General features: G+C 40.9%; 5 protein-coding genes across 8 annotated transcripts in view; 4 read left to right on the plus strand and 1 right to left on the minus strand.

Moving 5' to 3' along the window:
• The first annotated feature begins 389 nt into the window (after positions 1-389).
• Positions 390-7,443, plus strand: b4galt4 (UDP-Gal:betaGlcNAc beta 1,4- galactosyltransferase, polypeptide 4). Of its 3 annotated transcripts, none has more exons than XM_035626206.2 (7): positions 390-508; positions 1,742-2,290; positions 2,900-3,132; positions 4,162-4,349; positions 4,516-4,638; positions 4,781-4,885; positions 5,129-7,443. In XM_035626206.2, exons 2-7 carry the CDS (start codon positions 2,029-2,031, stop codon positions 5,256-5,258), a joined length of 1,041 nt encoding a protein of 346 aa, XP_035482099.1. In that variant the 5' UTR covers positions 390-508; positions 1,742-2,028; the 3' UTR covers positions 5,259-7,443. The 3 variants fall into 3 exon arrangements, with proteins under 3 accessions (XP_035482099.1, XP_035482101.1, XP_035482100.1); XM_035626208.2 differs by lacking the exon at positions 390-508 and adding an exon at positions 515-803; XM_035626207.2 differs by lacking the exon at positions 390-508 and having other exon boundaries at positions 515-2,290.
• A 2,956-nt stretch (positions 7,444-10,399) lies between these two features.
• On the plus strand, positions 10,400-23,633 carry arhgap31 (Rho GTPase activating protein 31). 2 transcript variants are annotated; one of them, XM_035626453.2, is made up of 13 exons: positions 10,400-10,894; positions 13,403-13,505; positions 13,876-14,020; positions 16,071-16,153; positions 16,273-16,380; positions 16,552-16,694; positions 16,853-17,060; positions 17,226-17,347; positions 17,845-17,901; positions 18,067-18,309; positions 18,409-18,702; positions 18,805-18,953; positions 19,452-23,633. In XM_035626453.2, the coding sequence occupies exons 1-13, from the start codon at positions 10,795-10,797 to the stop codon at positions 21,489-21,491; spliced, it is 3,795 nt and encodes a 1,264-aa protein (XP_035482346.1). In that variant the 5' UTR covers positions 10,400-10,794; the 3' UTR covers positions 21,492-23,633. The 2 variants fall into 2 exon arrangements, with proteins under 2 accessions (XP_035482346.1, XP_035482345.1); XM_035626452.2 differs by having other exon boundaries at positions 10,401-10,894; positions 18,067-18,702.
• A 4,849-nt stretch (positions 23,634-28,482) lies between these two features.
• gsx1 (GS homeobox 1) lies at positions 28,483-30,076 on the minus strand. The gene is made up of 2 exons (XM_035625820.2): positions 29,515-30,076; positions 28,483-29,409 (listed from the first exon to the last, which is right to left on the minus strand). The coding sequence occupies exons 1-2, from the start codon at positions 30,044-30,046 to the stop codon at positions 29,057-29,059; spliced, it is 885 nt and encodes a 294-aa protein (XP_035481713.1). The 5' UTR covers positions 30,047-30,076; the 3' UTR covers positions 28,483-29,056.
• Positions 30,077-60,820: 30,744 nt separating this feature from the next.
• On the plus strand, positions 60,821-66,125 carry wasf3a (WASP family member 3a). The gene is made up of 9 exons (XM_035626531.2): positions 60,821-60,994; positions 62,000-62,161; positions 63,798-63,932; positions 64,035-64,188; positions 64,269-64,386; positions 64,472-64,656; positions 65,089-65,310; positions 65,406-65,674; positions 65,794-66,125. Exons 2-9 carry the CDS (start codon positions 62,029-62,031, stop codon positions 65,949-65,951), a joined length of 1,374 nt encoding a protein of 457 aa, XP_035482424.2. The 5' UTR covers positions 60,821-60,994; positions 62,000-62,028; the 3' UTR covers positions 65,952-66,125.
• Positions 66,126-66,980: 855 nt separating this feature from the next.
• LOC118301242 (V-type proton ATPase catalytic subunit A) overlaps positions 66,981-70,766 on the plus strand; it is a 6,796-nt gene continuing 3,010 nt past the window's right edge. Inside the window, exons 1-9 of the mRNA XM_035626530.2 lie at positions 66,981-67,121; positions 67,681-67,799; positions 68,511-68,639; positions 68,830-69,044; positions 69,134-69,271; positions 69,356-69,507; positions 69,908-70,070; positions 70,228-70,336; positions 70,597-70,719. Of these exons, the coding sequence (XP_035482423.1) occupies positions 67,718-67,799; positions 68,511-68,639; positions 68,830-69,044; positions 69,134-69,271; positions 69,356-69,507; positions 69,908-70,070; positions 70,228-70,336; positions 70,597-70,719 (1,111 nt within the window). The 5' untranslated portion in view covers positions 66,981-67,121; positions 67,681-67,717. The remainder of the gene's footprint in view (positions 67,122-67,680; positions 67,800-68,510; positions 68,640-68,829; positions 69,045-69,133; positions 69,272-69,355; positions 69,508-69,907; positions 70,071-70,227; positions 70,337-70,596; positions 70,720-70,766) is intronic.

Genomic DNA, 70,766 nt, shown 5'->3' on the forward strand with positions numbered 1-70,766 from the left:
TGTTGCCTGTTGCAAAAATATTGTTAATATAACCAGGGCTGTAACAATGAGTTTTTGTTTTTTTGGTGACCGGAAATTATTACTTTGAAAAACCCACACCGGAAGTATTAGTAAAACACGCGATATACTCGGAACTTTATAAAGCCACCTACAAAAATAAGGATAATCATTTCCGGTTTGACGATGCTGCATTCAAAATCACGGTTTCGTAAGAAAGTCAAAACTGCTACACAGACATCCTAAACTATCTGCCGAGGGCTGCGGAATTTCACGAAGATCTTTTGAAGTCTGCTTTTAATATGCAGTCAAATGGCACATGACCACTTGATGATGTCACTGGGTAACTTATGAACAGGGACACACCCACTTGCCCATTGCGTAAAGCTTTTAGTTTGAAAAACGCCCGGCAGAAGCGTGTCTATTAATGTTAGCTTGATGGTTTGTTGGGTTTCGAACCGGGGACAACCATGGACCTGAGGGGAGAACGTTAGCATGTGTGAACGACAAGGTAAGGGAACCACAGCTCTCTGTCAGGGAAAGGCAGTAAAGTCGTAGCACGTTCTTTTTTTGTGCGGTGTGCGACTGCTACAGCTAATGTTGAACTTGTGCGGCGCTTCTCGGTGACTGAACAGCGCCACCTCCGCAATTTGCCCGCTAGCAGCAACACGCAGCTAGGTTCTGTCTGCGAGTCCACCGGGGCACGTGCACACTCACTTCACGGATACAAAAAACAAACAAACAAAGAATTCGACAGGACACACTGGAGAGGGAGCAGGAGAAGGAGGAGCTGCCGATGTGAGAAGGTAGTGTCCTGCGTGGAGTCTTTTCACGAACAGCTGTTATCGTGGTGGCGCTCAGAGCTAGCCAGCGTTAGCATGCCACTGTCCCCAAAACGAACATCCACACTCAGGTTGATGGAGACGTCGCGAGGGGGGCGGAAGAGCCTTAAACATGTCAAAGCTTTGTTGTGCATGGTTTTAAATGTGTCCTCTAGACATGTTGACACGACACAACAGGGGACTCGTGTTGTGTTTGCTTGTTGTTGGTTGCTCAAGTTAGATCAGCTGATGCCATATGCAAGGGGGGTTGACCTGCTTCTTTAGTTTTGGGAAGTCATTCGTACCTGTGGCTCATGGTCACAACCGAGTTGGGCAGATATTTACCATCGTGCTACAACGAGTGGTTCGAATAACTAATCGATTCCCAGGAAGTCAGCCAACTTTCATTAACAATCTTTACTTTGGAAAATTGTTATAGACATTTTTTGTTATTGTTTCCTCTCTATTCAGGCACTTTAGTGGGCGATGCTTGATTAGAAGATTCGATCACAGCAGAGAATACGTGACCTTTTCGACCCTGCTTGATAAGCTGATAACAGCTGTCACATGAGAATAGCTCAGTTACACTGTGGACAATGGGATCTGAAACTTTTTCAAGTGGCACAGAAACCGCAGGTGTACAGTTGCTGAGTGTAATATTACCTTTCAGGAAGCCTTTTCACTAGTTTGTAAGGGAATAAATTAAAGAGGAATGGGGAACTTGACCTGAAGACATTTATCCGGTACCTTTTTGTTTGTTTATTATTGTTGTATGAAAAGTAATGGGTAGTAACGGATACCTCTTTTAAACTCTAACCCGTTCCTGACCTGTTTTAGCGCAAGAAGACATGTAAGTATCACATGATGATGTTTATATATCAATTCTCGTTTGTAACATGTTTTCTCTCTAAATAAATTTGCAGATCTTGGAGAACTAAATTTTTTGGGCCTCGTCTCCTCAAACTGGACGTTCAGGGTCCGGCGATGGATTTTCACTGATAAGTTTTTTGTTGCTTCGCGGTGATCACGTCATTGATTGACGGTCCAGACCTGCAGCATGTGTCATCGCCATGGGATGACTGGTCACTGAGTCTGTGGCTGCCATTATTTTTGCTGAAATGTCATACGTGGATCAGATATCTTAACCTACAAGACAGCCGCTTCTACAGTTGCCACTTTAACTGTCCAAAATTAGCAAAGTCAAACAGCCATGGGCTTCTGTTCGCCGGTGTGCAAGGTTTTGCGCAGGGGGAAGTATTTTGTTCTGCTTTTTCTCTCGCTCTCAGTGCTGGCATGGATCGCCGCTTTTTCAGGCGAAACAGTGAAATCCTTCCAGGTTTCCTCCACCACGACAGAAACTCTCGTCAAAGGAGACGGTCTAAGGGACAAACTCAGCCCTTGGACGGCGGCGCCTGATCACTTGAACACTCCGACACCAAAAGGCGAATGCCCTCCGGAGTCTCCGCTGCTGCGTAAGTATACATCAACGTGCAGATTTAAAAGGTGAAATGACGATTAGTGTACGTTAACTGAGTTAATTTAAAGAAATGAATTAAAAGAAGTAAATTGAATGATTATGTTGCCCACTCGCTAAATGGTTATTTTTGATTATTTTTCTGTTTTTTCTGTTTTGTCTTTCTCTAAATTCTAAGGTAGATTAGATAAGATAGCCACGTTGTAACAAACAAGACAAAGTATTATGTCAATCATTAATCAATGATATCACCAGGAACGTTAGTTCAAACCGAGGGATGGCTTATTGTGCTTTTCATGGTAATAAATGGTGGGAAACAATATTTTAAAGGTTATCGAATTACTGGTAAGCCTTTTTTCCCCTGTTGGCTGCTGATAAAGATTAATTTGTCTGTCTTGAATGGGTTCATCAAGGGTGCAAAAGAAATGGCTTGAAATTACATTGGAAAATATGTTTTAAAACACTTATTCAGCAAAGATTCCTTTTAAACATGTTGCATTGCTTGTGACTTAATCTGCTTACTGTTGTATAAATGACATATGAGAAAATGATCATTATCACCCGAGCCCCAAATATGTATTTAGATGTGATGACTGTGTTGCTGCAGAGGGAGCTGTGAAGCTGTCTTTCGAGCCCTCTCTGAAACTGAAGGATGTGGAGAGTGAAAACAAAGAAGTGGCTAAGGGCAAGTATGAGCCCACCGACTGTACAGCGAGGCAGAGCGTGGCGATCCTCATCCCCCATCGCAGCCGAGAACGACACCTCCTATACCTCCTGCACCATCTGCATCCCTTTCTGCAGAGGCAGCAACTACATTACACCATCTATATCATCCAGCAGGTACTGTTCCACGTCACACGATTATCATATGAAATCAAATCGTCATATCCGGACACTGCACTGAAGTTGTTTTACATTACATTACATTCATTTGCAGACGCTTTTGTCCAAAGAGACTTACAATAAGTGCATTCAACCATGAATAAATTACACAAAGAATCGATAGAATCGATAATGACTTGTAACAATTCATAATCATTTATACAATTATTAGTGTTGGTAATTGTTTCAGTCAGTTTAGGTATAGTTCACACTATTGCTTGTTATGACTTTACATTTATTTTCCCCTTAACATAATCCTCTAAATCAAAAAGTAAAAATTGTCACTTATGGGTCAATGAAAATTATTTTTAAAAAATATGTTAGAATGACCACATGTGATGCCACTGCACCTTAGTGGCACAAGCAGAGGATAAAAAGGCAACTTTACGTGAAGAAATATTATCCAAAATTTTTTGTGGTGCTTTAAATCCATTTTCATTTTCAAACGACAAAAGACAAATCACGTGAAACTTTAAACTTGTAAGCAAATCAAATGGACAAAATATTATCTTTGAGTTATTTTAACAAGTTATTGAACAATTTGTCCGCCAGCTGTTTTCATATCTGTATGTTTTACCTGGAGACGTATAACTAAAACAAAAAGTAAAACAGAACATATTCACATGTTAGTCATCTGCAAACAAGTGGTGTTCTCTGTGCACCAGGAGATAGTGGTTAGAAGGTTAACACAGAACAGTTTTTTTGTGTGAGGCTGTGCGTGTGTTGTACAGATTTGTTGAAAAAGAGACGGAGAAACATGCAAATCAGTCATGTACACTCAGTTTTAAATGCCACAGCTGTTCTGTTCTCTGAACCTGCGACCTATTGAAAATCTACAATCTACCTATTGTACTTTTTCAAAGGATCAAACACGGTGACACATGTAATGCAATGTCTATGCTGCAGTTTAAACTGTACATTCAGTACTCCATAACCGACCATGGCAGACGGGGATTTTATTGTGTATTCTTCCTTTTCTTTTTACAGGCCGGTGTTGCAACCTTTAACCGTGCCAAGTTATTGAATGTTGGGTATTTGGAGGCACTGAAAGACTATAATTGGGACTGTTTCATCTTCCACGATGTGGACCTGGTTCCTGAAAATGATCACAATTTCTACGTCTGTGACAAGCAGCCCAAACACTTGGTGGTTGGTCGGAATGCTACAGGATACAAGTGAGTATGTGACTCAGAGTAAATTCCTGTAAAGTTATTGGTCGGCAGTTAAGCTTTATATTACCTTTGAGAATAAACAACGCAGCATTAAGGCATGATATGACCTTTAATGGGCTCATACTTAAACCAAGTATAATGATTCTCCTTCATAATCCTCGGCTCTCAGGCTTCGTTACAAAGGCTACTTTGGAGGAGTCACAGCGATGACCAGAGAGCAGTTTCTTCAAGTGAATGGATTCTCAAACACTTACTGGGGTTGGGGAGGGGAGGACGATGACCTTCGCATCAGGTGAGACACAGGGACCAATGGAAATCATTTCAAATTCATCAGTTTTTTGTTTGCACCAATGTGGAGCAGATGGGTGGTGCTGGTGGATATTCCTTTGTTTGTTAGTTCATTGATTTATTCTGTTTTCTACCGTCCTGTGTAGGGTCGAGCTGCAGAAAATGACTATTGTGAGGCCGCCCACGGATGTAGCTCGGTACACCATGGTGTTTCACAAACGGGACAGTGGCAATGAAATAAACAAGGACAGGTCAGTAAATGTAGAGATGGGGATAGTGCGTTATGTTTGTTTCAGCATATTGCAGGCTAAATAAAATGTGTATACATTATGGAAGCCCTGATTGGCAACCTGTGAAAACATTGATTGGGAAATACCTTAACAGAGCAGCCAAGTAAAAAAAGAAAAACGACAACATGTTATTACAGCTGAAAATAAGAACACAGGCTTCTGTAATTCTGTATTTCTCTTCAATGAACTTTTTCTCCCTCTCAGGATGAGGTTGTTGGGACGAACGCCGAAGGTTTGGAGAAAGGACGGACTCAACAGCTGCTCATATAAGACTTTGTCAGTAGAAAGGCTGCCTCTTTATGTGAATGTCACTGTGGACATTGGTAAGCCATAGAGATGAGATTTCCAACTGGAAGCCCTACTGTGACCAAAAAGAATATCTTACGATATATTTCATACAGCATGCCAGGCGTCCTGAGTGCAGGAAAAACTACTACATAGGAAAAACACAGTGAGCACACAAAATGCACATTGTCTCTATTGGTTTGCGTATTAAAATAGTGACGACCACATTAGCTGGTACTTTGTAAAATGTTGCACATCATGCTGCTTCCATTCCTTCATATTATTTACCTTTCTTTACTCCATCATTTATCCTGCAGAAAATAAATGAACGGAATTTTTCTTTTGAAGCAATACACAAACAAATTGGCCATAAATACTCCTGGTGTTTAGAATACATCGCTGTAGCAAAATCCAATTCATTTACACATAATGCCTTATTTTAAGATCTTTATTATTATTTGCCTGTGTGACATATTTCAGCGTAAAACAAGCTGATAGTTGATGACACAATGTGTATTTTGTGTACTTTCATTGATCTCCAGAAGTTCCCACAGACACAGGTGTTGCCACTTATTTTGCCTGAGCAGAGGATTTATAAGACGGACCAAAGAACACCAGTGGAGGTGTGTAGATGTTCATGTTTAGGTTTAGTTCACAGCTACTTGGAGGCTTTGAGGTTTGAGTTTTGATGAGTGGCTCAGCAGAGATGTTTTATTGAAACTGACATGTTCATGACAAACCATGGACAATGTGTAATATGTTGATGAATGTGAAGTGAACACTGAATGATTTCAAAAGAATAATGTGTGTTCTGACCGCTCGATGGCAGAAAGAGCAACTAACAGTTACAGAGCAATAGTCTTGTTATAAAACCCCCCAAAAAAATCATCCTTTTTTTTTGGTCAATGAAAATCATATTGAAATTTTTATCTTAATTAGGTTTTGAATATTTTTTCTATATATATATTGACAAGAGTAATTTTTTCACATTCACAGCAGGAATCACACAGGACACAGACTTTAAAACGGTCTCACATTCATGTTGTCTATTACACAAATGTCAAAATGTCTGCCAGAAGGTCGGAATTATATATGGTATGCTCTCAAACCTCTGTCTACAATAAACCTAAATAATTATTAGTTTTTCCAGCATTTTTAACTAAAACAGTTAGCACCTGGGCTGCTTTACTGAACTTGGGATTTTTGAGCATCTTTGGATAAACAATGCTTTGTGAGCCATAATGATAAGGAGTTTTATTATACTTCATGTCTTATTACGTATTTTGCCTTATATGCTTTATTTTAAGCAGAAATCAATGGGTTGTGGGTTTGTATTTATTAGATGAACAGTTTAAAAAAACATTATAATTCTAAACCTTTTGAGACCAATAGATTTTGTTACTATTATCATATGTCAAGACATTTCAGTCCAGGACAATCCGCACACTTATGCTTTGATCATTGCATGCTGTGTCTGACACACCAAATTTGTTATTCAACTTCACGTGTGTTTAAGGTACCGTGGTATGTTACAGCTGCAATGTGTTCTGTCTTTATTTATCTGACCAGCAAATCCTGCTTCTTTCAAGGCTGAGCAATATTACTAACATGGTTACAGTTTACTTGAGTTGCCTGTTATATTTTCATATTCATAACTTTTAAAGGAGAGCTTTATAACAAGTACAGTTAGCTCTAATGTGTGTGCAATGCTGAAGCCATTGTGAAGCTCACACATGTACATTTGAAATACCAGAAAAAAAAAAGATGTCTACAGTGTTTGTGGCCAGACGGTATGTTCATTTCAAGCTTCCTCTCCTGAAGGAATATTTTTCTGTTTTCTACTTGGTCAGAACTTTTGTATGTGAAAATATTGTAAGTGCACAAGTTAAACTACAACTTCTTTTGTAAAATTATCATGTTTGTGGTAGTGTTGTAGCACCAAACATTTCACCGACTCACTTTTTAAATGTTTTTTTCCTCCACTTTTTAAAATAATTTATAAGAATAATTGTATGAAATTCAAAGGGATGCCACATTAACCTTGAGAATGTCATTTGATGGATTATTTTTGAATGTTTGAATGCTGATATTTGTTTGTTGATTTTGGATGATGTGCCATGATTATTTTATGCTGAACGTTGATCCTGACAGAGGAGGAGATTATGCATTACACTTCCAATGGGATTATTTTCTCTTTAGAACATATTTAATAAATAGCCTAGTATTTTTTCTTATGAATTGTCTAGTGTTTTTATGTGTTTTAGGGGAAGCAACTGCATTTTTGGCACCACAGGTTTGGTTTATCTGATAAGAAATGCATCTTAATATATATTGGAGAGGGCAACAAACACCGTATGGAGAAAAAAAAAACAAAATCCTAATGGTCTTTGGGGGAATTAAGCTTGTTTTTCTTTCTATTGGTAAATCTGGAATTTTTGGATACAATATATTGGTTGTAATAATAGTATAATTAAACATTAGATTATTTTATTCATGATTTTCTGAGGTGCTTGTAGCAGATCAAATTTTATTCCACACTTTATTAAGTAAAGAAGAGTTAAAATATAATTGGAAGTTAACAACAAGGAGAAAATCCACTTGCATCTAACTTGACTATTGATGAGCCACCAACCAACACTGCATTTATGTCAGAAATAATTAAAAATTCTATTGATTGTTTGATTCCCAACTTGGAGTCCTCCATATTCCCAAATATTGATTGAATAGTTCTGCTGTAGCTTATATCTCGGTGAGTAAGGACCTTGATTGTATTACATTCACCTTCAAATCAACAACATCTCATATATAAGTCGTATTTTGTCTGTTAACCTCATTGCATTGCTCATATTTCCACTCTTTCAGATTAGCTGAAGATAAAATTATGCTGAAGATCTACCAAGACATTCCATCACTCTGAGGACATGTGCCGAAAAGTGAGGACAAGAATAACCCCTTGTTATTCAGATACAATGAAATGTCTTCTCAGCTCCACAGAGTTGTTGGTTTTTTTTCTGTTTTTTTTCTAAAATTCAGTGTGCAAAGAAAGAGCGGGATGGACAAAATGATGTCATGTCCTCTTCCTATGGTGCAGAAAGAAAGCTTTGTCTTGTCGAGGCCGAGCCCGCTCATCTAGCTCACATGTGACATGCACAAAACACTTGAGCACAAAAATATCGGAACACTTCAGTGTTAAAAGAATGCCAGTGGTGTTTTTCCATTTGTACTAAATTGTTCCTTCTTGTAAATATAGTAACCTTTGTATGCAAGAGTGTAAGAGTTCACTCACATCATTATTTACAGCAACACTGAGAGCAGCACTGTACTGTATATTAACAGCAAAGCCTCAGTGCTTCATATTAAACACAATCCGGACTTAAACTATAGGTCCACGCTTGGCGGTTGAATTCACACATGTTCTCAAAAGATTAAACTGTCAGTTGGAAGTAAGTTATTTCTTAAAAACAGATTGAGCAATCATGTCAATGTCAAATTATTTCATTGCAGTGTTTCGAAGCAGCTCGGCGGGTCCACTATGCAACAAGAACGTCCAGGGTCCTCTCAGTGGGTGTTGCAGTTTCCTCCAACAGCTCAAAGACATGCAGGTCAGGCGAACTGAGAACTCAACAGAGCCCGCAGATATGTCGGTGCGTGCGCCCTGTGTGATGGTTGCTTTTCCTTTGAGCCTACTGCTTGCCAGAATAGCATCCCCCTATTATTTTGAATAGGAATTAGAAGATGGACAGATGCTTTGGCTAATGTCCTAATATAAACCATTTTTTTGCCTGACCAGAAAACTTTAATATGCAGGTTAAGAGTCAGATATTTCCCTGAGGTGTTGTTAGAGACCAAAACTTGGCTCCAAGTCGATGGCTATATTGCTCCGCGGGGGTTTACAAACAACTGTTCACTAACAACCCTATTTACCAAATCAACTTAAAAGGTGATGATATGTTAGTGTTGTGTTAACAGCTCTTTTCCCACTGCAATAAAATCTATTATTTCATGCTTTGGTATGCGTAACCAATTGCATCATTTGAACCTGTAATTATTATTTTTTTAAATGATACATTGGATGAATTGTATGTGGGATAACCCTAATTTGGCTGGTTATGAGGCAAGTGTTTTTGAAACTACAGCTCATCAATAATTGTTTGTCAGTAGGCAAATAATCGACCCAGTGTAGTTTTTGCGTCACACTAAACCTGAGTCTGTGGTGGTTCCAGAGACTCACATACACAGTCGATCATTTGATGTGCCTACATGAACTTTTTCTGTCTTCAGTAATGGTTTTAAAATGTGATTTACTGCCACCAGTGGTGGTTTGACCAGCAGGGGTAGATCTACTAATATTTGTGATTAGGTCAATATATCAACTCAAGGCAAGTTCACCAGTTTCGAGCTGTTTGTGGACTATGCACTACCTCTTCAGGTGTGCACATTAAAAGGATCTAATTAGATTACATTTACTCAAACAGGAAGGAACAAAGATCTGAGAACTGGATGAAAATGTTTTTTTTATTTTATAAAATTAACACGAAAGCTAAATATGCATTTAATCCAATCACAAAAATTACTGGTTTGTCAAAAAGTTGTAATCCTTTTTTTTATTTTTAAAGAAAAAGATGACATGCATAGCGTTGAGTAACAAGAACCATGTGTCGTCCCCCCCCCCCCCCCCCCCCCCCGATTTCCCCCCATTTCCCATCTGTGCCCTTCAGGCCCTCACTTCAGTCACCTCCCACTTCCCTCTTCCTTCAGAACGCGTCTGTTTTTGTTTTCGATCCCAGGCTCTTAGCACAGGAAATTGTATACATTGGGAGCATTCAGGAAGGCAGAGGGCAGCTTTCCCGTTAGCGCCGAGTTTGGGCACATGAAAAAAAAGGGATAAAAGAGGTCAGTAATACCTAAACCAGTAGAGAAGTCAGCTGTTCTCTTCCCCTCACTTCACTTCCCTCCCCTTTACAACAGTCTGAATATCTCAAAAATCCCTGCCACAAAACTGCCACGAATCCATCTCTAAACATAGAATATTTGAAAAATCTCACAGGGAAATAGGACTGAAAATATAAACTACTGTTCCTGAGGGGATGTGCCTGTCTTGATACATGTGTGCCTCCTCAGCCACAGAGGAACCAGTGAAAAGGGGAGACTGCGTGGAATGAAGGAAAAGAGGAGGAGATAAAAAGGAGCAGAGAGAGAGAGACTGGCTGGGGGTAAAAAAACAACAGGAAACTGACCGATTCTAGTGCTGTTTCTGCAAATCCTTTAGAGATAACGTGGTGGACTGCCACGTCCCGGCCAAGCAAAAGTCACACCACGTCTTTTCTGTGATCAGCTCTTGAAATAATGACAATCTAAAAGACTTAAAAGTTTATAAACTTGACGTCACTTCTGCTCTCAGCCTCCAACAGTGTGGTTATTCAGAATGTGAGCGGATGCGGAGTTCGCGGAGCTGATTGCTGGGATTTCTATGCCGCTGCTTTTTGACCTACAGACTCAACCCTTTTGTCTGGGGCATATGGAACGATCGCCGCGCTTTCAAGGAGCAGTTTGTTTTAGTCATCTGGACCACTAACTGGAGCCACATGAAGAATAAAGGGACGAAGCAGAAGTTCAAAAAGAAAGGAAGTGAAAATGCGTTCGGCTGTGACCTGACAGAACATCTCCAGAACTCTGGACAAGATGGTAAACTTTTTTATTTAGCTCTCTATTTCACTCCTTCACCAGCAGCTATCATCAAACTACACATGATTTCCCGCACCAGTGATTTGACCTGTACATGGAGGATAACAGTTATACTCAAAACTTACTTTTATTGGTCCTTTCAGACATTATCTTCACTATAATAACCTTTTACATGCACATTCTGTGGAGAAATTAAAAAACAAAAAGTGCTTTCATGTAACAAATGTGGGCTTTGTTCAAAGGTTTAATATATCAATAGCCGGTGTACATGTGTTTTATATTTAGGAAGGCCATTCATTCACCCATTGGCTGTATTAAATGGTCATTTGTGACTTTGGGTGTGGCCCTAACATTTTTTGTGTCAATTTCCTACAGTGACTAAATTTCCTATGACTACTTTTGTGTCTGACAAAAGACAAAAGACTGGGCGGTGCTGTTGCTTAGAGATGAGGGAAAATGATGAGACAAGAAGAAGAAGAAAAGAATTGCAGAAACAAATCAAAAGTTTCATTAAATATCCAAGTATGTGTGTTTGTTTGAGAGGTTTCTATCTTTCTATTCCTTAGTCCCTTTTCTTTCTTGAGGCGGAACACTTCTTTTTTTGGGGGGGACCACCGTGACCTGTAAAAAAAAAAGAAAAAAAGACGGTGAATACAAGCCTTCCACGTGCAGAGGCATATGAATAGCCGTGTTGAGGATAGCTTGTGAGAGTGGACACACTGTAAAGCGGGGCATTTCCATGCAGGAAGTGAGGAGGAGGAGGAGGAGGAGGAGGTATGAGTCGTGCCCCTTCGTTATGAATGTCCAGCAGACACATTGTGGTCTGCCTTTTAAAGGAAGTAACTCAACACCACTGTGATCTTACAGAGACACCTAGAAGATGTTGAGTTTGGATATAGTAGCCATCAAAAACCTTTTAATTTTATCTTTGCCTCTGAGCAGTGTATTGGACCTGATGCCCTGGTTTTCTCCAAAGCTCATGGTATTTGAGAATGATGAATTACAAGATGTCATAGTCAAAATCTGTAATGGACCTAAACAAAAAAAGAAAGACATGAATATCAGACTTCCTGTATCCCACAACCCTAAGTGATGTAATTCTCTGAATAGCATTTGTCAGGTCGCTATTTTAAAACTACTGTAATTTGAATAAAACAACTCCTTAAACCCACAGATTAATTCCCTCAGGTTGAAGGAAACTGTGAGACTACAAAAACTTTTACGTGAATCTTTAAAGTTGCATTGGTCAACATACATCAATGTTACTATGAAATAAAAGCAGAGAACTGGAGAGATTGCGGGACTGCCGCACAAACGGTTGGTAAAACCATCCACTGAGCAGCAGTTGCACTTTGAACATTTAATTAGATGTTGAACATTACAAAAAAATGAGTAAATGAGCATTTCCAAAAATATTCACACATTCATTTTGTGGGGGAATCATACAATTTTGGGCTGGAGTCTTCAAAATACACAGAAAAAAATCATTATATAGTCCCTTATTCATAGCCTACTGTACATCACAGAATGATGTAAAAATGAAAAATGTATTATTGATTTGCACGTGGATATTAATAATAATAATAATAATACATCAGATTTATATAGGAGTTTTCCAAAAATGCTCAAGTAATATTGATTTAATGCCCCTCAAAAATTGCACTAAAACACAATACATTAATTCTCATTAATATTTTTTATGCAGCAATGTTGCCATGTTAGATGTTTAAAGTCAACTTATTGGTCTGTGAGAGACCGAAAATGTGAGATCCAAAATGTAGTTCACGCCAAGCCAAGATATTAAAAGCCTGCTGATTTTATGCTTTTGGAGAAAAAATTGTCACAATGCATTCAAAAATACAACAAAGTCAGCTTCTCTGTTAGCTCTTCATTCTTACAAAAGTCACTATCTGTATCCATGCATAAAACAATGCAGGACATAATTCAAAGGCATCAGCTTTTTCCAAGTAAGCAGATTTGCAAAAAAAATTGTTATTTTCAGTATTAGCCAAAGGGAAGTTGTGTCTTGACGGAATCAGAGCATGTGATCTGGAAAGCCACAGTTAAATCTGTTGAGATCTTTTTTAAAGAGTGTAGCCAAACAGTTGTGTACAGAAGGTGATGTACTGTAGGTCAGCGGTAACATTTCAAAAGCCATTTTCTATTAGAGGAAATGTCGTAAGTAATACCAGCTACAAGGACTGGGTGTGTCAACCTTCCTTTGAAACAAACAAACCATTTTTAACTTCCTGTCAAAGTCCACCTACAGTCAGGGACCCCAAGGAATATAAAACAGCCATGGTGGAACAAACCCATACCATGAAGTCAACCTTGTGTGCATTGTTAACACAGAAACACTACATTTAAACCTTCTTCCTTCTCCTGCTTTTAAGATTTTAAGATAGGCGCTGTGTAAAGAGAGCCGATACGTTAAGAAAACTGCCGTGCTTGAGATTCTCTGATGCCTTTCTCAGACAGATAATGACTAACATGGTATTTCAACTCAAGTTCCTCAGGTGCTGAAGAAATGTGCAGAGTTTATTGAGAAGCATGGGATTGTGGACGGGATCTACAGGCTGTCGGGGGTCACCTCAAATATCCAGCGTCTCAGGTACGCATGCAACAGGCTTGTTGAACAACAATGCATTTCTGAGGCTTGGCAATAGTTAAGTAAAAATTGGAGTCATCATCTCTAATTATGCCCATAGAATTAGTTGGTCCGTCTAATTTTTATATCCAAGCTACAGTCATGCTATTTTTAAATTTACATAATATTGTTAGATCAGATTAGTATTAAGTTTCTTTTTTCTATTTTTAGATAGACTTCCATTTAAAGAAGCCACACACTGCAACAGTAGTTAGCAGTGGTGTGAAACAATCAAAGAATTCATATGTGTGTGTGTGTGTGTGTGTGTGTGTGTGTGTGTGTGTGTGTGTGTGTGTGTGTGTGTGTGTGTGTGTGTGTGTGTGTGTGCGTGCAGGCAGGAATTCTGCTCTGAGGCGTGCCCTGACCTTACAAAGGAAGTGTACCTCCAGGACATCCACTGTGTGGGTTCCTTATGTAAGCTGTACTTCAGGGAACTACCCAATCCTCTGCTCACATATGAGCTATACAGCAAATTCACGGTGGGTACACGTTCAAATCACACTCGCAGTTTTGACAAAGGCAGAAGAATCCTGTGGTTTTACATTCGCTCTAAATTCATGCTTTACAAACTGTAAATAGAAAGGCAAACCCCAACATAGTCAAATGAGCAGCAGTACATATATATATATATATATATATATATATATCCCAGATGATACCACAGTATAGTTGTGTCGTTGTGTTACAGACCTTACTTACTATCAGTTTTCACGAGTGTGACCTCGGCTCTGTGGTTCACTATTGATTTGCTGTTTTCATCTCTTCCCTGGAGAGTACAGTACCATTAGCAGATGTCAGCTGAACTGTGAGAAAGGACTTGTACACATAAAAAAAACATTCCTCCTGGGAAACTGATGACATGATTGCTAGAGACTGTCTTTATGATGTATGTGTGTATTTATGTTTGTGTTTTTTTGTGGGCCACTCTGTTGCCAGGCTGTCTGGGCAAATATTAGTTTCTTCTGATGCACTTTTTAAATGAGGTGATTGTTTTAAACATTTAAACAAAAAAATTGTTTCTGGCCTTTGTGGATCATACAGGGTTTGTAACAAAGCCAGAACAAAACGTGTTAAAAGTATTATGAGATCCCCAAAATTTTTAATTTAACTATGTGGCCATATTTGGGATGACGCACTCTGTATTCAATTCCAGAGAGAAGCTGTATGGCTGTATTTTCAGGGTGGAAGTGACTTTAGACAGGGGCATGGGGAAAAGGAACAGGAATACTAAGTGTGAGACCTGGTTCCTGCTCTCTGTGTAGCTCTCTGTGTACCTTGACTGACTATTTGCATACCTTGGCATTCACACAGCTCGCGCTGCTTGTGCCCGAAAACTCCATTAGTCCAGTGTCTTAGGAAAAGTCAGTTCCTCACATGGTGTAATATGAAGAAAAAGGACAATACTGGGACACAGTTGCCCTATTGTAGAACTGTCTTGGTTTGGAAAGAATGTTTCCAGGGTTAAGTATTGAGTGGGAATGACACCCATGTTTTCATTTCCACATTTATTTCAATTCAATTCAATTCAATTTTATTTGTATAGCGCCATATCACAACATACATTGTCTCAAGGCACTTTACATAGTGAGGTCAATATTACAGGGAAAACCCAACAAATCCCACAATGAGCAAAGCACTTGGCAACTGTGGAGAGAAAAATCTCCCTTTTAACAGGAAGAAATCTCTGACAGACCGGACTCAGTTGTGGGCAGTCATCTGTCTCGACCGGTTGGGGTGAGGAGAGAAATGGGGAAGAGAGGAGAGGTGGGCAGAAAGAGGGTGGGAGGAGAGACAGTAGGAGAGAAGAGAGAGAGAGAGAGAGAGGACAGTTGTACAACCGCAGCTTTAATCTCTACCAGACTGATACTTATAATTAAAAAAATACAATTATGTTGTTGTTATTATTCTTGCCCTCACACTTGTAGATGTTGTAGATTGTTGCCTTTACGGATTCAATATGTCATTTTGTTGTCACTTTTTTCGCCTTGGCCATTAGACAAACTAGCACGAGACTGCACAAGGGCACATTGTGATGACCTCACACATGACTAACAAATGCTGCTGTTCAGGCCTCAATCACATTAGCCTGACTGCACACACTGCAGCGTGTCTGTTTACATTTGTTCAGTGGGGAAAGCTGGGTTGGGAGTCTAGTTGGAAGTCTGCAGGACCATCAATGCATTGATTGTGTGAACTGGTAATCTTGGGGAGAACCAGCTGTGATGTGTTATGGTGTTGTCGAGGATATGTATGCAGGGTTTTTCACAGAAAAATTAAAGATCATTATCTGAAAGAATTTCGAGAGAGCTGCAGAGACCACAAGCGAGACAATTTATACTTTTGGGTTAAGTTGGTATGTGAAGGAAAAGTCCACTCAAGAATTCAGACAGTTTTCTAAAACCATAATCATCAGCTGGAAAGACATAATTAAAACGATGCAGGGTAGTTACAGGGTTCAGTCTTCCAAATATTTTGAATTTTAAAATCTATATATGTGTTTATATATTGACGTGTCTGTTTTACATGCAGGAGGTGGTCTCGGTTCAGGGAGATCACGAGAGACTTGTATACGTTCAGAAGATCATCAAAGAACTGCCGACCCCTCACTTCAGGTGGACGTCTTTACTTTCAGCCCTTTTTTTTTCTCAGCAATTGTCCAAATTATTGTCATGTCCGCTTGTTCTCACTAATAATGCTGATGTGTCAAGAAATGTTTATCATCCGTCCTCAGGACTCTGGAGTACCTTACTAAGCACCTGGCCCACCTTGCCACCTTAAGCACTCAGACAAACATGCATACACGGAACCTGGCCCTGGTGTGGGCTCCGAATCTGTTGAGGTGAGTTTTGTTTCCTCACGTAAATACGTAAATACTTCCATTAAAAAAACGTTTGACTTTTTTGGCCATTCGGCGTTGGAATATTCTTTCTCTAAGCTCTTATGAGTTGCAGTGGCTCTTATGCAAAAAATAGGATTTCTACATTTACTCTCTTCATTCTTATTTTCTTAGATCCAAAAACATGGAAGCTTCATATGGAAATGGAGACATGGCGTTCCAGGAGGTGCGGATACAACAGTCTGTGATTGAGTTTATTCTAAACCACACAGATCAGATCTTCAGCAGTGGTTCAGTGCAAATCAAACCCAAAGAAGGTATGACGTTCAAAAAATAGAAATAGCTAATTTGGGGGAGATTTGAAGGCATTGAGGTTTTGCTTATTCACAGCTGGATTCATTTTTTAAATTATTATTATTGTTGTTATATTATCGTAACCACAGGCTTCCATATTTGACTCATTCTACCTCCGCAGGGCCAAGTTCAATGTGTGGAGAGAAGTATGCCACGCTCCCGATCAGTGGCCAGTGTGGGCCAATGAAACTAATGAGCCTGGAGGAAGCGCAGGCCCGCTCCTTAGGTCCAAACCATCCTGTGCACAAAGAACGCCAGCGGGAGAACAGTCTTCCTAACACCAGCACTACCACACTCTACCACACCGTCATAGACATATCGGATAGCAAGTACGACAGATTTGGGTTCAGCTTATTGAGACAAATTCAGTGTAGTTTACAAACAATATGCTCGTATGCTTGAGTGTTAAATGCATGTGTGATCACTGTGTTATATTTCTGTCAGAACAAGCTGCGGGATAGCACTGGGCTTAATAGTCTCTCTTTGTCTTGAAGGCGAAAGCTCTCCGGGAAATCGAAGAGGTGGAAGTCCATCTTCAATCTGGGAAGGTCTGTGGAGTCAAAGGGAAAACTGAGCCGGAACGGTAGCGTGTTCATAAGAGCACAGGGGATGACAGGTAAGGTGTTCAACAGGAAAGTTAACAATGATCACCTGCACACACACTGTACACAAGGGGAAAGGTCACTGTGTGTACATGATGTTCCGATGTGAACATGAATAGTTCTCAAGCCAAACAACAGTGATAAAGTCTTGCAACACCATTACAGTATGCACTGATCATCATTAAAGGACAGCAAGGAATAACTGGACTGTTAGACCAGTTCACAAACCAAGGTGATGCAAGATTAATGTAAAGTGGTCAGGGGGTAATTCCTGGTCTCGGGTCTCATGGTGTTACCTCTTCAGACCTGCCAAAATTGTTCAAATGAAATGATTTGAGGATTAAAACCTCCTGTTGGTTTTAATGTTTTGGTTGAACTCTGCTCAAGACAATTTCCATGTTATTAAGAATCTTTGGAAATTTGTAGTATAACACTATACATTAAAAATTAAAAGTGATGCACGTGTTTTGTGAACGTGTGACAATATTCCTGGAACTTTTTTCCTCCACAGAAAAGGCATCTCTTCGTCCGTCCAGGAGCATGGAGTCCTTGTGCTCCTTACCAACAGGTGTGCCTAATTCTAGATATATTGATTTGCATGAAAATTGCATTTGCTTTAAAAGTGTAATTTTTGTCTTTGCCTGATTATCAAATGTTGTTGTTGTATCTATTACAGTGGGCTGATATTTTCTTTTACATTTTATTTATCCCCGATGTTATTTCTACTGCACAGATGATGACAGAACTGGAAACAGTCCAGCTGGTGGACCAGGCAGCATTTTTCTTCCAGATGTTAAATCCAGAACACTGGGATCAGACTATGACCTGAGTGAACACGACCAAAACTGGGAGTTTAAAGGGAATAAAGCTGCCGGGGCAACAGGCGGCTGGAGCCCCGGCACAAACCATAAGGTGTCACCGGGTGCTTCGGTGTCCCCTCAGAAAACACTGCCAGAGCAACTGAAGGTGTTTAAAGGTGATGACCTCAGTGGCTACAAACCCACGTCTCCAAAAAACAGGAGGATGTTGTACTCAGGCTCTTCCCATAACAGTTCAACTCGGCCCTCCTTCGCAGGAAGCTTCTTCCCACTGGAGTCCTCGCCAAGGCATCAGCGGCGAGCCGTCAACATATCGGAGCCTTTCGCTGTTTCTGTGCCCCTGCGTGTGTCGGCTGTTATCAGCTCTAACAGCACGCCATGCAGGGGCCACGCCAAGGACAAAGCAGCTGCTTTAAAACCCTGCAGAGAGACCTCAGAGCAAAGCAGCAATATTGGAAAGAGCAACACTTTCCCCCAACTGGAACCAAAGAAGCAGGAAGGGACGGAGAAGAAAAATACAGAGGAGCTGACATCTGGAGTTCCACCAGACGGTGACTACTTCTCCCTTTACCACATTTTAAAATGGCTTGTTCGGGTCAAACATGTGTAATGAGATGTAATGAAAACCATTTACAAACCTGCTTTGTCCTCAGATACAAGCAAAGAAACGATGCCAGAAGGACAAGGAGGGATGAGCACCTCTCACCTGGAACTGCCGTCCCTTGCAAAGGCAAGAGAAAGCAAAGATGCGGCGCCATCTCCTGGGAAAGATCTGCACAAGCGGCCCATTGCTTTACAGCTGGTAAATCATTTGCCATGAAAGTGATTATTTGCACTGCCACTGGAGCAGCATTACGTTTGTCAGGATAATAAGCTAAAAATATTTTTTTCTGGTTTAATTCAAGACCACATGGCATCAGTGTTCATTACTTGTGGTTTCAGATTTATCAATATTCACACTCGAGCGTAACCAAATCGAATGAAGTGAAATTCCTGGGATTTATTGATGAAAATAGTAGCATTGTCCTCTGAATACTAATATACCAACTTTAAAGTAGGGGAAGTCACAATTGTTTGCACGTTTTGAATTGTAATTCACTAATTGCCCAAATCCATTTTTATATAAAATTTTAGAAAGATACAGTGAGGCTGAATGCTGCTCATATATTTTAGCCACATATGTGTGGCACAGACCAGCACATAGAGATGATCATGTTTTTTTTATTATCCATGAACAGTGGGAATGTTTTGATCATACTCAATCCTTTCTGGTTTACGTTAATTATTCATTCTTTCTCAGGACAAGGGATGTTCTACTGGGAAAGAGCTGTGGTCGGACCTAAACCAAGAACTGAAGATAACTGAACCTGAAATCGACCGGCTGGATGAGACATTTAAACCGGTGTTTGGCTTCAGGGCCAGATGTGAGGGCACAAAGTTAACGATGGATGTTAAGTCAAAGCGAAGCCGCAGCTCCCCGTCTCTGTCTCTGTTGTGTAGGGAGCAGTCTTCAAATATCTCTCTGAGTGATCATGTATTCGCCACTGGATCAGACTCTGCAAAGAAACAGCCCTCAGAGTCAGACATCTTATTCTCTCTTCACAAAAGCGTCGATGTACTTGTTGGTGAAAGCACAGAAAATGCACGCCCTGCCGTCATGGCGGATGAGATAGAGAAGAAACGGCATCAAGCAGCCGTCGAGCGGAGCCAACTTGCTTTGAAGGAAACATGTTCAGATAAAGCTACGACTCCAACAAACAAGGATGCTCCAGAAGTCAGGGGCGTCTCGGGAACGGATGATACGGACAAATCACACAAACGTGAAATCCCTTGTGAAGATAGAAAAGTGTCCTGTGATGGAGCGAAGAGGAGTGTGATTCCTGAGCTGGAGGTCATCCAGAGGCTTTCGACGTGTTTGGAGGAGAGGCGCAACGCGCTCGAGCCGCTGAAACTTGACGATGAGGAAGGAGGTGTGGGAAACTCCGAGGAGCTGGACTTGGTGGAGTCCTGGGAGGACCTGAGCTCCACCAAGCAGTGGGTGACCAGTCCTCTTCACTCACCTGACCTGGAGAAGTTGTTCAACCAGCTGTCACCCTTCAGCCCTCGTGGGGAAACGTTGAGCTCAGAGGAGGGAAATATTTCACCTCCCTCCGTTGATAATAACAAACAATCGGCCAATAAGAGCACGGAACGCTTCTCAGGAACAGTTCCTCAAACATCCAGTGGCAAACCTGAGACTAAATGGATGTATCTGCCCTCAGCGCCTACACGGGTCAATGTGAACAGCATTAACACAACACAGCCTCACACAGGAAAATGCAGCACAACCAAACAGAAGAATCCAGTGTCATCTCATAGGTTTTACAGACAGATGTCTTACGAGGCAGCCGCTCCAGAGAAAAGAGAGGAAAACAGCTTTTCTAGACACAGGCCATGTTCCCTTAATTTAGACCTGGGGTACAGATACATCAGAGACATTTCTAATCAGCAAAACCGCAATTCGTCAGAGTTTCCATCTTGTCAGAGAGGATTGCTGACCTCGTCTGGGACTGTAAACAATGGGCTTTCCTCCGACTTGGAGTTGTTTCTGAACGATCGCCAGGCGCCCCTGCGCCGAAATTCAGCCCCGGTCAGCGTGTCATCGGTGCGAACGGCGTTCATGATCAAAACGTGCCAGGCCAAAGCTGTGCCCGTCGTCCCCCCGAAGGTGCAATACAGTCAGATACCTCACTCCAGACACGAGAAGGATTTTGACGCGTTGAGTGAACAGGAAAGGGAATATCCCAAAATGAGCGCAGAGAAAAGCAACGCTGCACCTCCTCAGATGATGGCGGATCTGAAGGAGGAGCTGGAGAATAAAGAGCCTGCGCGCAAACACCAAAAACACCCGTATGTTGAGAAAGCTGCCGAGGCTGTGAAGACCACGTCCACTCCAGAACTGCCAGTCATCACAAGGAGACACCCTCCCAGTCTGGAAGTGTTTGTAGATTGTCCAAGGCCGAACAGAGGCAACGTTTTACAAAGACCGTCGTTCAGGAACAGGCAGAGACCTCAGAGTCTCATCCTGCTCAGCCCGCCCTTCCCCATCATGGACTATCCGCCGTCAGGGGACGACGGCAAGCTCTTCTCGTCCATCAGGGGCCTGAGCGAGTCCTCTGCGGCAAATGTGTTTACTAAAGAGATGGCGGAAAACTTCAGGACGACGGAGGGGATGCCTCTTCAAAACAAAATGACTATTCCGAAAAGTGGACAGAGACTGGAAACGTCAACCAGCTGCTTCTACCAGCCACAGAGGCGGTCGATGATATTCGACAGCAGGAGCCACAGGCAGATTGAGTGACTTGAGCCGCAGGCAGTGATTATGAAACTTGGTGTCTGTAAATAGATACAGTTTATAACTATATATATATATATATATATATATATATATATATATATATATATATATATATATAGTTATCGTTGAAACTGATTGGAAGGTGATATAGTAACCTGTTGTAAATTTTAAAGTTTGGTTTGCTATTATTCAAGCATTTACTGATAGATGAAGTTATGGTTAAAATACTGATTCCTTTAGCTAAAGAAATATGAAGTATTTTAAAAAGATTTGGGGGAGTGTATGTTAGAGCCGTTAAATCAACTAATCATTTTTTCATCATCTATTAATCTGACGATTATTTCCTTGATTAGTTGATTAATCATTTAAAATATCAAGTTCTCATCCCCGTTTCTCAGAGCCCAATCTGGCATCTTCAAATCCCAAACATATACAGTTTATTAACAATGTAGACTAATCCTATATGTCGACTAACGGTTTCAGCACTACTGACATCCATGAATGCACACTGTAAAAAGTTACAGACATTTAGTTTGCTCATGTCAAGTTACTGTATATCGGAGATACCAGAGTCGACGATGTGTGTCCCACATTATGTGGCGCTACACGGTCATAGTGCATCACTGCCACGTCTTTAATCAACAAATGAACTGCTGCCATTTTTCACAAATGAAACACAGCCAGACTTAAACACATATTCAGGAAGATGGAGCATGAAACCTTATTTTTGACCTTGGAAGCAATAGTTTGAGAAAAAGAAAAAACTCTACACACTTATTAGCTTTTAAAAAAAAATCATGTTTCAATCAGTGGTGGAAGAAGTATGCAAATACTCAGTAAAAGTACCAATACAGTGATTTAAAAAGTCAAACTAATGAAGTACTTGCAGAAAAATGTACTGTTCTTTAGTAAAATGTCCTATGTGACTGATCATTCAAGTACAATACAAGTACCTCAAAATGTTGGTTAAGTACAGTTTGTGAGTTGATCACTGATGAAGACTGTGAGACGCAGTTGAAATCTCCAAAAACAACAACTTTAAGATAAACCTACATTTCTGTGAGATTCCTATGGATTTCTCGTTTAAACATGAACCTTTTTCTTCCTCTGCTTTGTGATATTTAATTTACAGTAGCTCCTATCCACGGCCAAAGTTCATACTGTATTTGATTGGGACCTCTTCACATAATTAGAGCTCTAAATTCAGGATGTGTACATTAAATGTTAATTTAAAAAATCATAAACGAGAGATCTTACACAGTGTTTAACAGTTTTACAGCAAGCAGATGAAGACGTGACAATTTATTGTGACTGTCCCAGTTACTAAAGTAAACTTGATGCCGATGATGTATTATTATATACTTGGCACCGTGGTGAGCTGATGTCAGTGTATTTTATGAACTAATATTTAAATGGAAATGTCTTTTTTCTGGTTCAAATATATCAGAAGATGAATTGATAGTATTTACCCACGGAAGGACTTTACAGTCTCTCTTTATTTTTCTGTAATTACTTTGTATTTTGTGGCAATTTATTTTTATTTTTATTAAATGTTAAAAGACAAAATGTTAAATGTTAGTCAAAGAGAATGAAAGAGTGTTTATGATGTTTTGGTTCTTAGGTGAAGTCCAGGAGCTGCTGGTCTGACAGTAAACTGGAGGCTGACGTTTTGCACACTGACTGTATTCAATGAGTTTGGACCTTGATGGTGCCTTTAGTCAGACAGTGGTATCTCCAGGTCTTTTTTTATTTTTTATTTTATTTTTTTATTTTTTGCGAACTACCCTTTGTGCTATTTTCGGGTGAGCCCTCATGCTTGTAGGTTTGGATGTTAAAGAAGACTACAACTTTTTTTTTATATGAAATGATTTGGATGTGGTAAAAGTTGGACGAATGGTCACACTGTTAATCAAAATGTGTGGAGGTGTAAGTGTTTTATATTTCTTTTGTAATATTCGCAAACTTGTTGATAGTGAAAATGAATGAACAGTGTGTATTCCTATAGGAAAAGCATGAGTTTCCCCTTCAGGAAAAAGAAGATTAATTTGAGAGTTAAGAGTTTTGCTTTTATTGCCTGAATATGTACATAAGACACTTGGGTTTTGTTACAACAAAAGTTATGAGAATAAAAACGTATCAAAGTAATTGGTTTTGTTAACATATCACTTTGATTAAAACATACAATGCCAAGTATAGTTATATTTCACTAAATGTCAAATGAAACTCAGTTGTTAAATGTAACTTAAGGTTTCCCTTTGTTTTTTTGCACAACTCAGGGTTTAAACATGAAATACTTTGCTAATAATTTTTGGAAACAGGCTTTCTACCACAGAACTGACAAAATCCAGGTAATTCACTTTCTTCAGTCACACAAGTTATGCATATTCAGAGATGTTACCGAGACGCCGTTCCCTGAAAATGACTTTGAGTAATGGCCTGAGTGGCTGCGTGTTGCTTAGTCCAAATGTTGATAGATGTCTAACAGCAGAGGTATTTTAGACACCTGATGAAAGTACTTACGGGGTATTTTCCTCACAGAGTTCAGAGAATTTCAAACTTTCTTACAATCCTTGAGAATGCAGTTCACTGAGAGGGGCGAGATAAAAGACGTGCTGGTGCTGCTGTGAATGAGGAGCATTCAAGGGGCCCCCGAGAGGGATGGGGCCCTTTGGAGAGCAGATTTCTGCATGTGTTGTATTTGGGACCTATAGCTGCTTTCAAGTTTTTTTCTTCTTCTATAGCGTCGGGACCTTTACTATACAGCAAACACCCTTGCAGGCTACAGTGTTAATATGTTTGTGTATTAATATTTCTTTTATTTTTCCCATTGGAAATACAAAGCACGGTGCTGCAGCTCCACGGTCTTTGCCACCAGGTGGCGCTCCTGCTCCACACGCCAGGATCTGAAACTGCGGGATCAACCGAGAGACTTGCTGAGAACCAGTCCGCGTGCCTCAGGTAGGCCCCAGTACACGTCTCGTCCTGCCACTGTCCACACACTGTGGTGACCCGATCTGTGTCCGTGGAGGGAAGCACCACGCTCCGGTGTATGTCGGGTCTTTATGTCGCTGAGCGTCTGCGCGTGGGGCGTGCACGCGGAGCCTGCCCTCCCTCCACGCAAGACCTTGCACTTGCCTCCCTGTGGTCCTATTGAAAAATGGTGTTTACTTTAAACTGTATTTTCCCATATGAATTAAGTCCACTCACTTGACATACAGCAGATTTACTGTAGGTGTATAAGTCAAATGTCTGCTGTTTCCTATAGTACAGAGATCAACAGCTCATGGTGCAGACCACTAATATAGAGTCGACATGGTGCAAGGACTCTTGTGTAACTCCATTTTATCTTACATAGGCTATACCCTTATTTGTGCATTCATTTGTTTTACCTCGACGTTCAAATCTAAAATAGATTATTTTACTAACCCTTCTAACATATCTGAGTAACCAGGTAAAGGTCTTTTGCTCCGGATCCCCCAGTCTCAGCCGAGCCCATGTCCACATGTGGACTGGCCGCGGGTGTCAGTCGTGCCAGAAAAAAGGAAACCAACTGTAATTTGATCCAAAATTTCACATGTAATATTTTGACCAAACTCTCCCAGTCGGAGGCATTCACTCGTGGACCATGCCTCGGCGCGTCCAGGGGTCACTTCCATGTCTGCGCAGTTCATTATTTCCCGACCTTTGACACTGCTTGTTTGTATGGGCTGGAATTGAAAAGGCGTTTTTTCTCAGCGCACTGAAAAAGGCGAGCAGGGCACGGTGCGCGCGTTGAATATTCAATTAGAGGAGGGGGGACCGACGGAGAAGTGGAGCTGCGTGCCAGTCCTTCATCTTACATTACTGATTAGCTGTTAAACAGATTATGCGCGGCTGAATGGGTTCAAATGTTGCAGCAGAGAAACGGGCGCAGTTCAATGCAATGACGAGCGGCTTCCTCCTCCGGCCACTTGAGCTGCAGGCTCAACACACTTTTGTCACCGCTAACAGCTCCGTAATGATACGTGTTGCTCCATTTTACCCACTTTAACCACATCAGCCATAAAGTATATAACAAACAATCACAGCGAGCAACTGAATCTGTCGCCATAGTCCACTGGGCACAGAAGATGTAGAGATAGAGAAGGAAATATACCTGGTATACAGACAATCGATATAGCCTAATATTTACACACTTTATCATACATAGATGCAATAGCAAAACGTTGCCATTCTCAAATGACACAAACATGCTCACATATCTGTATTTATTTCTCTCTATCTTCTCATCGGTAAACAATTGACAATAGACAAAACATCTGTACGTAAAACAAAATAAAAACGCCACCAAACATCATAAAGTCACGCAATCTGAAGTTAAAAGTGCACAAAAACATTAAAGGCTTATTAAAAAAATGTCCTTGTTGAAATATTCTGCCCTTGTACAACAACTACTCTGTGCTCAACGTGTACAGCCGAAGCTGGAGGCCACGAACAGCAGGGACTTGCCCTTTAAAAACAACAAAACAAACACGTTATAAATGTGCTAAAGTGTAAAAATAGTTTACAAAGTCTTTTGTTAAAGTTGGTAAGTTAACGTGTTGGGTTTACTTACACACTTTTATTAAGCGTGATAAGTTTAAAAGTAGCTGAATGTGCAGTGCCACAGCAAGCCACGCGGGTCCAAAAGAGCTCTCATTGAGAAGCCACGTGTCCGTTTCCAAAGCCTCTCCAACTTAACCACCTCCTTTGTACGACTAACCCACATCGGCAGCGTCCCTCCACATAAAGGGATTTGCAATTTCAAGATATTTCAGCTTAAATGTTTTTGACAGTTCCCTCGCTTTTACCTCGGCTTGGTTATTTTAACTGTGCCAAATGGGTCACCTTGGGTTGCTGTCTGCGCGCAAAGGGCTTTTGCGCGCATTCAGTCTGAATTTTTTCCAACTTTCCTTGACGGGGAAACCAGCTGCTGGTCGTGAAAAGACGGCTTATTAATTGTCCTTTGTCATGCAGAATTGCTTGATTTCTAAAGAAACGTACAAAGGCTCTTTTTCAGGATTCAAGTATTTTGTTTCGTGCGTATTTTCAAACCATCGAATCAGCTGCAGCGCCGCGCCGTCTACCAGACTCTCAGGTACTGACTGCCTGCTCCCTTTGTCCCCTTTTAATGCTGTTGTAAATCGTGCAGACTGATTTGTTACAAGCTGTTCTTTTAATCTGATAGATAAGAGACATGTCAAAGAAAGCCGTAAATAAAAAATTAGCCTGAATAAAGACAAGGGCGAGTCTGCTAGATGGGCGCCTGTTGACTCAAGCGGCTCTCCAGCGTCAGGGGAGCCCTCTCCTCAGCTCCGTCAAGGTTACGTCCACAATTCCCCTTTCTTCTTTTTAAAAAGACACCGTAGTCCTTTTTGCTTCAATGAATTGATCGGCACAAAATTAAGAATAAATAAATTGAGCATTTGGAGCACCGAGCGTATAAGCTCCCCCAGGGCGCATACCCTCAGGCTATTGAATGGATAAAGGGCGCTTTGCAGAGGACGTTGTGAGCAAAATGGGGCTCTATGGTGCAATTAACAAAATAGTCTAATCCCATATCTTAACAAATGCAAATACTGGAGTTTTGTTAAAATGGTTAAGTGAACAATTAAATGAAAGTTTACAAGTGAAACTCCACGTCCAGAAAAGGCACACTGATGCAGATAATGTGCTGTGCGCAATTTAAGGACAGTTTTTATTCCCGTTAAAAAGTCCAGAGATACATTTCTAAGAAGGGAAATGTCACCAAAAGCCTATTCTACGTAATAAATATAATTTTGAGAACCGAGGCTTCAGTCAGAGAGCAGCTGTAGCGGTGCGTAAAATAGGCGAACAAAACTGCGGAACTAAATGCCAAACTCATGGCTTGGTAATTTTGGAGATGTTTTAGCAATCAGATGACATATGTATGTTTTTGAACTGTAGTGAAAATGATAAAGTACACTCATTTTAGGCTACTTTCAACCAGAAGAGCCCACAGAAGTATTTCAATTAAAAGAGTAAATTTATGTTTGAAAATGTTGCGTGTTGTTTGACTTGGCACACTACCTCATTGTGTGGGTTAAATTATTTATCATTCAAAAAAATCTGGTTATATCTTAATTAATCATCATGTGGGGTTTTTCAAAATCTTAGAATCTGAGCTGTAGAGGCTCGTGTTGGGTCGAACACACACCTGGAGCTCATAAAAGCGACAATAAACTTGACCACACTGGTGCGTTAACAACATGGACAATACGGGTCATAGACACCAAACTGTGTCTTTCCCTCATTTGTTTTCATGTTAGATCGATATCTTAAGATATGCACACTCCCGATGCACCAACGTTGCACCCACGGTGATTATTAACTCAGTCACACGAGACGGGTCATTTCAGCTGCGGGGTGGAACTTGAAAAGATTTTCAAAAGACCCAGGCAGTGATATCTGAACTGAGGGTCCCCCAGGGAAAGCACATAAGAGGGACCCCCATATAACAACGTCCCCTCTGAGTGATTAAGATTATGGAGCATTTGATTGACTCTTTTTGACTCGTATGACTCAATTGTTCACATTGGCTGCACGAGCACATTTTGTTTGTCTGCATTTTGCTGTTTGCTCGGAATCTCAGAAAAAAAATTGCGTATCTTTCTTTCCAATTTGGCTCTTTGAGCAAAAATTGTCATCGTCAATCACTTTCTGGGTCTTTTCTTCTCAAAGCGTGAACAGTCACCACACCTCACGCACAGCAGCTTTACTTTCATGCAGGAAAATGTGAAAATATATCATTTGAAAGTGTGTCATCTGAAACAATGCAGTGCGCATCCACACACGTTAACCACATGTAGCGCAGTCGGGGACAGTTAAAAAAGTGTGGAGATGTAATTCATTTGACCATTTTGAACAAATACTATCACACAGTATTCGCACAATGTTTTCTCACAAGACAGTGGTTTGTTTTAAAAAAAATTTTTTAATTCAATGTCCAAGCTTCAAATATAAACCCGTTTTTACGCGCGCCACTGTGCGCACTCAGTGTGCGCAAAGACCCAAAAACATATTTAACTCACACAACAAGGTAGTATACCGCTCAGATATTTTTTATTTAAGTATCAACATTTTTAAATAAATAAATATTTTTCAATTACACTGAAGATATAATTTCAGAGTGATCTCGGCAGTGTGACGGTGAGGACATTCCTATCCAGGTTTCACATTTGAAGTCACAGTTCCATCCACATAGAATGAGTCTAACCAGTATTCACCGTGTATACAAAATACTGTCTTCCCCCAAAATACTATAAACAATGTTGCTATTGTTCTTTTGTCATTGGGGTTTGTCTTTACAAATGTGCCCACCACGTCGGATTGGCGACAACAAATTGACCGTTTTCAGAAAAAAACTACATACAAAACGTACAACATGTATACAGCTATACAATAATTCAGGGTTGGTTCCCTGATTAAATATTCTCTGTCTATGTACAGGCGTCTGAACACAAGTTGAACAGTCTTATTTTTTTTGGCAGTTTTCAAAATCATGAGGACAAATCTTTTCGAGGGGCAGTTCAGGGGGAGACGGACAGGTCTGCATCCTCCTTTTCGGACGAGGATGGAGATATGGGAATGTCATCCTCCTCTTCCTCCGAGCATCTCGCCGTTGACAGGGACGAGCACTTGCAGTTGTGTGACCCAGTCCTCTGGCCGCTGCCCTTTCCCTCCTTTTTGTGCTTCACTCTGCGGTTCTGGAACCAGATTTTCACCTGTTTCTCGGACAAGTTCAGGTATGTGGCGATCTCGATGCGCCGCAGTCTGGAGAGGTACATGTTGGAGGTGAACTCGCGCTCCAGCTCCAAAAGTTGTGTGCTGGTGAAGGCGGTGCGCATGCGCTTGCTGCTCTGAAGTTTGCCACTGCTGTTTTCTGTAAAAATAAAGAGACACTTGTCAGCCACGGTGGTTTCATAAAGTAAGCGCGTGGAATGTGACTTCATCCACACATTCAAACTATTAGTCAGCCTCTACTCACCGATGGAGATGCAGTGGAACTGTCGCGGGTCTGGGACCGAGTACGCAGCTTGGTAAATCCCCGGTGCGTGGCTGAGGTTCACGCCGTTGGATGAAGAGTGTTGCCTCGACAGAGCCGAGTGGCAGTACTGCGAGCCGAAGGGAGGAAAGGACGCCTTGAGGAGCGGCAGCGTCGGCGGCGAAGGATGGAGCTGGGACGCGGCCATGCACAGCGGGCAGAAGCACAGGAGCCCCGCTTTCCTGGAGTGGCAGGAGCCCGGGAGCCCGTGCGGGTGGTGCGGCGAGTGCACGGCGTACGGGAACAGCGGCGGGTGGTTCTCGTTCCCTTTGTCGCTGGCCTCCCTTAGAATCAAGGAATCCACAAGAAAAGACCTGGGCATGTTGGCGGACGTGTTGCTCGGTGCGGTCGAAGTGAAAGCCGGCGCGTGGTGTTCGCTGTGCGAGCCTGCTCTCCTCGGGACGGTGGACAGCGAAGTGGTGCTGAAGGCGCGCCGCCGCCCCTTAAATAGCCGCCGCGGACTCGGTTCGGCCATGTGACGGTTACGCTGCAAAGCGGCCAAGAGCCCTCAATAGGGTTTTGTGCCTTTCTCTCGGCATTCCCACTGCACGCTTCCCCATTATTTCACTTGTTAACTAAATGAACTGCATAATGTAGTCTATTCTTGTCAGCCCCACCCACGCCGCAAGAGGCGGCACTGCCCATTCTCCCTTTTATCATCACTCTCATTTTATCATAGAGAGCCGAGCTTAGATTCGCGAGAGAATACGTTTCTCTCACATTTCGGAGGGACAGTTCATCTTTTCAAGTTTTGTTTTAGACATGAAGCAAAAGCTACCACAGGTCCGCCGGCTGCGCGCACCGTGCGAGCCCCGAGTGTGTCTATAGCCGAGGCGAGGGGGAGAGAGATGCTCCTGGAAACTTTCCGAAACTCTTTACTGCATGTTTGATAAAAGCAGGTAAATGAAAGAATCATCCTATATGCTTCTTTTTTGAATTCGAATGCTCTGTTTCCTTAAAAGCCAAACAGGTGATTGTGGGCTTAATTTTTTTTTTCTTTTCCTAAAATAAAGAAAAAGCCTAACAGTCATGTTGATGGTCTTATGCATGGTTAATTATCTGTGCGTTGCGCTCCTCGACGTGTATGTCCTCGTTGTGTGGCAACTTTTACTGGCCGTGCAACAGCTGCATGTAAAGTTTATGCATATCCATTTTAAGGTTAATGTGTCATTTCTGGGCACAAAACCCAGGGACAAGTCATCGCCCAGAGGCAGCGCTGTTAAAGAGCAGTGATTAATTCCTTTGCTCGGGCCCCTGCCGAGTCGGGGGGGGGGGAAGAATATGTAAAAATAACCAGGTTTTCACTCTGCGGCCCTTATTGAATGTCATTGTGGAGGGGTTTCAATGAGGGAGAAAGAGAGTCGAATTAAAGTGTGTGACAGCGGCGGATAGACGCAACAAAGGCGACTCTGTCATGGAGGAGCCCAGTGCGCGGCGCGTGAAGCCCCCGCCTCGCGCTCCGATTCAATCAAGCAATAGGAAAACATTTTCTTTCACTTTAACCCTTTTTGAACAAGACCTTCAAAAGCGACGAGACGCGTAACGTGTGAGTAAATAGTGCAATGCGATTTCTCGTCCATCCGAGTTTAGCTTTAAGTAGACAAACACACAACTATGGGGGGCATCTTCTATGAACGATGAAGGTTTTAGTCGAATACATGTAAGCTCTCACGAATCTTTATTTTATCCTTCTACTATGCGAGCGGGTCTGTCTGATCACTGACAGAAACGTCCCCAGTTGTTTTACCGTAAACTGTCGGCTCCACAAACACCAGTCCCGCGTCACGGAGCGACACAATCTGTTTTCCTGCTCGTGAAACGAGGCCTAATGTGCTCATGCGTTCACACCACTAATCTCCCATGAAGGGCCGGACCTGTAATTATGGCCCCGCCGTCAAAGCAGGCACAAATTAGGAGCAGTTAAACCCTCTAACGACATCTAGTTATTCCCAACAAAACCCCGTTCTGTGTGCCAGAGCCGTTTGCATTTGTTTGGTATTACTCTCTCCTGTCATGCGCCCGCCAGAAAATGAGCCATTAACTGCGCAGTCCGACAAATCTTGCTGCGATCTCTGAAAGCAGTAAGCACGAATCTATCGCTGTTAATGCGGACACTTGATTAGGTAATCAGTCGCTGACATGTTATCATCGCGCGGAATTGGCGTAATGCCCGTGTACTTCTCTTTCCCTCCTGCGCTGCGGGCCTTGAGAAGGACTTGTGCCTCAGACGCAGCCCTCTGCTCCGCGGCGGCAGGTCGCCTGGCGTGCGGCTGCAGCAGCAGCAGCAGCAGCTTGATGTATTGCTCGGCGTTAAGATGTTATCAAAGGCCCCTAATTTTTCCAATGATGTACAGCAGTCACCCCGTGGATAGGAATAGAGGTTCCATGGGTCGTCCCGCAGGGAGGCTCATCCTAATTTGCAATTCCCAACTGGAGACTGACAAATAGTTTTGACCTCCCTCTGGAGGCGCGGGCCAGAAGTGCAAAGCATCCCATCCTCCATAATCACTTGTTACTGAGATAAATAATCAAGGGAAATAGTCCACTCACATTATAACAACGCTATTACACCCCCCCCCCCCCCCCCCCCCCACTACTTCCAAAGCTAAAAAAAAATATACATCTATGGCCACTTATAGCTTCATGAATCATCACGTCCATATCTGTGTTTTTTTCCCTCTCGAACCAGCTCGGCTCCATGTGTTCTGTAACTGACAAGCAGCTGTGACTGTTGCAAAAAGCTCCTTATGTTTGATAGGGGGCAAAGCAGTGCCCCCTGAAATAGTAAATTATTTATAAGATATTAAGGTGGAACAATTGCCATCACTCACATTCATCCCCGATGATAACACTGACCAGTGCCTGCTGTGCTGCTGCAGAAGCATATTTTCAGGGGCTTTTATGCAATTATATCCAAAGATCTCGTGCCTGATGACATAAAGAGAGCAGTCTGTTTATGGAGATGTAGTCAATATCTCCTTTTCTTTTTGGTATGAATAATTCATAGTTTAAGACACTATCCCCCCTCACTTAATATGTACACACACTTAAACACCCACACATCTCTAATACAAATGATGGTTTTAGCTGACAGTGTAACAGGATTTAAGGTCCCAGTGGGGTTTGGCCCAGCCGCGGATGGGCGCTGTGACTGTCGACGTGACACAGAGGGCCGGCTGCCCCTCCTAATCTCCCCCTGAGGCAACATCACAGACTGCAGATCCTGCTGCACCTCTATGGACACACAAAGGCCTGATTATCATTCATATGCTCACCAGAAACACCAGTCCAATAGATAACAGATGACACATAAGTACCAGCTGAATGGTGCAATATGTTTGGGACTTCATGGAGTCTATGGGGACTAATGAATCCTTAAGAGAGAAGCAGGCTGACAAAGAGACGCAGTCAGTTGAGGCACCATAACATGACAGATATAAGGCGCCACAGGTGAATGTGGGCTTGGGCGAAGGAGAGGAGATATATGCTAAGCCTTGATTTTTTTGTCGACATAATGAATTAAACCACCAATATCTCAGCTCTCTAGATGTTATCATGCTGAACAGTGACTGATATCATCTAGAACTTGGAGGCGTTTCGCTGATCATTTTGGGATGAAGAGATATTAAGTGCAAGTGATCATTTCAAGATGATAATTATAGAAAAGTAGTGCTTAACTCAACACGGCCTCACAATTAATCCGATTAAAATGCCATTTTTTATTCAACCTCAAGTTACAAGATACACGGCATCCAGTGAGTCCAAAATCAATCCAACCGTCCTCAACACGTACAGAAACGTTTTTTCAGATGAAATATTATTGTGTTCGAAAATGTGGTTTCAATTGACTCAAAGAATTAATGAAGCTTTTCTATCCCATTTCCCCTCTTCTGTGTTAAATTGTTACGCCCAACACTCAGCGGGCCGACACAGGCCTGAGGTATATTATCATATTTAAATTGTACTTTACCTTGACAAACTATATAAGCAAAATACCATTTTCACTGCTGTCACACTACTAGTACTTATTGTATCAGGAGTTCATACAAAACATAAAAATACAAAAAAAAAGTGAATGTGAGAAACCTTGGCTGTGTGCTGCTGTAAATTTCATTTCACTGTTCCTGAGATTAGTTCTGATTTTTATTTTAAAGCTCACTCCAAAGAGTTTTCATTCAGAAGAGACCAGGATCAAAACGTTGTTTTTCAAGAGTTAAAGAACAGAAAGAGTTTGGGTTTGTCATTTTCTGGCGTTTGCAACAAAAAACGTTTTCAGAAAAAAAATACATAAAAAGTACAACGTGTATTCAGCTATACAATTTTAAAAAAACTGGTTACACAGCAACTTTGTACATGGAGATGACGCTTGATTTCTGACTCTTGATTTCTAAATCTATTTAAAAGCTAAAAATCAGAGGTGAGATAAGAACTTTATTTCTGCGATAGTTGCCACATCTGAATAATAATGCAGCTGCCACAAAAGAGGAGGTCACAAGTGTGAAAGACTAAGAGATTTTTACTGAGATTCATTTTCCTTTGACTCCATTTGTTTATTTCAGTCCATGTTCAGGAACAGTCATGATGAATCTGAGACCAGGAAACAAATAATCTACAATGTTAACGTCAGCAAAGGAAAGTGGTGAAAATAGATGTGTAGGCGGTTGTCGAATCTGTGGTGGACAAAGTAAACTCATCACCGTTGATTCAGGTCACAGGATGCTGCGATAATATGACGGACCTTCTGTTTTTTAAATTTCAGACAACACGACTGAGGCCCTGACTCTCCTCCGAGTCCTCCACGTCCGAGGAAGTGTGAACAGTTTCCGGTAAGAACTTTCAAATGAACTATAACTCTCTGTTTCTTTGCCAGTAATCTTTTTGTCCATGTGCTTTCTGAATCTCTATTATCCTTCAATAGGCAGGAATAAAAAGCAGAGTCACCCAATAATACACCCGAGCGCTGTCCTAACCAGTTTGACATTGGACGACTATATCTACAGATGCAAGAATAAGATTTGATGTCAAACACTAGGCATGTAAGGCTCTGTTGCTATTGGCTGCCTCTGGTTTTTGGTGTGTGTGTGTGTGTGTGTGTGTGTGTGTGTGTGTGTGTGTGTGTGTGTGTGTGTGTGTGTGTGTGTGTGTGTGTGTGTGTGTGTGTGTGTCTGTGTGTGTGTGTGTGTGTGTCTGTGTGTCTGTGTGTCTGTGTGTCTGTGTGTGTGTGTCTGTGTGTCTGTCTGTGTGTCTGTGTGTCTGTGTGTCTGTGTGTGTGTGTGTGTGTGTGTGTGTGTGTGTGTGTGTGTCTGTGTGTCTGTGTGTGTGTGTGTGTGTATGGCTTCAGTAAATTTTATTTGTAGGGTTATTTGTGCTGGGGATGTTCAATTTGATTGATACACACTCGGCACACAAACCTCAACTTAAAAACATGTCCCCTGAAAAGCAACGGGACTGACACATCTTAAAAAATTTCAGATCAGAGCAATATCCATGATGGAGGTAAAGTAGAGCGAATGAGTCAAAGTAAAGCAGCGTGCAAGGATCACTAACTGTATGTGTGAGTGATTAGATATCACTCCTGCAATCAGTGGTGTTGAAAAATTCTGATAGATATAGATACAGTTCACTCCTACGAATTATTGGACGTAAATTTAGTGTTTGAAATTAAAGTAAGAAAACTACCTGACATGAATGATCAGTTGTCATGCAAATAGAAATGTGTTCAATAAAATTGAATAAAACTCACAATAAGTGAGAAAACACACAAGACACACAGACAAAATGAACACATATTACATTAAGAAATCACATCTGGTACTACTTTTGCTAAAATGGTGAGATGTCTAACAAGAAAATAAAAAAAACAAACTGGTGTAACTGAAATGCCTAAAGGTTTGTCTTTCCCTCCTGAAAATAATTTGACTTCTTCCTCTGGTTTTCTCCCCTGATGGTTAAACCTGGTGAACCTGGCTGGTGATTGTCCTGCCTCCGACTGCCGCGTGGAGCCTCTCTCGTGTGGTCGAGTCCAGGTCAAGTGCTGTTGCTAGGTGCGTCCTGGCAGCTATGTCTGTCCCCACACAGCTGGCTACGCTGAAAGTCTCAGTACTGACAGTCACAGTGAGGCTGTGCGGTCTGAAAACTGCAACGGCCGAGCGTAGCCAATGAATCAGTAATAATCAGTGAGAACCAGATGTTGGAAAAGAGCCACGTTGTGGACTGAGAGGGAAGACTGTGGCTTTCAACTATAGTAAACTGCTGAGCTTGTTCAGTGCTGGCTGTGACTCCAAAACCACTTTGAGTTGTAGTTCTTCTTTGATCAAACCGTAAACCATTGGTCTTTACCAAATACATATTACCTGTTCGCAGCATTCTGCGTGTAGTTGGCCAAAATGAGCAGCAAGTTTGAAGCTTAAGAAATCTTCTGCTCCTCCTTTTTTTGGGCTAGCGCCCCCCAAGAGTTTCGAATTTCAATCTTTATTCATCTCTAATCTTATACATTACTTTTCTCATGAATTATATCCATAAAAGTGTAGATGAAATGCATTTTGTGTCATCTGCGAGAAACCATCTTTGGATTAGCATCTACGGTTGTGTGACTGTCTGTTTTCATTTCAGGGGCAAGCAGGAGGCCTGAGCTAAACCAAGTCTACTCCCTGAAAACATTTGAGGACAACCTATGGCCGGGTGCAAAAGTAATTGAAGAAACTAAGACAGTAATATGACTGAGAATTTATTTATATTGTATTTTTAAATTTTGAACATATTTTGATGCAGCAATACTGTGAAAACATAAATGTTTTCAATGAGCACTTGAAAAGCACTGTGATTGTCAACTATTTCTGAACCTAAGGAAAAACATCTCTTTGCCTTGTTGTCGGCACATTTTTACCTTCTAAATAACCCGCTTATTTCTTTGATTTGTGCTTATGAATTTGAATACACTTAACCCTAAAAATCATTGCTCTGGTAATATTAACAAACCCATTCTAAGTAGCTGTGATGCATTTTACAGACTTCTGCTGAAACATTCTAAAATTGTTTCCAATTGCACTTCAGCAGTAGAAAAGCCTGATGTGGGCCCCGGGCCCCGTGTCTGACAAGAATAAATGGGAAATAGATGCAAACCTGATCTGGTCTGGCCCCTCCAATGAGCCCATTTACATCTAAATGTGATGCTGTTATGGGAACTAAAATGCCCACGTTAATTTTCCTCTGAACTGTCATGACTTCAGAATGAGACAAATTGTGCAAACCAACACTGTTTGCCATCCAACAGCCTCCATTCCGACGTACATAAACATTTAATAACACTCAATAACAAGTGTGTTGTTCCACGCGACTGTCTCGTTCATCCTCACTCTTTCGTCACGAGTGAAAAATAGTTAGAAATTGGATTAGGGCTCAAAATATTGTCAGAAAAACTCCACAGAGCCTTTAGAGGTCTAAATATCTTTGGATGATTTCAAATTCCCTTTTGATGTAAATCCATTGGTTCTGCTTTAGATATGTCTCAAACTTCCCCTTTGACCCTATTCATATAAAAGCTTTGAAATGCTCTTCAAAAGGGTTTGTTACCCTGCGGAGGTCAGTAGGCTATTACGTATGGCTGACTCACATTTTTTCCAAATCAGCAGACTTTTGGCCTAGAAATAACAGGTCAAACCAATGAATTTAATGAACTCTCCCGGACACAAAGAATGCCTCTTGCCGTTTGAACCCCAATAAAGGGATATGGGCAGGTCAGCAAGCCCTTTCAAGGGGTTTGTACACAAATGTGACAGAATGCAGTCGCTTCAGTGTCTGCGCTGACAAGTTGTTCAAAGTGCTGGGGATGTCAGTGATATTGCCTCGGTCCACACTGCCCCCATTGTTCCCCAGTTTGTGTCTGTTGCTCTTTTCATGAACAGTCCCACAAGTACAAAAGCGAAAGAATGCAAAGCGTCTTTTGCGATGTTCTGTTTGCCTCACTTCTCTCCGCCGAATGCGTTGCTGTTGGCCGACATGCAGGAGAGTTTATTGTAGAGAAAACAAAGAAGAAATACTGCAGGGAACAACTTCTGATGGCGACTCGCTGCTCCTCCCTCCTTTCCACCGCTTTACGTCTCTGGTCCTCCCTTCTTTCCCTCCCCATATTCAATCTTTCTCCCTGATTTTTCATTTTCAAAACAGTGATGTTAACAGTGGGCTCTCCTCAACACTTTGAAAGGAAGGAAGGAAGGGAAAATCATTGGGTTTCCTACTATTTTAAGTTTTCATCTCAAACACTTTGCAAAAGTAGCTGCGACAATGATATTCCCTTGATGCAGCTGCCCTGTTGTTTTGTGCTCAGTCGAGAAAAAGACATCTTAAAGCATATGGCATTTGTGTGTTCACTTAATTGAATCAATTGGAGGCCCATGGGAAACCACAGAGGGGGGTAAGGGTAAGGGAGGAGGGAGGTCAGAGAGTTAGAGCAGGATGGAGGGCAGAGATACAACACTACAAAAACTCCTTATGCAACTATTACTCGTGTTTTCAGCTCAGCAGTTCATTAAAACCGCTCATTCTCCGTGTGTCTCTCTAAACAACGGGGTGAGGATGAGCCTCAGGAATAACTCCTAAAGAAAGCAGGGACTGAAGCCACTGTGATTCCTTAAAGTTTATGGTTTTCTCATTAATGACCTCCTGCGGTTTGGCCCATTTCCTCTCCATTCATCTCACATTAGCCTCTTTTCAGGAGTCACCATTGTTCCGGGATTGTTTTCATTTCTTTTTTAGGATACAAACCTTTGGCCGTCGGCACAAAACCTCTCAGCTTTTCAACATTTTAACACCAAACTTATGTTGCAACATTCTGTCTGCATTTCAGCCACTTGACAAGATCTGAAGATACGAGATGGAAAAAGAAAACGAAAATAACTGAAAGAATCATTTCTGGGAGGCTCATTTTTTTTCTCTCTCTCTCTTCAAGGTTTGACTGTGTGTTTCCTGGGTGAGAGCGACACTCTGGGCCAATGAAGGAGACATTTAGGGACATTTGCATGAGTAGGACCAGACCCCTTGTATGATTTTCATAACCCAATATCCCCTTTTCTTCTCAGATTTCTATTGCAGGCATTGTGATTTGGAGTCAGCTTTTGTTTGTTACCTCTCCCCCCACTCATCCTAATGACCTCTGCGGCGGCTTTTTACTCCATCTCACACTCTGCTTTTGAGAAATCAGGGTATATATGGCTCGGCCTCAACTTTTTTCTCTTGAGTTATGACGTAAGCGTTGTGAAAAGAAGCTAATTCAGTGTCTACGTATGACCATATATGTGAGGGTCGCATGATGACGGGTCACTGCCCATCTCACGGGGTTCCCCAGTCTTCTGCAGATGCACTCTATTGAGGAGGCGACACGCGGCGGGACGCTGCTGGGAGGTAGTCACTATTTCTCCATTACCATAGAAACGAACACACTGGCTTTCAGCTGGCCTAGGCCAGGGCTTCACTGACACCAACTTTCACACCACTCTCAGTCCTGACAAACCCCCAAATGGACCTCAGCGCTCTGAATAATACCCATTTGTACCCAGTTCACTCACAAAATGAGCCGCCAGCAACATGCTATGACCGTCGGTCTGCACGCATGACACCGAAAAGTAAGGGGCCTCCTTTCTGGGAAAACTTGGGCACTAACATGCAGTGATGCAGTCAAGAAAAAGAACTACAGCAGTTCACAATTTATGATGGAAAATGCTACATGTTAGCATCTACATGAATGTTGCTCCTGTCCAAGAGCAGTGTAGGATGTTGTTAAGCTTTCTCATGCTGCTTGGTCTGGAAATGTCAGGTTAGTAAGTTTCTTTTAAATTTCATTCTGCAGTTTAACTTTTTATAAAGACAGGAAACATGGGGAAACAACCAGTCTGGCTTTGCACTTCTTAAAGCTCATCACTTAACATATTATGTTTAGTTGTTGTTAGGGTTAGAAGTGTAAGAAGTGAAGTGTAAAAACGAGTTGTGGCCTCGGCATATTTAATGTGCAGAAAATATTTAATGTAGATTCATGATTATCTTGTCAATCTGAGCAGATTCAAGTGCAGATTGTACATCCTTCTTGCTCCCCACTTGAGCAAAGTGTTTCTGCAGTTATGGAATTTTAATGCATATGAATATGCTTTTTAAATAATGAGTTAACACTGTATATGCTATACTGTAGCCTTCACATTACCATATGGGGCGTTGTGAATGGTACAGGTACAATCCTACTCAGATGCCGGTGGGAGGGAAACTGCAAAGTAAAGTGAAAGTGTGTTCTGATGCAGAAACAGAAGAGAAATATTCAAATCCATGTTTATCTTGTCTAATGGAGAAAACAGTGTAGATAAAGTTTGACACGTTCTCGTGCTCTGCAGTTATGAAAACTGTCCTTTATTTGGGTCCATTTTTTAGGAATGATATTACATGGTATGGGCAATAATTGGGCATTGTGGAAGGTACAAGGTCAGAGTTCACCATTGATCCCCTCACCCCTGGCAGGTGCAGCTCACAGGAGTGAGGGGAGGCGGCCCCTCATCTCTCCCACCTCTTCACGCTGCTCAGCGAGAGAAAGGGAGGAGTGTAAATGAGTGCTCTCCAGAAAGCCATCACCTGCTCCCTCCACCCTAAAATCCCCACTAACTCGGCCAGACAGAGATATCCGACAAACCCCAGCTCAAATTTCTCCAACTCTCCGATTAATGAGAGGGGCAGAGAGGCGGACAGGGGGAGATAGAGAGAGGGAGGGAGGGAGAGAAGGGGAGTTAAAAAATTTAAACTATCAGCATCCATGCCGTGATTTTGTTTTTCGTCTGTTTTGTTGTTTTGCGTATGAACGCATTCATCGGCAGCAAAATGTACATTTGTCATGCCTATAGAGGGAATTGAATTGGACTGGAAGGGGCATTGAGTTTGTGCGCACGGAGAGCCCAAGGGTGAGGTTGTGTATTGATGGGTGCCCCTCCCAGCTTCTCCCAGATTCCCCCTCTATTGTGACTTTGAGTGAATGTATCCTCTTGCTAAGGGCAGTGGAATGTCTCTTCTCAACTCATGTGATGGATGGGGCCTTGTTTTGCACTCCTCCGCCCCTCCCTCTGAATCCCTCTTTCTCTCCCCCAGCCTTTGACTCTTTCATCGCGTCCTTTTATTCGGCACCAATAAAAGTCAGGGATTCTTAATCAGCTGTTGTGCAGATCTGAGGGCCGCTGTTATTTTTCATCAGGAGTGTGTCACACATCACCATTCAGCCCCTCCGTCACACAAATTCAGACACTGTCACAGAGGCAGAAGCAGGTGGAGATACACCATCAATGAATTATTCAAATGAGACACTGGGCATATCCTTCAAATTTAATTTAAATACTTGGTTAATGTTGTTTAGGGGCTCTCTATTGCCATTTATACACAAGGGTGATATACTGTTTTAGCCTGAACTGCTACTTACTCTAGTATCAGATTTTCTATACCAAATTTTAGCCAAAGATTTAAATTATTTCTAATTATTAGAGTAAAGAGATGTACAAAAAAAGAATCCTGAATACTTACAATGAATGCAAACCGGCCCATAGTGAAATCTCATTCATTTGTAAATATAAAATGAGCTGTACCAGCATGACATGTGTTTGAAATACTAATAACAACAATTATAATAAGGACATTTTGTTGATGCTGCAAATATTACATAATAGCAAATATCTACAAAATCACAAATACAGATTAAGATACTAGACTCTTCATATGTGCAAATCTACAGAGATCAAGGCACCGGCCAGGTATTATTTTACTATGACATTTCCCCGTCCCTCTTGTTGTTGACTCTCAATTAAACTTAACTTACCACTTTTTTTTTTTTTACAACGGTCTGCTCAGAATCATTGACTTCAAATCAGTGATTTTACTATGAAGATATCATCAGGACATGATTAAGCTCAGCTAATGATGATTTTGTTCATAAATCCCCATCACTTGGTAACTCAGACAGAAGGACTCACTTTGTATTTGCCACATGCTTCTTTGGAAGAAGGACCTAAAAAAAGAAATCATTCAAGAATAAGTTTTTGTATTTGAGTTCCAGTTGCACATCCTGAAGAGCACCTGATAATTTGACAGTATTTGAGCAGTTTTATGCATTACAAACCAGTTCAGCACTTTCCTGTTTTATCAAATTCACAGAGTATTCACCTCAAAAGTAAAACAGGGCAAAAAACACGCATCCAATTTATCGTAGTATTTCTTTTGAATCCCCAGTCACCGAGGTTGTCCTCTGTTTTTACCTGTTTGCATTGTAACATCCTGAGGAAAAACCCATGACACATCAATGTCACACAGTGGCCTCGTGGAAAATGAGTGCCCCTATTTAAAAAGCACTATTCAACAGAGTGTTACATAAAAAGCTCCAAACCGGAGTCGGGCCTCGCAAATGAATCATCAGCTCAGTCATCGTGTTAAACAACAATCCTCTGGCACTTTAGGACATTTTCCACCCTCCTGAAAGACTCATGCAAACCTAAATACACACCAAAGTATCACTTAGTTGAATATTAACACATTTTACCTCAGTGTTGCTGTATGGACACAAAGAAATATCAACACTGACAGCGGCAAGCAACCCAATGCAGTTATTGTGAAGAAAAATGATGTGATTCAGATACAGTGATCTTGATTACGCACTTAACTACTTCAGAAGCATGACGGAAAATAACAAATGGAAATATGTGAATGTCATCGTCATATTCATAGATTAATAAATACATCATGTAACTGAACTTGAATTAATATATAGAAGATAATAACTTCTAAGAAGTTGGAAAACCGTTTCTTTGTCAGATATCAGTCACACGTGAATTAAAGTTTGAAATTATTTTTGAGGTCATTGCTTTTGTCCACCATCACTCATATTCATAATATTCTAAACACCTAAGTCCGGCAGTCCAAAAGAAATCATGATGAAGAACTGATGTTCAGCTCAGCAAGATGTCTCAGAAACACATCTGAACATCTGGTCAAAATCAGATCAGTATATTATGTGAAATATAAAGTAATTTCAACAAATATTTTATTACGGCTTCAGTCAGGAGACCAGTCTTTGTTGGGATGTTGTGATGTTGTTATGAAAATGATCCACAGCTCCAGGTGAAATAGAAGAGGCCCTGGTGATAGAGCTGTCTTTATACCAGGTGAATTAACGTAGTTCTAAGTTTTTGCATGTGAATCCCCCCGCCCCAACAGCATTGCACATGCAAAACATACATACACCAAGCATGTAAACATTGTTCAAGACACGTTATTTGTCATTTGGTGTGAGGGGAGATGGGGGGTCTCCACATTTAAAAGTGTCACTTCACAACTGCAAGAAAATCCAAACCAAATTGTATTAAATCACGCCCACAAACCACACCCACATGGAGCCCAGAGACACACTGGCTGATTTTGCAGGTTGAATTAAGGACTGTGGACATAAACACCGAAATTCACTGAGTCGTGTTCAAGGTTCATTAAATTTGACCAAAGACGAAACAGCTTTTAGTATTTGTACAAAGTTTAGAGCCGGAGTCCAGTGACCAGAGGGCTCCTGGTCCCGACTCCTCCACTGTTGAAGCCCCTAATGAATGTGTGTGAATGACTAGAAAATATCTACTCACAAAGGACAGTTTGTTATTATTCATCAATTGTTGATTTTCCACAGAAAACAGTTATTAAAAGTTCCTCCAGTCATTTTCTGACAGTTTAATTCAGATGTATATACACATAAGAGATTGACCTGTAGATGTTTCTCATCACCACACAGACAATCATCATCCGTACTTCAGAATATACAGTATATGAGAAAGTGAAAGAATTTTAAATGTATTTTCAATTAGCACAATGAACAATGAGATATAGTGTATCAGATCAATTTAAATTTACTACAAATAGTAAAGTCCTGTATGCCAAATTTAAGTTTGTGGCTTTCAAGAAAAAAAAGGAAAAAAGGAAAAAACCTGCAAGAAAAAAAACAACTTTTAGACGGATAATATGTTTGTAACAATATTTGTCAATTCTTTTTACAGTAATATGTTAAAATCTTTAGTATTTTAACATTTCACCATTACAATTATTTTGCCAAAATGTTTCATCCGTCATTTTCAAATACAAAACAAGTCAAAATATGTATATACTATTTACTGTATGATAAATCATCACATCGTCACACTTACTGAAGTCATTATGGACTATGGATTATGTCCATTAGTAACATTTCATTTTTACCAGCGCCCTCTGCAGGCTGTCAACATCACCAGTGCAGGGAGATTTTCCAACACACTGAGCTGTTACCTATAATTTTCAAATAATTTTTCTAGCTATATAAGATATATTTATTACAGGTTGACTGGGGAATAACACTCAGAGAAACATTTTATATTTTTCCGGTGATATAAAAGTATGAAATATTATTGGAGAAATTAATCTTAAACTGTTTTCTCCATTAATCTTTTTTTTTTTGTAAAAGGTTTGTTGCCACATTAAAATTAAAATGTCCCTCCTATGTACATTTTTTTTGCTGACAGTCTATGGTGAATACTTTTATTTCTATCTTTTGGTGTTGTGTTTTTTTCAAATAGCACCTAGAATAGAACATTTCCCTGGTGTCATCTAGAGCAGTTCTGCATTTTAACTTAAGTGACTTTGCCTTTTAGTTTGTCGAAAGCACACAGCAGCATTAAGTATATGTGGATAATGATCTTTAATTAGGTGTTTACAGTGTTGTCGTACTGTTCTTCCTCCTCCCTTCATCACTTTGCTGGCTGTCGGAGATATGTCGAGGATGAGGGAACGGTTGATCTTGCCGTCTACCATTTATTTTGTGTCCAAGTTCAGTGTATTTAGTGTTGTTTTGTCCCAGTGATGCTGGAGGGTCAGATGCAGGCAGGGAGCCATCGACAGGGGCAGATTTACTGTCGCCTCCCGGCAGATGCCTGTTCTTCCTGCAGCTGTAGGAGAGTCCCACTCCTCAAAACCTGTTAACACTTCTCTTTGCTGTTTTACTTGGCAGCATTTATATTTTATGGGATAAAGGAAAATCTGGAATTTCCACATTTTATTTTTCTATTTATTTTTAAATTTTTTAAATACAACAGGAGATACTGTATCATATTATTCACATTTGTATTTGTCTTTTCAATCAGCAGTTCCTGTATCATTCACCTGTTCTCATATTTCCTTTGCAATTTCACATATTTTAGATCCACACATTTTTTAAATTGAATGTTTGATGTAGCTATACTCTTTTCTGTGGGGATCCTCTGGAACAGACGTTGCTGCCAGTGTGTTTAACCCATAATAAAAATTAATAATTTTAAAATGTAATTCAAATACAAGCATTGAGTGGCAGCCTTTTAATAATTATTACAATATGACTTTATTATTTTAAACATCCATTAATTTGTTGATGGTAAATTCTTGGCCTGCTTTTTGATACTTTCAGCGATCTAATCTTTCTGACCACATGTTCAGGACAAAACAGAATACATTTTTGGGAAATTGTTTAAAAGAGTTGTTTGATTTTTCCATTGATAATTATAATAAAAATCTTTGGTGAATTACTCAAAAGATTCAAAAAGATTTCAAACTTCATCACTGCAGGTTAAGAACATCTGTGAACATTTGAAGATGTATTGTTTCATGTCTATTTGAAAACCCATAATGTCATATTTTGAAACTTGAAGATGAATTAATGAAATAACCTGTATTGAAAGTATCTGAAAACCCTCTGGGTGCAATCAGTTGTAGTTGGAGGAATATTACATGTGAAATCTATTTGAGTGTGTGGTATTACTCTCACATTAACACAAATCTACGCTGGTGAATTACAACAAACGATCCAGAAAAAAATTCACCCTGTGTTGACAATTGCAATGTTGAATATGAAACTAAAGAGCTGAATTTAACAGATTATTTACAATTTTGTCACTCCAAATAGATATTGTTGGTAAATAAACAATTGACTGTGACCTTAAGAGTTGTTTAGGAGAGTGGCAGGCATATCTTACAGATGTCTTAAATGTGTGTGTGCGTGTGTGCGTGTGTGCGTGCGTGCGTGCGTGCGTGTTTGAGGCAAAAGTCTAAATGTGCATGTTTTTAATCAGTCCTATAACCCCTTGAAGCACAGAGAGAAATGGCAGAGGCATTAAAAACATAAAAGGGAAAAGGGCAGTAATGAATTTAGAGGAAAATGGACATTAATGGTATTAGCATTACTCATGTTCCATATAACAAATTATTGGAAATTTGACAAGCACACCAAATTATCTCCTCATGCCTGACGGGAGTGTGGTTAAGTCCTCTCTACCTGCTGAGGAAAGACAATTTCTGCTCATTTTACTATTTTTAACAATAGAACCAACCCATTAAGACAAATTAATGTCATTATCAAGTCTCTATGAAAATGACAAATACCACCGTTTCGAGCAGCTTTAGAGGCTATTGACAATAATGAAATTCGCTGTACAGGTACTGAAAAGAAACACTCCAAGTAATTATTTTCTAGTAGCTTGTTTGTCTGCCATCCGTTCATTTGCTTTCAGCTCAATTATCTGACTCTGTGAGCATGTGGAGGCGCATAGTGCTCTGCGGCCCACAGAGCGAGGGCCCTAATTGGGCAATTACCGTTCTGTTTCGGGGCTTTTAGCTCCACTGGAGAGTGGAGGGAGACCGCGGTGTGTAAAACCATGAGGACCTTACATGCACAAAAACCACGCACATGTACACTGTTTAAACAAAAACAAAACCCTGCGTCCACTATACACATAGCACAGACCTATAGGGTGCAGCTTTACTGCAGCACTCGTGCAACAAACACTGAACATAAAAAAAGTGACGGGAGCTACAGGCCAAAACACAGTCATTTCAGGGACACGTAATGCAGGTGCAACACTGAATTATGTGTATTGTAACTTTTCAAACATGTAATTATGTCATTGCAGGGTAAGCTACCTCATGTACATATGCATTCTTCCAGGTTTCCCTTCAAACACCATCTCATCTGAGTAACCAGCGGCTATAAATAGCTGAGAGTACTTTACTGTATAACCCCGCTGAGTTTTTGGGGGGGGGGGGGGGGGGGGGGGGGTGGGCTGAGGTAGCAGGGTTGCAGATGGTCTATAATGACTGCAGGGTCAACAGTAGGTATACCACTTAAAAGTGTTGTGCATCATCAGAAAGCTGCAAACTACAAGATTCATTTCAGAGCCTGTGACGACCAGGTTGCAGCATTTGCTTCGGCTGTTTGCAGTCATTTCAGCTGGAGGTTAAAAAAAAGAGTCAAGGAAGTTTGTGATGGATTCCTGTGTCCCCATGTCAAACGCACAGAACCTAATGGGAACTATAGGAAACACTCGGGAGAAACAAATTAAATGAAAATAAACAAGCCAAGAAACAAGACAACAACCGGCATTTTCACACAGTTCAGGGAACGTAGAAAATGATGTGGACTTCATCCCAGTTTCAATCAAAGACTTCGAGACTTATCACAGGTCCTTTGAATCACCGTCCACATCTCTGATTTATCCAGTGAAAGGTCTTGTGTTGTTCGTTTCAAAACACCATTCAAAAATGGGATCTTGCTTCGATGGAGACCGAAAAAAAAGGCCTTTCAAAAAACGAGCTGACACAACTTTACAAGTTGTTGTTTATTAACTTACAGAAGTACAAAAAAAAATAAAAAATATGCATATTCCTCTGACTCACATAAAATAGATGATGATGATGATAATGTTTTGGACACAGACGCTCTTGCATCTGTACAGAAATGTGCAGAAGCCAGGAGCGAATTCGAGACTTTAAACCGGTGAAGTAAAAGTTGGCACCTCAACCCTCTTCCCTTCCCACCTCCCCCTCCCCCTCACTAATTTCGATATTATCCCTGCGCCGTGTGCTCTCCCCCTCGCTTTAACGTGCTGTCACGCGCTCCCTGGATCATGTAGCCTGTGTTAATTAAACCCTCTTTCAGATCATTTTCTTGCTCAAGTGGCCTCAGTGCAGCACCCATTAGGCAGAAAGCTCTGTTATCTGAATTTCCAAATGTAGCTCAACATTTATTAAAGTGAAATTCATCCAGTAATTGCCCGCCTCGGTATGCCCCATGTCTCCCTCTTACCTCCAGGGCCACCTGCTCAGAGACACCTCCAACTATTTACCAGCATGACGCAGGGTAATTAGACCTCTCCGACCCCGTCCACTAAGAGCCCCATAATTGCGTTAATAAAAATTTTTGCAGCAGCAGCATGAGGATCATTATGTAAAACTACCCGGTAATGAAGCATTAGCCTTGATTTTATTTGGATTAAAAACAGCTATAGGTATTTAAAGGTTACGGTGTCTGCTAAAACAATATCAGAGGATAAAGTTGTTTTTTTTCTCCTTTTCATCAAATCCCTCTTTTACATATAGTCAATTTTACACAAAGCTCTTACACAAATGTCTAAGAGCGGAGCAGGTAGAGGAAGGAAAAAGAGATTCGACCACATGTGACACTACAAAGTCTGTGAGGGAATAATGTGAACCGCAGTGAGGCTGAAAAGTCAGAGTGTGGAAAATCACAGAGATATCCACACGACACTTTCACTTGATTTGATATATCTTTGCAGGACCTCAAGAATAATATTAGTTTTGACATGATCTAACTTGCCACTAATTGCCTGGATGATTTTACATGTTACATCAGCTGATGGGGCTCCTCCATTTTCCTTTCCAAGAAATGCTCCATCCTCCACGGCTGCAGAACGCTGTTTATCTCTCCAATGGTCTTTTTAGGGGGTAGACCAGATATTTTGACACACGATAGTGATGCTGAATCAGCCAACCGACGGACACAAATAAAAAAGGGGACCAAGACAAGGCCAATCACACTGTATCATCTGTCAAAATATTGTGAATGGGTGAATAACTCAGTGGTGCAACCGCATCAGGTGGAGTCGTTTCATTCATGGTAGATGTGGGAATGGATCCTGCACTGGATGAATCTGTGCAAAGCGCCTCTATCAATATGTTTTGGTTTCATCAGCCTGTATCTAGAGTATTTCTCTAAGAAATGTGAGGTCACCTGCGCCACGCTTAGCAAAACTTTGTCAGGTGTCATCAGCCATTTTTTAATATAAATATTGTATAAGCTATACAATAAAATGAAAGCTATCAAAATAAACATAAATAGAAATATGCTATTTAAAATTGTGTGCAACATGTCACCAAGAGAACCAGAGCTGTACAGTTTGTGCAGGAGTAAATATAAAAAACATCCAAGTATATGAAATGTGGATGATGATCTATTCTGAGGAAAATATATATAATAATATAATATATAATAATATATAATATTTAAAACAATATGGTATTGATTAATGCGTAGAGCTAAAATCACTGACTACTAATCAACATAAAAAAATAACTGGCAACTATTTTGATAATTCACTATGTCTTTTCACTTTTTTTTAACAATGTTTGACCATGCACTTATATATATATCCTGGAAATACAGTAATTACCAATGTAGCAAGGCTTTCATTTCCTCCTGGAAACTAGTTTTATTAAATGTAAGTGTTCATGAAGGACTTAATCAGAAATCAAGTTTGCTCATTAACTTGCCTGACACAGATTGTGAATAACAAAAGATGCTAATAGAAGATAATCATCTATATAATGACATCCTATGGGCAAACAGTGCAACTGCAGTTACAGCGGTTAAACACTGAGTGCTGTCCACCTGTTACAGGTCCTCCGTTGTTTTGATTCTGCACAGACTGCTGCCTGACATGTCACGGTTTTAAAATCTGTCCTTCTTTTGATCTTTGAGAAAAAAAAAACTATGCTGGCTTCTGTCAAAAACTACTGTACTTCAGCAGTATGAAAAGATGAGCTGTGCCAGATTTCTCAGAATAAGCTGATGGTCATTTAAAAGTGTTTTTTTTTTTTAAACAAACACTGGTTGAGAAATAATCTCTTATTATTCACTGAATTAAGCTCGACAAGACTAAGCTGGACGTCCTCCTGGTTAAATCCTGTTGTCTGCGTGAACATCTCCGCTCTCGCAGAGGTTCAGCTGCATGACTGACTTTAAGCTGCAAATTCTCTAACTACCCAGTAATGAAACATACCTCTGCTTAACACTTATACCTGTTGTTGTTTTTTTTGCACATAATGAACCTCACGCTTCATTTGACTTCTGTCGTGCAGATCACCACAGGCTGCCTGTGGTTTCCTCACATCAAACTGAGATACCATGTGTGTGGTTTCTCTAATATGTTGTTGTGAAGTAAGGAACGATCATGTTGTTGCGACTATTTGCCCCCACTTTGCACCTTCCTCTCTCACACTCATATAGTTATCAAGGTAAGGGGAACACAGCAGACAGAAGGCGAGTTCAGAAACATCTAATTCAAAGTCTTTGTTGCATGTCAGTTTTCTTAATGATTATGGCTTTATTTTTTAAAACTTTTATAAAGCAATAAATGTTCTTGCACCAGCCCGTGTGTCGGACACGCCTGCAGTGTATGAACCAGGACATCATCAGGACAACAACTTTTGTTTTTTATGTTTATCAGCCTGAGGATCTGAGATAAGCTGAGCGTGATGCTACTCGTGAACATGAACTGAAAACCTGCTTCTTAAATGTGGCTTTGGATTAGAATGTAATGATTTATAGCCTTGACTATATTCAATCATCAATTGTTTTTGCTATTTCTCCTTAATCATTTATTTTTCCTTTTCTGCATCGGTCACTCATTCATATTTGGGATGCTTTATATCAGCCTATCAGTCACACGCAAAGCCCTTTGAACTGTACTAACCTGTTTAAAGGTGCACACAAAACATTTCTAATGATTGATTGTTGAATCCATCTGAACATGTTAACATTTTGTTTCTGTGCAGCATGTCATAAAATATCTGATGATAATTTCACATATGAATCAGAGATTACCTTACTATAGAGGACACGTTCAAAGGCACAAATCCTCATCATCATCATCAACATCATTATCATCATCATCATCATCATCATCATCACCATGTACACAAAAATAGCCATACAGATGAATAATCCACGCATACAGAATAAGAAATATTACAATAAAAAGTAATAGTAATAGTTACATTCCATTGACATTCCATTTTGATAGATGATTATATTTGTTTTAAATTGAAAATATAATGTATCCTTACAAGCTGTGAGCATTTGAACTATTTATCATGATGTCTGTTTGGTCTCTTTAGAAAATGCCAGCAGCTGAAGATACAGACAAGATTAATGAGAGATCAATAACAATCAGTTTCCCTAATGTCTGTTGTAAATGTATCTCTCTCTCTTTCTGTGTCTTTGTCCAGGCACAACACTGTTCCCTGTTCAGTTCCTTTGGTTGAAGGCTTGAATGGAGAACTGAGCCGTGGCCTCGCTCATTACCGACTGGTCCTGTTGGTATTTACAGCATCGCGGTGGGTTGACCTCACAGTATTCATGGCCCCACACCTCACACCCATTCACTGTTGGAAAATAAACACGGCTGCACCGGCCCCCAAAGAGGGAGCCGTGTCCCCTGAAAGGATGCAGACGTTTTTTGTGGCTTAACTCAACTTTTTTGTTGGTTTGCTGCGACAATGCGGGATGCTGCACAAGGAAGCAGAAATCCAAACGCTAATGAGGAAATGAGGAACATCGCCTTTCCCGTCTTGAATGCTCCCCCGGGCCACTTTTTATTTCTGATCGGTCAACCATGCACAATCATCCACCTGCTACCTCTAAATGATGGATGGCTTTTTTGTGTGTGTGTGTGTGTGTGTGTGTGTGTGTGTGTGTGTGTGTGTGTGTGTGTGTGTGTGTGTGTGTGTGTGTGTGTGTGTGTGTGTGTGTGTGTGTGTGTGTGTGTGTTCTTTTTAAAAGAATTTAAATGTGTTTTCAAACATGTGCCCTTTGTGCCCGACGACACGGACAACACCGCCGGGCCACTGGGTGCTGGATTGTTGAAGCAGCCTGAAGAAGAACAGCAGTGCAAATAATTGAGCGTGTTGGTTTGTTTTGTTTTTTACATACAGCTACTTTACCCGCCAAAATAAAAGCGTATAGCCTAAAAGACAATCTGAACAAGTCTAAGTGATACAGAGAATGGAATGATTGTATAATTTCTGAAGATTTACATTTTAAAAACACAGAAATGATAATGCTGTGATTAAAGTATCCTGCGCAAACATAAACACCAGCATGTCTACAAATGAAGTGATAGTTCTTATGGCTGTGAAGAATTAAGTCTGATGCCGATCTGAGTCTCAAACAAACTTCTCTACATGCTCCGAGGCGTTGTTTTTTTGTATTCAAGCGATGAGGAGGGACTGAATGCGAGGACACCTGTGTTTGTGAGCAGGTGATGGTGCTTCATTTAAAACAGTTGTTTAAGAGGCTCCACTCCGCAGCCCGACGCTGAGGTTAAAGCCACAGAAGAAAGCAAAGATTAGAGTCTCATTGTGCTGATCGGCATTTAAACATCGGAATCTTTTGCTGTTCGTTTGACTGTGAAATCTCTGGAATCACTGTTTCCAAAGACCAGTGAGTGAAGCTCCTCAGTGAACCCGCCTCATGCAGCGTTTACCAACACTTGGAGTTCGACCAATGGGGCGAAAATTGCAACCCGGTTGCAACCTTAAGTAAATATATAAGATACATTATATACATTTTCTGTATTATGAAATATTTCAGTTAAGCTTACAACAATAGTCTCTTCATTCAAGCTTCTAAAAGGGGCTTTTTCCCTTTGATGGCCACGCCGAGAGAAACAATTCTGTCAGAACCCCAAGCCTCGGCAAAGGCCTACAAAGGGCCATTCCTGAAAGGACGAGGAGTTCTGAGAAATAATAGAAAAGCAAATGTTGAGAAATGTGAGCTTAGAAGACTAGAAAATTTAATAGAATGTGTAGGGATAGTATTAAATGCAATTCCCAGGGGAGAGCGTGAAAACAAAAGGCCAGCAGAGAGGGGTATCGGCCGAGGTCAAATTGTGTCAACCTGAGTTACGTTCAGATGAGCGCACGGAGGTTGACCTGTGTACCAAGTGTAAGGCTGCACCGGCCTGTTTAAAAAGCTTGCTTTCATTCCAGTTCCTTGATGTCATTATATCTCCAGTGGGCCATGTGCCTCCAGTTGACAGCCTCTTGGTTTTGACGACATTATTTTTTTCAAAGCTACCCATCGGTGAAAGCGTCCCGTAATCAGCCGCATTTGTGAAATGGCACATTTGTGATCTGGCAACAAATTAGGCTATTCATAAATACAGAACAATGACAAGGATCCCAGTGTTCAGAGTATAACTTTCAAAAGCCTGTTTCAGTGCGGGAGCACGGGCATAAATGACCGTATCGCTCTCCGTGTCGGTATGGGGCCTGGAATAGTTCAGTTTATTCTTAAGCTTTATCATTGATGTCATGCAGGGATTAACAATATAAGGCATTACGATGCTTTATATTACTGTGCTGAATTTTCTCATGAAGAAAAGGTGTTGTGAAATTGAAGGTTTTGTAGTTAAGCATGTAAAACTTGCCAGTCAGTACCGCACTTACACATCAGCACAGACATTGAGTGACTTGAATCACCATAAGACAGTCATCATGCTACTGCCGCTGTTAATAGCACATCTCTCCAATTACAGTATCAGCTCAGTCACGGTGCCTGATCCAAGGTGCTTTAGAGAATTATACGATTTCGGACCAAACACAGGTCCAGCTTACAAAAAAAAGAGCTACCACGTGGAATGATAGATTACTGTAAGCACTGTTTTCTGGATGGCATTTATGCCTGTATGTGAAGATTAAACTGATAACTAATATGAAAAAACTAACCACGCTCAGGTTCAGCTTACTTATTTCTTCTGTGGCCCACAGAGGAGATGAGCACGACTTAACTAAAACATTTGGCAGGAGATTCAGTCACAAACATGCATAGGTTACTGATCTGAGGAGAATCTGAGATGATATTGAAATGGAAGATATTAATACTTTTTTTTAAAGTAGCCTACTGACTCTGGGGAAATTATATGGCCATATAAATGATCCATTCTCTGCTGAATGTAAATTAAATACACTGTTTTACACTATAGTCTCTTGCATGGGAGGGTTTTTATTTCCCAATAAATGGATCATGGAGCGTAAGCTTTCTATTGCAAACATTAGATAGCAGGCTATTTTTTTATGGCTAAAAACCACACATTGTCATTTCTGACATGACAGAAGTCTGTTCCGGTGCTGGTAGATGTTGTGGACAGAGCCGGACTGTTTCTCCCTGTTTCCACTTATTTGTAATAAGCCAGGGAAGCCAACTTCTAGGAGTCGCCTCGTGTTTCATTCCCGAATTATCAATCTTCTCTTTTCACTCCTAACCTTTAGAATATTTAGCTAAAATGTCAAGCAACTAATTTAAAGTAAATCAAAATGCAATGTCAGAATGTTCCATCCAAATTTTTGAATTGGGTCAAGCAACAATTTGACATTAAAGGTGAAAAATCTGCACTTGAAAACAATAACCATATGCCTCAGTCCAAGTTCAGAATCACCAGCATCGTGGGATCACTCACAGTGAGTCTGCAGGCCACTGAATGCTGAGGATGATGATGAAGATGTGGTTAGGAAATGCCACTATAGCCTGGTCAGACATAAACAGTACATACCACAACAGATAATAGAGGCCATATTGGGAAAGAGGAAGAGAAACTGCAGGATTGAAACATATAAAGAAATATTTCGGAAAACAAATAGATAGTTTAAGAGATTTATTCTAAAGAGTGTAAATACAGAGATATGGTAAAAGAAGTAAAAGAATTGCATTGACACATAATATTTGTAATACATGTTTCCGATCAATAAAAGAATTCTGCAGTAAAATCAACAATTGGTGAAAGAAGCCATGAGGTTTTTGTCCAAAAAAAAAAGAAACACTTCCACCTGGGACCTGCTGTCTGGGACTGATGGCCAAATAGTTTAGTTAGATATCCACCTTGTGGTTGTAAAGTAGTACTACAGTTTTTACTTTTCTAATGAAGGTGCATGTTGATCATGACTTCATGACACAATTAAAACTTAATTATTGCTACGGTTTTAAATTACAAATTAGTGAGCTAAAACACACCATGATTGAGATTAATATTGTCTTTGTCTGCAGAGAGACTCCAGGTGTTTCTTTGAGGGGGAAAGTGTTTAATTTGTGAATGGTCCTTATTAAATTATGGCTCTCCAGCTCAGAAAACCCGTGATTTCATTTCAGCGACTGCCCTCGACTCCTTATTTTGACATTTTGCTCAGAGGTTGTGAACAGAGCTCAAGTTTATCTGGTCAAAGTCATCTGCATTGTTCATCAAATAAAGTCGCCCACTCATTTTCACCTCTTTATATCTCTATTTGAATTGAAAACTCTTCAGGGCCTCACGTGCCCCCTGAGTTCTGCACTGATGATGGACGTTTTCCCTTTCTTTTTTTTTCATCCTGGCTGCACTTCGTGGCCTTGTCTGTCTTTGCAGAGATATTGTCCTTTCTTCCTGCCACCCAACACACACGATGAGATTCCTCAGCGCACACAGTCACACAGGCCTTTAGACACTCATTAGCCCCAACTAATACAATAAGTGTCACCTTCCATTACATGGTGCAGGGCTGGATATCAGGATTGGAAAGCCACCAAACCTCCACACAAGGGGCGCCACCCCCTCATGCACGGTATTGTCTTTCAACCACAATGTCGAATTGTTTTGTATTTGCTCTTTCTCTAATGCCTAAAGTATAGATAAATGCATATTTATATGCTTAATATGGATAAATGCACATGCTGGATGTTTCTTTCTGGCTTGCGTACCATATTACAGGCTACATTTAAAGGTAGAACTAAAGTGAAACACATTCCTTCATTGTGTGGATCTTCGTGTTAACTCTGGGGTTTGTTTCAGAGCCGGCAGCTGTTTACAGATCCACCACACCCCACCCTATTCAAGCCTGTTGTCTTGCATGTGAACAGCACATGCGGAGTTGTGAAAAATCTTAATTAAGACTCCTAATTCTCCATGCTGTCGCCTGACCGAGGCTGTGCACTCACGTGATGCTCTGATGAGGGTGGATGTTGCTGGATATAGGGGCTCGTTGTTGTTGAGTTGTATGCTTTCAGATGGCAGCGTGTGAGGAAATATTTTATTTTCTTCACAGATATTTGACTCTTTAAGAATATGTCACATAGAGTAATGTTGTGTTAGTCTTTAAAATATCCCACAACGAAATTTCTGTTTCAGCTTTCCTCCTTTTCAAGAAAATATGGAGTTTGACATTTTAATTGGTTGTGTTGCCTCTCTCTTGGAGACACAACCTTTCTCTGGTTTGTTAGCAGTGCACATACACATGGTAATTTGTTCTCCTTGTTATGAGGAGAAGTTACAGTATGCCGCACATCACCACACAGATTGAAAACAAAATTATGTGTTTGCCACTGCGAAGGTGATTTCAGCAGAGGCCCTTTGCTTGTGAGGCTTCTCCCTCTGAGTGGTGGCAAAGGGCATGTGGTCCTCTGTGTGCAGCAGATGCCCCCCGAAGGAGACTTGCAACAGATGAGTCGACAATGAGCGTGACATGTGTTAAACAGGCGAAGCCCCACAACACTGACATTTGACAAGATGATGGGCGTAGGTGATCATTATTGTCTCCACTTAAGCGAGCAGTAAATATTCAGTGCGGGGTGATTTGAAAGCAAAAGCCGCAATGCAAATCAGAACAGATTTTCTTCAATGGCTGAGGTCCATGCAGAGATCGAACACAGCTGACTGGTAAAGTGAGGTCTAGTTTGTAAATATGCATAAAGCATTGTAGATTGATATGTAATATTTCAAGACAGTGACTCAAATAATGTTGTTTTGTTTTCTTAAATAGTAACTTATAATGTTCATTCTACGTGTCAGAGACTTCAGATTCTTTCCTCGGCCACTTGTACTTGTCTACTAACAGACCTTCGACCCCGGTCCTTCCTGGCTGACAAAGGTGCCAATGATGGTGAGTCAGGCATGGGGAGCAACATGCCAAGGAGGTGCCCCCCCCACACACACACACATACACACCCTCAACCCCCCCCCCCCCCCCCCCCCCCCCCCCACCCCCCACCTCTACCCACCCTCCAGAACCATTTGGACCACAGGGAATGGGTTAATCACATTAGAGGCCCAGAAGAGAGATGGGAAGTAGACAGTACCGTGACAGCCGGGGTAGCACTGGCACGACTAATCCCGTTAGGCCAAGGAAAAAGGGGGACGCCATCGCGCCTACAAGGCTGAGAAAGAAAAAAACATTTTCCCAGGAATGAGTTCACCTGTATGGTAACACAGAGAAGTTGGTGGGTTGATGCCTATTAGAAGAAACAATCGCACTTGACACATACAAATGTTTTTTTCATGCTGGGCACCACTTTATTGTCAGCGCCTGAAAAAAATCAGCCGCAGACAGTGGCATTGCCTGAGATCCTCTTTCATGCCACGGTGAAGCAGTCTCTTTCAACCCAGTGCTATCAGTCTCCCAAACAGTGGGAAGATGGGGAGGGGTGCTGTAGGATGGATAGAGCTTACTTCATCTGCCTTTTGTACGTGCACCCGAGTTCAACCTTAATGTAAACCTTTGCAGGCAGGATATGAATAGGATGCTCTCTATAAAAAATATATCCTGCTGGGTAATCCGGCAGATGGCCACAGTTGCAGATACTACAGCCGCGGCTGGACACTGCAGGGGTGACAGGGAACGTCCGATCAGCAGCCACTCTTCAGCTTGGGAGATGCAGAATCAAGATTCTTTACTCCCCTTGGCAACGCTGGGAAACAGAGCCGTCAGTTTAGATCAATCAAGTCTCTACTTAATCTCGCCCACCATTTTTTTCTCTTCATTTTTTTTTTTTTTTTTTGTATCTTCCCCTTTTGTTGTGGGGATTAAGCCAAGTGGTAAAACAGTGATTTAATGATCTTTCCATGGCTATGTGCACCACTTAAGCCATGAGACAAACAAGCTGAGGCATTCGAAGAGTCACCCCCTCTCTGGGCGGCTGCTCAGGAACTGTGAGGCTTTTGATACGGTATTAAGCTCCGGCTGATTATTTTTCCCACTGCCGTGTGATGTGTTGCACTTTGCTATGGGAAAATTTAAGGTTTTGTAAAAGGCCCATTGTAAACAAGATGAGTAGAAAACAGTTGGATGATTGCTCGGTGATAGCTTCATATGATACAATGAGTTTAAAAGATTTTTTTAATGCAGTGGTCACGTTACTGTACAAGATAATTTGAAAATGGAATACAAACTACATATTTTTAAACCTGTAGGTTGTTAATTACTAATAATGGCATTAAGATAAGATTTTTTAGGAATACTAATAAATGATAATAACAATAACAAGTTTATGAAATTCATAATGTCATCATAAAAGCAATTCATATATACAACAACAGGTCAGATAAAAGAAACCATCAACATCATACAGTGTGTAAACTAACAGTGAGTCCAGTAGATGTAAGGGCAAAAACAGAAGACAGAAAATATTTGCAATTGGTTTTAGTTTAATTCAAAATAATATTGTGATCAAAATATCCAGAGATAAGTTTTGTATTTGTTTTTTTAAGTTTTTACAAAAGTGCCAGTTTGCTCAGGTGAAGAGTAGAGGACTCAACGGGTATCTAGAGTGCTGCTCCTAAACTTTTTTCTTCATCGCTCTCTGCGCTGATCAGCAGCAGGGTCTATTCAATGAACAAATATATTTTTGTTTAACATACCCACAAACCTAATAGCGAGTCAATGATGTCAGAGCAGCTACAGTCAAAATTCAACGCATATTCTATGAATCCTTTGGTTTGATGTGTCACAGCTATCTTGGAAAAGGTCACACACGTTCACCCCAAGATGAACTGCTCATTCAGTTGTACTACCAACGACAACCAACAGATGGCACCAAGTGACACATGTAAGGGCATCAGAGGATTCAACTCTACCTGACTGGATTTGTTCACAGGATATAAGATACAAGATTGCAGATGAACTGAAAAGTTAGACAACAACATTTCCTTAACTTCAATTTTCAGTAAATTTTAATGGGGCACGGAGACTCACGAAAAAAAACAGATACAAAAAAAAAAACAGGTTTGGATTTTTAGTCTCAAGGGGAAAACTTGAAAATTGCTTTCCCCATACTGTAACTTTACATGTATACATAAAGTCCATACATACATTATACAGCACTACTTGAGCATCTGCTTGAAATGAAAGGACTATGAATATGTGGAAGAACTAACCTTGTGTGTGTGTGTGTGTGTGTGTGTGTGTGTGTGTGTGTGTGCGTGTGTGTGCGTGTGTGCGTGCATGTGAGTCACTCTCACCGGCTAATAACTGGCAAGGCATTGGCAGTGATCAGTATAGAATTGGACTCGAAAGCCATGATGGGAGGACAAATATCAGAGGACTGTCTGTGTGTCAGTGATGGAGGTGTCAGTGTTTGGCTACGTGTGAGCACTGAGTGGGTATAAGCTGGTGGTCGACTGCATTGTGTCAATAATGGCTATAATGGGGAGGGTAAATACTGTATTGGGGTTAATACTTCTGGGTTGGCCAAGAGATTATGACACTGTCTGAAAAGTGGAAGACCCCTCTGTGAAATGATTTGCTCCCAGGCTCAGTGAACTGACACCATCAATAGTTCATGTACCTACAAAGACAGTCACAAAGCAGCTTTTAGATTTCACATTGAAAGGCCCGATGGAAAAAAAAACAATGCTGAATCCAAATTCAAAAATGTGGTAGGGATTAAGAACAACAGCTTCTTCAGCAAGAAACTTCCTGGATTTACATAATCTGACAGACAATGTAACAGGCCTTGATGTTGTGATTTGTTAAAATGCTGCCTGGTATTGTGGTGTGGTTGGTTATATGTTTTCCCCCCCTCATTACCATTGTTTTATTATCAGTGGGGTCTATTGAACTTTCTGTACTAAAAACACCGAAAACACCTGCTGTTATGTTGTCTTACAACATACTTTTAAAAATATATGTATTTCAATTTTAGGCCTGAAAATAATTGTTTTTGACACATCTTGGTTTCAATCATTTTTTTTGCACGAAGAAGTATACTGTCATACTTCTCCGTCATGTTAGCCGTTTGCCTGAATAATTAAAATTCACGTGCCACTCAGGAAAAATGAGACGTTAAATTGCCCTTTCCACCCGTCATGCGTTGTTCTACTTATAAAGATTTAAGCCTTCATATCTGGGTTACCCCCCCCCCCCCCCCCCCCCCCCCCCCACACACACACACACACACACACCTCCAACGATCCAGATGATGCCATCTGTGAGAATAGAGCAGTGTGTGTGCGTGTGTGTGTGTGTGTGTGTGTGTGTGTGTGTGTGTGCGTGTGTGTGTGTGTGTGTGTGTGTGTGTGTGTGTGTGTGTGTGTGTGTGCGTGCGTGCTTGTGTGTGGCTTTTAAATCAAATGCAGAGCGTCTCATTTCCCTATTAATCCAGGTTGTCCCATATAAGTATATAAGATGTCAACAGACGGGCTGGGACTGAGATGCTGCTGTTAAAAAAATCAAGGAACGACTGATTGAAATTAAAGGTTAAATAATTAAATGCAGAGGAATAATAATGTGAGGGTAAAGAATAAACCAAAATGCATTTTGATTTAATTTTAGTTTTTGCAATTAAACAGTTGGTTAATCAGCGGGAAATTCATCAAAAATATTTGAATGTATCAATGTCACCAAAAATTCCAAACAGTCTTTTGTTTACTTCTTCTCCCTGAGTGAGGCTTTGCTTTTTTCTTTCTTTCTGTTTTACGTTGATCTGTACATTTGATATTTTTTGGCTGGGACACTTGGTCAGACAAAACAAGCACCTTTAAAAGTGTGTGAGGGGTATTTATATTATTTTCTGAAAGAAGAAAAAAACAGCCCATCACGTTAATCAATAATGAAAGTATTTATCAGCAGCATCCTTGTTTGATTGGGTACCATAAATATTAGAAATTGCCATATTAATATCCAGTCCATAGGAGCCAGTTTATTACCTGTAGTCCATGAAAACACACCTAGCACATCCTGGAATAAAACACTGTGTGTCAAATGGCCGCCATGACGACTATGATTGGATGAGAGCAGTAAATCTGTTGACCAAATCCCCTCATGGCTCAAGCTGTGATCTGGACCAGAGAGATTGTTTTCAGAGTGAAGTCCGTCATGCAGAGATGACGACTGTCACTGTCCAGCACACGCCTGCAGCAGGCCAGCACAAAGTTTGTTTGATTTGGATGAGACGGCTTGTACTCGACTGTCACTGCTCCTTCTCACCGTACTGACGAGAAAAAAACAAAGACACGCGGTGAACCAAGGAACAAGCAAACTCATTGGCAACTCCATGGTAAGATGTAGATGATGCTGTTGACATGTTCTTGTGCATTGTGGCAGTATTGAAGACTTTCGATGACTGGGATGCTGCCCTAGAAACAGAACAGTTCTTTGTTTTCTGTGTGCTTCCTTCCTAAGTCATTCAAATATGATTTGTTAATGCACATCTCACCTTCTAGAACCTGAGAATATGTCGAAATGTTTCATGTTTTTCTTTTTCTTTTATAGAGACAGAAACTATTAACTGATCATCAAAATATAATTTACCTGTTGATCAACCAATCAAGTAATCAACTGCTCGTTTTGGCTCTGCAAGTGCAGTGCGTGATCAAACATGCAGATTGTGTGTGATCAAACAGAATCTGTGAATGATGGTAGTTGTTGTAAGCTGATGTGTTTTTATTGTTGACCTGTGACTCACCGCTGTAATCACTGGCTCTCACTCAATCCCTTGTTCCAAGTCCATTTTACTTGAATAAAACAGACGTTTCTCAGCAGGAGAAATCATTTTAATAATATACACAATGGTACACTTTGACAAGTGGAGATGAACTGTGATATTCAACAGCAAATAGCTCGATATACAAAACGGCAAATAAAATCTCAGAAGGTTTGATTATGATTTTGAATCTGATCGTTACACATTCAAAAATGAATATACTCAAAACAATAAAGAATAAAAGGTCTGCCAACTGCCTGTGTTACATCCAGTTTAGGTCAAATAAACAATTCCAACATGTTTTAACATGCTATTCATATCTGTTATTGGTGTTCATATCACGTTACACCGGTAAAATGGTCAACTTACAGAAAAACTGGCAAACATTATTCTATTTTTTTGGTGAGAACATCGATATACAGTGACAGCTATATGCAATAAGCTACAACAAGTTTGGTGAAAACCCATGCGTTGCATATTACTATTGATGTTGATTCATGAGTAGACAGTATTAACAGTTGTAGTCTGCAGGTTGTATTATCCAGTGAGCTGTCAGCACTGACCTGTGTGTCCCGACAGGTGCTGTGGTGGAGATTTGAGACGGGGTCATGCCTCTGATCAAGAGAAACATTGAGCCTCGACATTTGTGCCACGGTACAGTGCCGGAGGGAATTGGCAATGAGCTGGAATGTGTGACCAACAACACCCTGTCCGCCATCATCCGCCAGCTCAGTAGTCTGAGTAAGATCAAATAGTACTCATATTCAGCAAATGTTTGTACCATCGTATGTCGATATGTTTCTTTAGCCTAAGATCGTCACAGGAGGGAAGCTGTGTGTCCCAATTTCCTAGCCACTGCTGATGTAATGTGAATTTACAGAATGGTTTCTAAATTATTTTCTTTAACATGCAGCATCATCTCAATTAATATTTCTGCCCCTATTGGCACACACATTTTTTTGTATCATAAATTATGGTATAAACACAACAGCTGATGAGAATCTCAGATGATTTGACAATGCACGACATGCGACTATACTTTGCATTAGAAGTGCTTAAAATGTTCTTAATCCTTGAAAGGTGATTATCAGAAAACCACAACAATAACACAAACCAAACATCCCAGAGTCATTTCATTTCTAGGCTTTTTAACGAGCCATGGGGCAAAAATACAAAGCAATTATCACCTGTTAGAGAAGGTGTATAGGCCACATTATTGTCTATGACTGCAGTCAGTGTGTTTGTGTGTGTGTGTGTGAGGGGGGTAGGTAAGTGAAGTTACAGGAGCTTAGAGCTTACGGTAAAGCTTTGAATCACAGGCAGATAAGACCGAGAGTGAGTGGGCGGAGACACAAACCATGGACACAGGCAGCCTCATGATGGTTTCCACATTAAGTGGATCTGAGCTTGTTAACGTGTTCCTTTTACGCTGTTACGTGCAGGGAGCCAATACTTAATGCGAGTGTATAATCCAGAGAAATATAATGGATTCAGACAGGCACTACAGAATCCCTATATGTTGTAAGACAGATGAATATTTACACACACACACACACACACACATATATATATATATATATATATATATATATATATATATATATATATATATATATATATATATATATATATATATATATACATATATATATATATATATATATATATATACATATATATATATATATATATATATATATATATATATATATATATATATATATATATATATATATATATATATATGTATATATATATATATATATATATATATGTATATATATATATATACATATATATATATATACATATATATATATATATATATATACATATATTGTTAAACAACAAAATGTACAGCAATTTATTACATATCAATTCATTTCACATTTTTTTTAGTCCTAATTTAGTTGGATTACACAGATTTAATACAAACAAACCAATGAATTTAACGCGATGCATATTCATCAGTCAAACGTGGAAAGAAACAAGTAAGACTGAAAATTATGTGATAGGTCTAATTCTAATTCATTGATAGGTCAATGTGTTATAAATACATAATGACCAGAGTTAGATGTTTGTATTAATTAATCAATTTTGTTTCCAATTCATTTTTGGATTCAATGTTAACAAAGCCTATTTGTTTGAAATCATATTAATTTTATAGTTTAATCTGTGTAATCAAAATGGATGGACATTTTATATACAACTAAAATACATTAATCTTAAGTATTAGGCGAAAATATTTTAGTGAGGGTAGACAACCGTCCAAAACAAGTGTGATTAATGAGAAGGAACATGGAAACAATAAATGTAATGTTTTGGAGAAGACATCTGACACATTAACATTTCCTTCTGATTTTTGCTCTGGTTGCAGGTAAACAGGCAGAAAATGTTTTTGGGGATCTTTTTAACGAAGCCAACACGTTCTACGTGCGTGCAAACTCTCTGCAGGACCGCATCGACCGGCTGGCCGTCAAAGTTACCCAGCTGGACTCCAGCGTGGAGGAGGGTGAGTTCATTGGAAATCATTTGCTATCATGATTTAATGTCTTCTTTTCTTCCCTGTCCTCCATCCTCTCGACATGTGTACGTTAAAGTGATGTTTTCTCAGTCTCTCTGCAGGACATTAACATGAGGAAGGCATTCAAAAGCTCGGCAGCCCAGGATCAGCAGGTTTTGTCCAAGCACAGCACGCCGAACTCTGTGGCGGACATGTACAACGGCAGCGACAGGCCTCCTCCCCTCAGCACCCTCACTGCCTACAGGTATACTGCATGTGCTGTGATGGGTGATCACAGGTTGCAGTTTCAAGTGGGAAGTCATTTTTATTTTCTTTTGAATACAGAGAGGATTCCACTGATGCGATAAAATTCTACTCTGACCCACTCTACTTCTTTGACCTGTGGAAGGAGAAAATGCTTCAGGACACGGAGGACAAGAGGAAAGAAAGGAGGAGGCAAAGGGTGAGAACACACTCTACCCACTTCCTTTATCCTTATGTATTCATTCAACAATTGTTTTTTTAACGCTCATGTTCATCTTCCCCAGGAGCAGAAGCGATGTGTGGAAAGCAGCACCCTTCAGCGTGAGGTGAAGAAGGTGCGAAAGGCTCGAAACCGCAGGCATGAGTGGAACATGATGGCATTCGATAAAGAGCTCCGCCCGGACCACCGCCATCCACAGACTCTACGGCGAGGGGCTTCATCCGAGGGCTCGCTCTCCCCAGACGGCAGGTCGGTGCTATTGTTTCTAGAGAAAGTAGAGATGTGTTGACCTTAATGTTTCATAGTCACTAGAAGTTCACGCACAACATCAGGATAATAATGTAAAAAATTCAATATCATAAGGATTGTCCTCATGGTCACATAAAATGTCCTCTGTGTCTCTTGTTTCTCACTCTTTACTTTTGAATTGAATCAAAAACAATTGTATAACTTCATTTTATGCAGAAATATGATAATCAATACAAAAATATTCGGAGGAATAAAATCTAAACTGGACTTTAGATCAGGCCTATTATATAAGCTGTTATATAAATAACAGGGAGTGACACAAAAAGCAATATCTCTGTTGTGTGAAGCTTGAGTCTTGATATTGTTACAACTCCACCATCTGGATATGTGAAGGCATCAGCATGAGCTCTCAGTCTCTCATTGTTTATCCAGGCCTGACCTCCCAGACTACCCCGTCCCTCCACTGCCTGTCCACGCCACTTGTAACTTTGCCAAGTCTCACGATTACGTCCCTGGCAATGCACAGCCCTCGCCACCTGTGGAGCATGAATACCACAGCATTGATGTCAACTACAAGAGAGTAACCTATGCCCCGGCAGAGCCTCACACTGCGGACCGAGTGAACGGTTCAATACTTCCACCTGCGGATTACAAGTATGTTTGTTTAGTCCCATTTGCATAATTGTAGAGAGAATTTAATATAACATTGCTTTTTCCGATATAATCCTCTTTCCTTCTCCGCGGACCAGCTGTGTCCCCCCATCTCCTGCCCAGGGCCCGCCCATCCCATCAGCACAGACAGCCTTTGGATTTCCTCTGCCACCAACACCACATAATGGAGTTTTGAATGTAGGCCCAGGCTACCCGCTCCCACCTGTGCCGCCCCCAGGTCCGCCACCTCCACCTCTCCCCTCACTGGCTGCACCCTCACACCTCCCAGGACACAGCAAAGGCAGCAGAGCTGAGACTAAACCAGTGAGGGATGCAAGAAGTGACCTGCTATCCGCCATTCGCATGGGTGAGTTTGATATCCTTGTGGTCATGGATAAAAGCTTTTTGACCCATGACCCTTTGCTTGTCAGATATACAAGATGCTTTTAAAAGTTTTAATATATTCTGCATCTGTGCCACTATTAGGCATCCAGCTGAAGAAAGTCCAAGAGCAGCAGGAGCAGCAAAACAAGCGTGAGCCGGTGGGGAACGACGTGGCCACCATCCTGTCCCGACGCATCGCTGTGGAGTACAGTGACTCTGACGACGACTCTGAGCTGGACGAAAACGAGTGGTCAGACTGACCAAGACGTTCAGTGTAGCACTCGGTGGAAGTTTTGCTATCCTGGATCTTCAGTGCAAATGAGGCAGCACTGTGAATCACTCTCTTTGGCTCTACCTAGTAGCCTAATGTCTGGTCACTGCTGCCAGAGTACAATTACTTATTGTATTATAAATGAATAAAAAACATAAATGAGCGGTTTGTGTAGATTTTTTGCAAAAACAGATTAATTGTATACCTAATAAATGTTTAGTTTTCTACTACTGATGAAACATCATGAAAGTTACTATATCTCTTGTGCTTTTCCTGCTATGACAAGTCAAAATGTCTTCTGTGAAAATGCCTGTTATTTATGAATCAGTTAATGGAACTACACATTCCTGGTAACATTTTGGACTAAATGTACCTCCCCTCCCTTTATCATTTGAGTGTTTGATGAATAATTCTCTAAGATATTTGTGTAATTGCTACCTCAGTCATTTCACTGTCCCACAGCACATGTATTATGAATTGTTGTTCTGCAATTAAATTATTTGTAGTGATGCGTAATTATGATTTTTGACATATCATTAATACATTTTTAAGCATTGGCCAGACAATCACATTGTTATTGTCTCCTCTGTTATCATCTTCTTCCTCCTCCTCCTTTAACTCTGTTAGTTATTAATCACAGTGGTCACTATAGATCATAAGAGATTCCACCACTCAATCCCTGAAGGAAATTGTTATATATATATATATATATATATATATATATGCCTAAAGGTCCTTTGCCTCACATTTCCTGCATGTCTGCACCTTTGTATTTAATTAAAAACTGCTGGAGATGACCACAGTTGGTTAATAGAGGTGAACAATTCATCTGTATTCCAGCAGAGGTCAGTGGCGCGCATGTAGACAGTGTGTAGCCCGGAGGAAATCAGTGAAACAAGAAGAAGAAGAAGAAGAAGAAGAAGAAGAAGAAGCAGAAGAACGTATCGCCGACCAGGAAACTGTTGCGCACACGACGCCATGTTGGTTCTACAGAGCGCCCGGCCACGTCCGAATGGAGGATCCCGTTGAGCCACAATGGAGATGTTTTCTTCCCGTGACCGTCCAGTGCCTGTCAGGTGATTAACGCAGCTCCTCCTCCTGCTGCTGCTGCTGCTGCTGCGGTACAAACAGACCCAGGACAACTGCGTATCAAGACAAGGTGAGATATCATATAAGGTTTTGGAGACTTTCCTCCCAGTCATGTACCGAACACTGTGTGTAAACATCCATTCATTTAGCTCAGCGTGTATGTGATAATGTTGACGGCGAGGACGGCTAAGTGTTCGCTAGCAAGTCACCTGACTCGTACGCGCACACGCACAAATCGGCTTTGCTCTCAACGTCCGAGTGTGTAGTTGCTCACACAACGTCTGCCTAGAGAACAGATCCCGAACGACGACGTGATGTTCAAACTGTGCTCTGTCCTCGACACCGGGGAGAGGGTCGGAAGCGTCGGTTAGCTTTCAGCTGACTGGCCTAACACCGGTGGACTCCATTCATTTCACAACAGACTCCTGAGGCCCCTTGTGTCACAGGGAACAGACGCATGCATCCACCTCAGTGTGGCGTGTAAAATGTGTGTATTGAACAATAAATAAAAAAGACTGACACGTTTCCACCTGTAACTGTAGTCTGTCTGTTATTGTTGGGAGCTGTGTGGAGGTGTGTCAGTTGATGTGACGTTAACTTGACAGTAACTGTCTCATTCGTTTCTCCAGGGTTTTGTTCCTCTTTCTTAGGACAGAACCTACCAAGATGGATACCTCCAAACTTCCCAAGATCCGGGATGAGGAGCGAGAGAGCGAGTTTGGATTTGTCCACGGGGTTTCTGGACCAGGTCCGCTTTATAATATCATGTCGATTGTATTTTTTTATAATGCATCTGATTGGTTAAAAGCTACTGAACTGGGTTAAAGTAACCATTAGGCAAGGATGATTGCTTGTTTGACAGTCTTTCACACTGTTGTGGCTCACACTAGAAATCCTCTTATTAAGATATATGTAATTTTATGTTGTGATATAGGATGCACAATGTGATGTGGGGTCAAAAAACCAGATGGTAATCTGTTTTTCAGAATACCTGATAAATAAAGAAACAATTTCTCACATTGAAACAAAAATCATACTAAAAATCCCCAATCGACGTTACACTGAAATATAGATCAGGAAATAAGGATTGCTACTGTGAAGCAATCATATGAAAAATCTTTGATTGTACACTAATCTATCTGCCTGTGTTGTTATTTATCATCATATTCGCAAACTCTTAAAGTGGTTCAGCAACCAAATCAAACAGTATCTAGGTTCAAATCCTGGTCACACTTGGTAAAACTGGATAAGACAAAATAATATAACAAATATAAAAAGGACATGAGCGTCATTTCGGTTTCATGGAGCAAATGAAAGAAAATTTAGAATCTTATTTTCTATTCAAGTCAAACTGAATCACTTATTCATCCAAGGATTTGTCTCAGTGTGCAAAAGCTTTGGTGAGTTTTAGCATATTCCTATGCAACAGATTTGTTTTTGTGTTGTGTTTTCTAACTAGTGGTGACAGCCACTGCCATGGCAGGAGCAGCCATGTACGAGCTGGTTCGTGTCGGTCACAGTGAGCTGGTGGGAGAAATCATCCGTTTAGAGGGAGACATGGCAACTATCCAGGTCTATGAGGAGACGTGTATCCTTCCTGCTGCTCTAGCACATTTCTCTGCACTCACGCATGTATCAAACCATGTCATAATCTTCTGTTAAAACTGATTTCACACAGTCAATTTGACAAAGGAGCATTTAAAACTACTTAACTGTTAACTTATGTTAGCAGTCAGTGCTTGCAGTATGTTTTGATTTTCCCTAACGCCACGCTACAGCCGGTGTGTCTGTTGGTGACCCCGTCCTTCGAACGGGAAAACCCCTCTCTGTGGAGTTGGGACCAGGAATCATGGGCTCCATCTTTGATGGTATCCAGCGGCCGCTAAAAGACATCAATGACATCACTCAAAGTATCTATATCCCGAGAGGAGTAAACATTGGTGCTCTTAACAGAGATATCAAGTGGGAATTCTCCCCAGGCCAGAGTCTTCGGGTAAGAAAAAATCTATTTTCAGTGTGACATAACCTGAACGTGTCCGCTCCTCGATGGTTCTAACTAACGTCACACGATCCCCTCTGCAGGTTGGCAGTCACGTGACCGGCGGCGATATGTACGGCATGGTCTTTGAAAACTCCTTAATCAAGCACAAGCTGATGCTTCCACCTCGCAACAGGGGCACCGTTACCTACCTGGCCCCACCCGGAAACTACGACATTTCCGTAAGTGAATCACAACAAAGCTCTCCTGTGTGGTCAAAATCTCTCATGGCGTTGATTTTCCTCATGTGATCTCGTTGCATTCAGGATGTGGTTCTGGAGCTCGAGTTTGAAAGTGTGAAGGAGAAGTTCACTATGATGCAGGTGTGGCCAGTGCGACAAGTCCGCCCAGTCACAGAGAAACTACCTGCTAATCACCCGCTGCTGACTGGTCAGAGAGTTCTGGACGCACTCTTCCCGTGAGTAATCATGTCGAGATATAATGATGTCTCATTTCTCTTCATAACTGCAGACATTAAACAACTGGCCCGCAGTGGTGGAGGCAAGAATTCTTTATGTAGATATATCAGAAAATCTTTATTCGCTTTCTATAACTCTCTATATCGCTTTTTTCTTTGAGTCTGTCCTCACAAGTGGAGTTAATTTGCTGATTTGGCTTATTTTTTGGGGGGATTTGTGTGAGAAGATTTGTGTTTTGACTTGAGGCACTTTAGTCTCTGTCTTGTGGTTTGTCTCTGATAAAGTGAGTCATTAACGACTGATTGCTCACATACCATATGTGTAACAACTTATTTTATGGTGTGTGGTCAAAATCTGTAAGCTGCGTGTATAAACCTCACGGCTTTTGTGCTGTTATAGTTGCGTGCAGGGCGGCACCACCGCCATACCAGGAGCCTTCGGATGCGGAAAGACGGTGATCTCTCAGTCCTTGTCCAAGTATTCAAACAGTGACGTCATTGTCTACGTTGGTTGCGGGGAGCGTGGAAACGAAATGTCTGAAGTGCTGCGGGATTTCCCTGAGGTTTGTTCTGGGACACGCTCAGCTTCTTTTGAGCTTTAAACAGGAACAGAGGAGGAACAACTTTGTGTTTGAAGACAAAGACACTGTCTGTTTATAGCATCAGTGTTCATGATGTGTGATGATGTGTGATGATGTTTACTCTGCTCTTGCCCGACAGCTCACCATGGAAGTCGATGGTAAGGTTGAGAGCATCATGAAGAGAACAGCACTGGTCGCCAACACATCCAACATGCCTGTGGCTGCCAGAGAAGCTTCTATTTATACAGGTACCAACCGCTCACATGACATAAATCTGTGTTTAATTCAAACCATGATTTTTTTTTTCTACTAAAAACCCCAAAAAAGAAAATAAATTTTTCCCTTTCTTGTTTTTTTTTCACGAGCAATGGGACAACTTAAAAGACCATGAAATCCAATTTTGAATGTTTGCTTTAGTAGCTAACTTAAAGTAAATGCCTTAGTCGTTTTAATATTTGCACTTCTATTACATAAACTTGAATGTATTTTTATATATTCGCCTTTGTAGGTATCACACTGTCCGAATACTTCCGAGACATGGGTTACAACGTGAGCATGATGGCTGACTCGACGTCTCGATGGGCTGAAGCTCTGAGAGAAATCTCTGGGAGACTGGCTGAAATGCCTGCTGGTAAGTTCATCAGTTACAGTTATGATTATTATTTTATATCAACAGAC

Source organism: Scophthalmus maximus, chromosome 2 (genome assembly GCF_022379125.1).
Source record: "Scophthalmus maximus strain ysfricsl-2021 chromosome 2, ASM2237912v1, whole genome shotgun sequence".
Lineage (NCBI taxonomy): Eukaryota > Metazoa > Chordata > Actinopteri > Pleuronectiformes > Scophthalmidae > Scophthalmus > Scophthalmus maximus.

Coding starts and splice junctions, on each gene's coding strand:
- b4galt4 (XM_035626206.2), top strand. CDS start 2,029: ATGGGCTTCTGTTCGCCGGTGTGCAAGGTTTTGCGCAGGGGGAAGTAT. Junction 4,350..4,515: donor CGGAATGCTACAGGATACAA/GTGAGTATGTGA, acceptor CTCGGCTCTCAG/GCTTCGTTACAAAGGCTACT. Junction 4,639..4,780: donor GACGATGACCTTCGCATCAG/GTGAGACACAGG, acceptor CGTCCTGTGTAG/GGTCGAGCTGCAGAAAATGA.
- arhgap31 (XM_035626452.2), top strand. CDS start 10,795: ATGAAGAATAAAGGGACGAAGCAGAAGTTCAAAAAGAAAGGAAGTGAA. Junction 16,695..16,852: donor GCAAATCAAACCCAAAGAAG/GTATGACGTTCA, acceptor CTACCTCCGCAG/GGCCAAGTTCAATGTGTGGA. Junction 17,348..17,844: donor AAGAGCACAGGGGATGACAG/GTAAGGTGTTCA, acceptor TTTCCTCCACAG/AAAAGGCATCTCTTCGTCCG.
- gsx1 (XM_035625820.2), bottom strand. CDS start 30,046: ATGGCCGAACCGAGTCCGCGGCGGCTATTTAAGGGGCGGCGGCGCGCC. Junction 29,410..29,514: donor GTTCCACTGCATCTCCATCG/GTGAGTAGAGGC, acceptor TTATTTTTACAG/AAAACAGCAGTGGCAAACTT.
- wasf3a (XM_035626531.2), top strand. CDS start 62,029: ATGCCTCTGATCAAGAGAAACATTGAGCCTCGACATTTGTGCCACGGT. Junction 62,162..63,797: donor CCGCCAGCTCAGTAGTCTGA/GTAAGATCAAAT, acceptor CTCTGGTTGCAG/GTAAACAGGCAGAAAATGTT. Junction 64,189..64,268: donor AGCACCCTCACTGCCTACAG/GTATACTGCATG, acceptor TTTTGAATACAG/AGAGGATTCCACTGATGCGA.